The following is a 68,153-nucleotide window of genomic DNA, read 5'->3' on the forward strand; positions in this document are numbered from 1 at the left end:
TCTTCAATCATGATGAATTTGGAGTAATTCTCTAAAACTAAAAGTATGAAAACAAAGGCAAAAGGCTAAAACAGAAGTTGCATAATGCAGACAATATTTGATAACTAAGGGCTCATTTACTTCTAGAAGTTTCAGTTTCTTAACCATTTATAAAACCTTGGGATGCATATAAGCTTTGCAAGAATCTAATGAGAACAAAGTAAGATAAAACTTTGCCTGGCACACTGCCTAGAATAGAATAGGCATACAATACACGTTAGTAGCTCCCTTTCCTTTTTTTCTAAACCAATCTGTCTTTTAGGGCATGACTCAAGCCTGCTGGCTTCTTGCAGTCTTCCCAACTATTATAGCCTAAACTAGTCAAGAAGGCCTACTGGTGTCTGGTGTGGTACCTGACACATAGTAATGACTCAATAAATATTCATATTCTGCCTGACTGATCTATATTTTTTAAGACAGATTTATGAAATTAGAATTATGGGTCAAAAATATGAACATTTTAAGGCTTCTCCTCACCCTGCCCACAATCTTAGCACTTAATTATACCAAGTCTCAAATGGTTTCCCCAAGTGTTTTATTCGGACATGTCTCATCTTCTAACAAGGCAGTAAGCTCCTCCAGAGTAGGGACAAGGCTTTCTACTTATTCTGTAAACTAAAGGCCTGGCCAGCTCTAGACGTATGTTTACTAGATGGATAAGTGCTCGACAGGAGAATTCTAGTTCTGCTTCTCAGAAGATGAAACAGATATCTACTGTGGTATCTTCTCAACCACCTACTTACACTGCAGAACATTATAAGGAAATACATGGAATGTGAAACCAGATATATCTCATCATTGGCCTGATGTTTATCAGTGTATGACCTCAGGCATGCTACTTAACCTTTTTAATATAGATAAGTTACCAAACTGCTACTGGAATTCATAACATCCAAAATTCCTACTCCTTTTAAAATACCATAATGTAGTATGATATTCTGATAGTTTCCTCACAGAAGAAACTAGGCTATTTCAGGTACCAAGAAGAGTTAGAGATATATAATTCAAAATTTAATAAACATTTATGAATTTATTGGGTTCAAGTTCCCAAAACTACCAAGATTTTTTTAATTATGCCAAATTATTCTCTAGAACTAAAAGAATCTCAATTTCAAACACTATAAAACGAAATGGCCAGTTAAACTGAATAATTGTGTGGATTTTTCTGTGATTAAAATAATTACTAATGGTAAAATGAATACAATTTCAACCCAAGCACATTCACATGTATAAAGTGCCACAGTCAATATTAGGGCAGTATAGATTTAAAAACAAGAAAATTTGCCTCCAAAGAATTCACACACTTATTCATGGGAGAGGAAAAGAAGGAAGACAGACTTCTCAATAAGTATAAATAAGCAGAAGAGAGTGACACTGAGATCCCAGCCATGATACCCAAGGAGTATATTCGACCATGCCTCACCTTCCCACCTCCCCTACTCCTTTGATCAATATCCCATGTGCTTCTAAAGACGGCTGAAGATGGCTTCTAGCCCATCCATGAGTCTCTGCTGAGAAAGGAGTTATGGATGAGAAGCAAGAGATTTTAAGAGATTTTTTTCCACTTCAAAGGAAGTGACCATTTCTTAAGGTAAACTTAAGTATACATAGAAAATTCTGAATTGGTGGCTCTGTGGCTAAAAATTCAGGTATGGTCTCAGATAAGCATTCTCAAAATGCTTTTAGGGATGTAAAAACCTTCAGAAATGTTTCTTACCCATTCAATTACCACTCAAAGATTGACTTTTCTTATTAAACATAGCGTATGGGTGGCATTGTCCTACGGTGTGCAAATCCAAACAATAAGAGAGATGCAGACTAATATAACAAATTGCTAGTAATAAATCTTTCTGCAAATCCATCTAGGCAAGTTATAATCTTTATGGGCACCAATCTCTTTATCTGCAAACTTGGAGGGAGGATAATTAACACCACTCTCATGATTATAAGGAGGATTAAATATATATAAACTTATTGTTACAAGGAGGATTAAATAGATATAATTTATATAAAACTCTTAGAACAGTTGCTAACCTAATTATTCAATAAGCATTATCTCAAATAATAGGGAATACATCCCAAATTTTCCAGCCTTCAATAAAAGAGAAAATGTTGAAGTAGACATTCTAAACACCTCTAGCTAAGAATTTTTCTTGCCCTGGGAATTAGGCATTTTACAAGATGATTAACATATTTCTTATAACAGCAAGCATGTGGGAAAGTTGCTTTATGATATAAAATGTCAGTATTGTTTTCTATCAAAGTGATTTTCGTTTCATTAATTTATTATAAAACCCCTAAAGTGTATTAAATTCCAAATCTCAAGTGAAAAATTCAGCAGGTTTTTTTTTGCAAATAAACAAAGACCCCAAAGTCAAATGCACTGAGTTAGCCTGTATTTACTGAGTCCTCATGTTCCCTGATACCATAACCATGACATGCAAAAGGAAGGGGATTCTACAAATATAAGCTATTTCCTGGCCAACCACTAGATTCAACTCTAAGAAGTGGGAGCAAGGATCAGCAAAGAGTAAAGAAAAGCTACCACTGATTTTTTTCCAATCAGTGGTAACATTAACAGAACTCTAGATCTCCTGATAATTTGTCTTTCAACAGTCTCTTGGAGCTTGGCATAAAACTCTTCATATAAAATGATATGAAACTGGGTGCAGTGGCTCATGCCTGTAATCCCAGTGCATTGGAAAGCCAAAGTGGGTGGATCACTTGAGGTAAGGAGTTCTAGACCAGCCTAGCCAACATGGTGAAACCCTGTCTCTACTAAAAATACAAAAATTAGCCGGGCATGGTGACACATGCCTGTAATCCCAGCTACTTGGGAGGCTGAGGCATGAGAATCATTTGAACCCAGGAGATGGAGATGGCAGGGAGCCAAGATCAGCAACTGCATTCCAGCCCAGGTGACAGAGGGAAACCCATTTCCTTCAATTTTCAAAACTGGCCCCTAAGCTTTCCTGGACATTGCTATTATAAGAAGGTACTAACAGTCATGGCTCCATCCCTTTGGGGTTCATAATCCTTTTCTTTACCTCATTCTGGCATGGATCAAGTTTTGTGCCAGTATCTTAGTGGGTGTGGGGAGAGGAGGGTGAAGGATACATTTACTGAAAGTTATGATGTGCAAGGAATTTATATTATTTTGATTTATTTAAAGACATACATTATTATATGAAGATGTGAGTGGCTCACAGCTATAATCCCAGCACTTTGGGAGGCCAAGGTGGGCAGATCACCTGAGGTCAGGACTTCTGGACCAGCCTAGCTGACATGGGGAAACCCCGTCTCTACTAAATATATAAAAATTAGCCAGACGTAATGGTGTGTGCCTGAAAAACAGTATTCCAGGAAATAAAGGCACTGACAGAGAAATGGAAATAGAAGACACATCTCTACCTGAAGATAATCTAATAATACATGTACAAGTGCACCTCAGTGATAACATATGTAAACCACAGATTACAACTTTACAGAAATACTGATATTAGAATTCCACTCCACCCCCTTTTATAAAAAAAAAAAAAAAATGAAAAGGCACAAACTTTTCCTGTGTTAGCAAGTTCAACTCTAGTCTTTTTCTCCCTAAGCCACGTAGAGTGGGACATCAACGGGGAGCTCATGTTAAACCTCTGAAAATCAAACACCAAATGCACCTGGACTCTTAACTGGCTCTAGTTAAGGACCACAAGGACTTAGTCCTTTTTGCCAGTTGCGACCTTGCAACAAGCTCCTTCCTCACCATCTGTTGGGATGGTGGTGATGAGGGGAAGTGCGATGCTGAGACGCTTTGTATCTGAAACTCCCTCTTCTTTGGTGCGGGGCTGTCTAAGGGAGGCTTCCCTTTATGGGAGAAGAACAAAAAGGGATATTGCCCCTTGATGGAGAAGAAGAGAAGTAAGAAAATGTTTGTGTTTCTGCCAACTTAGAGAAGTCACACAGACTTGGGTTCGACTCTGAACCCCTGTTTCCTCATCTGGAGACTCAAGAAAGATCTATCAGCGTTTGTTGTGAAGGTGAAATCTGATTATGTGCAAAGAGTCTTTACCTGGCACACCGGAGGCCCTCAAAAACTGTCTTCTCTCCACAAAGAGCGTGGAGGAAAGAAGAGTAAGTGCCCGCAGGGGTACAAATCCGACCTCCCAAATCTGACTCCGCAAGACCACCAATTTACCTCCCAGGAGGGTGACTCTGCCCAGCCCCGCGCCTGCCGACGCCGCCAAAGCCTTGACAGTGGTCCCGGGTGCCCGCGGAACGGGCCGCCTCACTCACCTCGAGCGTCGCTAGCTGCAAGCTGGGTCTGCCCGCGGTCCAGCGCTGCCGGCCTCTTATAGAAGCGGGCGTCGGAGCGAGCCAATGGGCGCCGGGGGCAGCCGGGCAGCGGCCAATGAGAAGGAAGGCCCGGCGGGCGGGCGTCCTCCTGGCAGACTGGGGAGAGCATACAAACCAAATACATATGCATTTTGTTTGTAAAGCAACGCTCTGACGAGCTAACACCAACGGTACCCTTTTCTCATGAAAGGCAGAGAGTCATTCTACCGCGTTTCCGGGCCTAAGGACGCACTGCTGGGCAGGACACCTGAGCCCGGCACGCTGCTGGCAGTCGCGCCCGCCTGCGCCCCGAGACTCGCACGCCTCAATCTCTGCGTGTATCTGACTGGTGTTTTAATTAAGTAAATGTTAGGCCATCAGAAGTCTGACTAACATTGAACAATCCAGAGGTGGACATTCCCTCCAAACCAAGATAACGTCTGTTATCGACATAATGATCTGCTACAGGACTGCAATGCGTCTCGCCTGTTGGAGACCAAAGCAGGAACCCCCCACCTCCCACACCTCTCTGTGCTTCTGGGCTGTTAATAGCCCAGTCCTGCCTCATTATTCTCGTGGTGCCTTCCCCTGTTCCTTGAGGCAGAGCAACAGTTGAACTTTTTAGAAGAGAAGTGTTCAGTGTCCTTCTAAGTTAAAAATATTTTTTAAGCTGCAAGCAGAGAAGCATTCTACATTAGCAAAAAATCATGTAACCTGCTATTGTGAACAACACGACACAGAAGCAAAAAAACTGAAATAGGTATTCATTGGTTGAGCAGTCAGTCGATTAGCTACTACCGCAAAGGGCTGTATATGTAACACAGTATAAGAGACTCTTTTCTCCATTCCTATTCAAAAGAAAATAAAACAACATCCTCGTCCTTGTCAACAGAGGGTGTTCTTAATTGCCTTAATATTAGACAATCTCAATAGCACAAATCAGTATCTAATTTTTCAATTAGTATTTTTCTAATTATTAACAAAGCAAAGCATCTTTTCAGACATTCGTTCACATGTGAACTTATTTCACTGCTCAATGCTCGATATAGGGATATGAACTGTCTGCAGTATGCAGCACTGTCATCCAAGCCTTTCGTTTGCCTTTAATGTCATTTCAGATGTCTCATATCTCAAAACTTTTAAAATTTGTTTTTATAAAGTCAAATCAAGCTTTTAGGCTGGAGTTCAAGGGGGTCCCAAAATCACACCCTTCTCTTTCTTCCAAGTTCTAAGCCAGACAGATGGAGATTAGTTGTGAGGCAACGAGTAAGTGTGGAAGCAGGGAGATGGGTTGAATGGCTACTGAAGGGTTCTGGCTGAGATACAGTGATGGATGCGGAGGTAGAGTGGAGATGAGGAATCACTTCTCGGCCTCTTGGCTAAGTTCAAGTGTAGAGTGGAGATGAGGAGAATGGAGGACCAACTGAGCACATGCTTGAGAGATGGAGTCACTAGGATTCAGCTGATGGCAGGATAAGGGGATGGTAAGGGAAAGGGGTCAAGAATGACTCCTAGGCTTTTTACTTGGCAATTGGGTAGGTTGCCGTTCCACTTACAAAGACGAGGACTGGGAAGACAAAGAGCAGGCTTTGCAGGGAGGAGAAAATCAAGTTTGTTTTTGGACTTGTTAAATTTCAGATGCCTCCTAGCTATCCAAATGAAGATGTCATGTAGGCGTTAAATAGAGCTCTAAAATTCAGAAAGAGGCTGCAGATATAAATGTAGAGGTCACTGCATAACGATCATATTATAAAGATACTACACAGGCTGGCCAGGGTGGGTCATGCCCATAATCCCAGTACTTTGGGAGGCTGAGGTGGGAGGATTATCTGAGCCCAGAAGTTCAAGATCAGTCTAGGCAACAAAGTGAGACTCTTTCTATACAAAATTTTAAAAAGTTAGGGAGGCATGGCAGTCCCAGGTACTCTGGAGAATGAGGCGGGAAGATCACTGGAGCCCAGGAGTTTGAGGCTGCAGTGAGCCATAATTATGCCACTACACCCCAACCTGAGTGACAGAGCTAGAGAGACTGGATGAAATTTCTTACAGAGAGAATATACAGAGAGACAAGAAAAGAGGCCAGTACTGGACCCTGGAGCACATCAAGTTTCAGAGGTCCTTCAGAGTGGACAGCAAGGAGGGACAAAACTAAGGTGAATGTAATGTTACAGAAACCAAGAGGAGAACGTGGCTTAAGAAGGAAGGATTCATCAGTTACCTTGAATGCCACTTCAAGTTGAGGACAAACATGTACCCAATAGATTCAGCATCAGAGACAGCACTGGGATCCTTGATGAGCAATTTCAGTGGTATAGGGTGGAGGGAATCCAGTTTACAGGGGCAGAGATGAGATTAGGTCACAGAGATCTTTCGGGAGTTTCATCGTAAAGGGGAGCAGAAAAATGGAGAGAAATGTGGGGTAAAGGGAGGGGTTTTTTGGTTTGTGTTTGCTTTTTTAAAGTAAGCAACCTAGAAAGAGGATGTTCTAGTAGGGCAGAGGAAATAAGGAAAGTAAGAGTGATTTTAGGAGCAGAGCTTATCTTGCTGAACTCATTGGTTCTATTAGGCCAGTCAGGTAAGTCTCTTGACTTCCCAGGTGTATAATCATATCATCTGAAAATGCGCCTGAAAAAAATAACGGCACTTTTTAAAAATAAATGACTTTTATAAAAATCAGGATAGTGGTTTGTTTTGGGGAAACGCAGGAGCCGTGATTGAGAAAGAGCATATACAGGAGCTTCTGGATGACTGGAAAAGCTATTTGTGACTTATGACATCATCTAATTATCTGGATGTTCCATTTAATTTGAAAAGAATGTAACATTTCCATTTTGGGGTATGTAACAATCAGGATAGAGCAAACACACTTGCAATGACAAATTCTCCTTTATTATGTTAACATAATAAAGGCTTATTTCACTTTCACCCTAAGTTCAACATACTCTCCAGGGCAACTCCTCTCCATGTGGTTCTCTGTGTGCAGGAAATTTCCATCTTGTGGCTCTGCCATCTTAATCCATGGCTGTCACCAAAAAAAGAAGAGAGTTTTGAGATGAAATACCAGCTTTTAAATGCTTTGACATTTAACTCATTGGCTATCACTAATCACTTCACTCTTTCTTACTACAAGAGGGTTGTTAAACATAATCTTCCCATAAGCTCAAGAAGAAGATAAAAACCAAACATAGAGAGCCCAAATAGTCTTTATCATAGAGTACAAAGGTCAATATATGTGTGCACTTACAGTATAGGAATTAAGAGCATGAACTGTGGAGCCAAATGCAGTCCTGCCATTTACTTGGTTGTGTGACTTCAAGCAAGTTATTTCATTTTTCCATGCCTTGGTTTCTCAATCTGTAAAATTTGTCTCATAGGATTATTATGAGGATTAAATGAGTTCATATTTATGAAGCATTTAAAATACTGCTTGGCACATAGTAAGTGCCAGATTTGATTTTTAAAAAACAAATATATAAAATCAACAGTAGGTAAAATGTTATTCATATCCTCTATGTTCCTATTACTATTTTTCTTTTACTTAGCTTTCCATTTCTGAGAGACGAGTTTAACTTTCCTACAATTTTTAAAATAATTACTCTTGGTATGTCTAACAAAATTTGCTTAACATATTTAGTTGGTCTTATTGTTTATTTTAAAGTTTATGGTTACATCTTATTGTGTCACTTATAAACTATCCCAAGTGTCTTTTTAATGTTTTTCCCCTTGATTCTGTTCTTTGTTTTGCAATTTCTGCTTTCTATTTTGTCATTACTTAATTTTTATCCTTGCCTTTATTGTGTTGTTTTAAGTTTGTCCCTTGTAAAAACAAAACTGAATTGTCTCCAAACAGAATATTTATCTTTTAATAATGTCATCTATCCCATTCATATTACTGGTGTTTTGAGTCTTAAAATGTATTTTGATTTCTTTCTTTTTCTTTCTCAATCTGACCTTTGCTGGCTTGATCCAATTTTCTCTGGTCCTTTTTTAAAAATCCAGTGGTTTAGAAATTCTACATCTTTTTCCTAGTGCAATAGTGATTATCCTCAAATGATTAACAAACATATTTAAATGTATATATTCCTATCAACAGCAAGATTACTCGGTATTTACAACCTCTCTCCTTAACAAGACAAGGCTTTGGAATGCTCTTACTTCTCTTTTCCCTTGCCTCCCCCACCCCTAAACCGTCCAATGTCTCATTTGTTCATTCAACAAATATTTACTGAGCCTCAAATATGTGTTAAAAGCATCTGGAATTTTATTTACAAGTTGTTAATACATTAACATTTAACAATTACCATCAAATATTACATTAACCCCATTAGTGATTATTTGATCTTTACTAACAATTTTCCTGGTTTGTCAGTTCAGTGTTTGTAGAGGGCATTACAGGGGTTTTTTAACTTTTATATTTTTGTAGGTACATAGTAGGTGTATTTATGGAGTACATGAGATATTTTAATAAGGCATGAAAAGTGTAATAATCACATAATGGAAAATGGCATATCCATCCCCTCAAGCATTTATCCTTCGTGTTACAAACAATCCAATTATACTCTTATAGGTTTTGTTTGTTTATTTGAGACGGAGTCTCATTCTGTTGCCCAGGCTGGAGTGCAGTGGCATGATTTCAGCTCACTGAAACCTCTGCCTTTTGGGTTCAAGCAATTCTCCTGCCTCAGCCTCCCAACTAGCTGGGATTATAGGTGCTGGCCACCATGCCCAGCTAATTGTTTTGTATTTTTAGTAGAGACAGGATTTCACAATGTTGGCCAAGCTGTTTTGAACTCCTGACCTCAGGTGATCCAGCTGCTTCAGCCTCCCAAAGTGCTGGGATTACAGGCGTGAGTCACCGTGCCCCACCTCTTACAGTTATTTTTAGATGTTCAATTAGATTATTATTGACCGTTGTCACTGGACGTTACTGTTTTTAGTGCGCTGCATCTATTCCCTTTTCTTCTGTTGAAAAAACTGTGGTTTTCTTCTTTCTCAGTCTCAGTCCATTTGCTTTGGTTGAACCTACTTCTACTCCTCCTGCCCTCTCCCCCATTTCTAGCACAGGTGCAGGACTCTGGACTGGCCGATGAGAGGATCAATAGCTTTTGGCCAGATTAATTGGTTCAACAATGAGCACATGACCCAATTTGGACCAGTAAGAATCAGGCCCAAGACTTCTGTTTGCAATTTAGAAGATAGTTTCTCTTTCTTATCTTTAACTTTGGGGGATAAAAGCCTGAAGTTCGCAGAAGTCATCTAGTGAAGAAGGCTTATTGAGGGTGACGCCAGCGTGGTATCTAGTGAAAGATGAAGAGAAACCAGGGCCTAAGGCATGGCTTAGGTACCTGGAACCATCCTACCTGAAGCTTGACTCCTTTTTTATTAAACCATAGATTTTTTACCCATAAGTTACTGTTTTTCTATACCGTGAATATACTTTTTATTTTCTTGAAGTAAGTCCTTGAATATCTTTTTTCCAGAAAGATCGCATGAGTATTATACTTCGAAATGCTCATATGTCCAAGTGTTTCCATTCTAGAGTCTTGCTGTCTTTGTCATTTCATATCTTGCCTTGGGAAGGTAAGTAAAACTGGTACAGCATTTTACATGATGGCAGTTCAATGTTCATGTATTATAGATGTAGAAAAGGAACCGTTTTTAGGTAAAAATGAGGGAGGGCTTTATTATCAGACAAATATGAATTCAAATTCCAACTCTTCTACTTACTACCCGTGTGAGCACCAGCAAATTTTTTAACTTCTCTAAACCTTTCTTCATCCAAAAAATATAGATATAATATTATCTCCCTTGTGAGAATTGTGTTAATGAGATAATACATGTATGTCAATTCCCTAGATCAGGTCCTACCACACAATAAGTACTCAGTAATTACAAGTTTCCTTCCTCTTTACTTTCTTTATGGTACCTCAATAAATTTCAACGAAGTATAATATCACAGAGAGGAACATTTAATACATGTTTTAACCCCCAATCCAAGTATCTTACCAGGGTTTGGAAAGGAACATGAGCATTCATGATCTGTGCAATTATTTTTTAAAAGTTATAATCCCAAGATGTTATACTTCTAAGATAGTAAAAGTCATACTGAATTGTTAGTGTTGAGTCATTTAAAAAGTAAACAAAATATGAGTGTGTGGTATATGAAAAGTAGAGAGAACTTTCCTTTTTGTGTGCAGTAATCAAAGCAAAGTGTTGACTTGCCACAATATGCACACCTCAGGAAAAATCATTCTCTCCAAAATCATTCTTAGGTTGATCCGTAGAGATTGTAATACCATGCTAATATACAAACTGAGTTTAAAATGCATGCTAGTTGTCTTGTGACTGGAAATTTAGGTAAAAAGAATAGTTTTGGACATTACAATGTAATTTATGTGTATGGTTAAGAAAAATGTCCTTTCAGGGAAAAAATTAGGCCTAAAGTAAAAGTTGTGCTTACTATTATTCAGCTATATATTGTGTGCATACAGCAAACTGAAGGTTTTTTTCTGATATCAATCTCTAAAATGTATATAGTGCTTTAAATTTTACAAAGTACTTTTATTTATATTGTTTACTTTGGTCATTAAAATAACTGAGACCCAGATGTTTCAGTAACTTATCTAAAGTTACATGGCTTGTAAATGGCATAACATGAACTAGAAACCACCTGTTCTCTCTCTCAGCCCTGTGCTGTTTTACTCATCATACTACCTCTTCTAAGAGGAAATGTGATTTGAACTCCAGTGAATGAATATGTACATGCTTAGCTTAGATCTTATAATTTACTCAAAGGAGATCCCTGTCACAAGCTACAACCATTTCCTAGAAACCACAGTTGCCATGGGAATGCTCCTTAAGCTTACTTCTGTCTATGACATTGTATTTGTTCCTTTGTTTCTCTCCTTGGCCATAAACTCTTTCAGGGCAAGAACTGTGCCTTTCACCACTAGGGCAGGATCCAGCATAGTGCCTATTACAGAGAAGACTCTTAATAAGTAACTATCCAATACACACTTATTGAGAAGGAATATATGAATACAAAAATGAAGCTGGGCATGGTGGTGGGCACCTGTAGTCCAACTACTTGGAAGGCTGAGGCACGAAAATCACTTAAACCCACGAAGCAGAGGTTGCAGTGAGCAGGGATCGTGCCACTGCACTCCAGCCGGGGCAACAGATTGAGACTGTGTCTCAAAAAAAAAAGAAAAAAGAAAATCTATGTGAAATGTGAGAGAAATTCAAGACATGATAACAAAAACAAAATGCTCTCTGTCATCCTTAATCAGGAAGGTCAAAGCTCCATTTTTGCATCCACGTGTATGAAACAGAGGCTGCTCCTTCAAGACCTCAGATGTTAGAAGCCATATGGCATTCTATCTATGTTCAAATTGAAATTAATTTGATGAGGCAAAGGGACGGAGGAGAGAGGTTAGGCCAGGACATAATCTCTTGAGTCCTCAAGATCCAGATCTACCAAATCTCCCTACAAAAAGCATAGTAATCTTCACAACATGACATCTTCAGCGAGCTCTCATAACAGGTAACACCCAAATGGCTTTAGGGGAAGAGTGGTGTACAAGTCTGTTTACACACAGCATTACACAAATTTCATTCCAAGTCCCCTTCAATTCTCAATGACACTTTTAAAAATTACAATTGGAGGCCGGGCGCGGTGGCTCAAGCCTGTAATCCCAGCACTTTGGGAGGCCGAGGCGGGTGGATCATGAGGTCAAGAGATCGAGATCATCCTGGTCAACACGGTGAAACCCTGTCTCTACTAAAAAATACAAAAAATTAGCTGGGCATGGTGGTGCGTGCCTGTAATCCCAGCCACTCAGGAGGCTGAGGCAGGAGAATTGCCTGAACCCAGGAGGCGGAGGTTGCAGTGAGCCGAGATTGCGCCATTGCACTCCAGCCTGGGTAACGAGCGAAACTCCGTCTCCAAAAAAAAAAAAAAAAAATTACAATTGGAAACCCTATTTATCACTTGAACATCTCTGCTTCAACACATTACCTCGTGAATTGTTGGCTTGCGGCCATTTCAAATGCCTTGAGCAAAATGGCCCAACAGGTATTGATCATGACAAAGCCTTTCATTTGCTATGCATAATAGCTTGCCAAAAGTCACAAAGTAAGTGACAGAGGGGGAACAGAATCTAAGGCCTCACTTACCCTAGGAAACATTTTACCTCAATGTACCACAACATTTCAAAAAGTAGATTAAGGAACCCAAAGGATATATTTCATTTTTCAGTTCCTTCAGGTTTTTAGGACTTCATTAACTTTGAGTTCTGAGTCATACAGAAACCTCCTAATCCTTTAGTGACAAATTATGAAAGCACCCAATACCATCTGGAAGAGCCAAGACATTCTAAGACTATGACACATGATTTACATTAAAGACAGAGTGAATGGTGCCCCCTGGAGTTGTACCATGCAACATTTCTGCTTAAGTTAATAAAGTAAACTGTGCAAAAATGCCATTAATATAAAAACATAGAATGGTCCGGATTATTAGGAAGTGCTGGCTACTCCAATTTTGGGGATGAGGAACACTATATTCTAGCATGAGAATCAACTGTGCTTGGGGAAATAGGCCCCGTTGCTTGGGTATACTTGCTTTCCCTCAGCATCTGCTGTCTTAATGTTTGCTTTGTGTTGTTCAAAGAGGCATTATTACCCTGCTCATATAGTGCCACTAGCCTTTTCTCCCACAAGTTAAACAGCATTTGTTGGGACTGCAGAAAGCAAAGCGAGTACCATTTGTCAAATTAACGATCTCTGAAGCTTTTACGAAAGGGTATGATGAGTCTACATCGGGGGAAATGAGCAAACATGATGATTAATCTCCCTTGTTGGTTTCTCCAACTGAGCTTAAGGTAGTGTGGCCAAGCTTTCATGGAAATCAGGAAGACTCTGAGAGAATCCAAATGTGACCATCTGGGAGAGTTAAAAGAAGAAAATACACCATGTGGAGAGACAAGGAATGCCGCACCTGGGGTTCCAAATGAAACAGAAGGAGAGAGCTTCCTCTCATCTTTGGGAAAATCCTATCTACATAGCATTAATGCCCCGTACCCCACCCCGGAAGAGGCTAATCAGGGGCACCTCCTCATGGGTACCAGATATTAGAAGACTTTACAGGCTCCATTGTGGTAGAAAGTAATCAATAAAGCCCAGGCCCTCCCTACAGAGAGCAGCAGCCATGACCTTAAACTGCCTTTTTTTTTTGGTTACTTGGATGGGGAGGGTCCATTTTGCTCAGTGGGCAACAAAGCCACTGATAATCGGATGTGCACATGACATGGATGTGACCTGCTGAGGAAGTGTCTTACATACCGAAGGGGCCAGGACTCACGACAAGCCTGGCCAGGAAAAAGAAACCTCAGAGAACCCCAGAGCAGCCTCTACTTTGTAGATGATATGAGTAAATGCAACACAGCCAGCTGCTTAGCAAGTTCAGCCACTTCCAAACATTGCTGAGCCTGGCGTCAGCTCCTGCACAGTGAGCTCCCTTTTCTCTCCTTCAAGCTGTGTGTTTGCTCACTCCAGTGAGTCACAGAGACATATTTCCAGGTGTACACCTGGCCAAAGGCACAGAAGAGGAAGTTGCACAGACCATCCCGTCTGCCAACGGGCCTACGTGTACAGCAGAAATCAGTATTGTTTGCTGCAGTAATAAAATCATTGAATAAATTTTGTAGAGCTTTGAATCAGCCTCATAAGTGTCACCAGAAAACTCTTCCAGGAAGGGTAGGGGAACGGTGAGGCAGAGAACTCCAGCGACACAGAAAAGGACCATGGTGCATTTCTTGCAAAGGCCTTGTGCTGGAAATGCTATGAAGGCAAAAATTTTATGCTGACCATGAAACCCAATCAATATAACACAAAATTCAGGCCAGGCACAAGGCTCATGCCTGTAATTCCAGTACTGTGGGAGGCCAAGGCAAGCAGATCACTTTAGCTCAGGAGTTTGAGGCTAGCCTGGGCAAACATGGGGAAACCCCATCTTTATAGCAAATACAAAAAAAGGCTGGATGCAGTGGCTCATGTCTGTAATCCCAGCACTTTGGGAGATAGAGGCAGGCAGATTACCTGAGGTCAGGAGTTTAAGACCAGCCTAGCCAACATGGTGAAACCCCATTTCTACTAATAAATACAAAAATTAGCTGGGCATAGTGGCAGGCACCTGTAACCCCAGCTACTCGGGAGGCTGAGGCAGGAGAATCACTTGAACCCGCGAGCAAGAGGTTGCAGTGAGTCAAGATCATGCCATTGCACTCCAGCCTGGGTGACAAAAGCAAAACTCCATCTCACAAACAAACAAACTCAATAACAGAACCTTGCACTTGTAGCAACCAATGCTTCCATTCCACACTGGAGTTCCCTCTGAAAGCATGCAAAAATCCCTGTTAAGGTCATGGACCAAAAAATAAGAGACAAACCACAAAGAATGACATCTGTTCCTTGTAATGGTTTAGCTGTCATGTGATGGTAGCCATAAGACGGCTGCTAATCTGCATCTTCAGCCAAATTACACTTCTGAAAAGCTTGTGCTAAGCAACCAGCTGACTGGACTAAGACTGCCTCGAGGATGGGGAAAGGCAGATTCAGATTTTGTGGCACCTGAAAATCATTCAAGTTGGGGGCCTTGTTCAATAAAAAATAATATAGAATTTCACATTCAAAATTGCTAGGCACCTCCCAGAGTTGTGGAAGGAGACCACGTGACCAAGTGAGGGGCCATTAAACTCATGGTTCCTACACTTTGTCATACAGTAGAACCATTTGGGGAGCTTTAAAAAGTCTTGGCGCCCAGTTTGCACGCCATATTAATTAAATCAGAATGTCTGGGGGTAGAAACCAAGCACTGGCATTTTTAAAGACCCTGTGGTGATTCCAATGTGCATCAAAATTTGGGAACCACTACCTTAGGGTTAAGCCTTATTGAGGTAAGTCTGCCTCCAGCTAGGGAGCATAGTGTTCATTCACTTATTTAACTAACATCTGTGGAGCAATTGCCATATACCAAGCACTGTATCCCCCAGCATTTAGTGCTGTGCCTGACATGGAGCTGGCCATCAGCAAACACTTGCTGAATGTAAAAATGAGCACGTTAGGCAGTGTCTCCTGTTTCACATTGGAGATGGGTTGTAGAGTGGATTTGGAATTCCAGTTTATCTTTCTCTTTAGATGTGTCAGCAATTTTTTTTTTTTTTTTTTGAGATGGAGTTTCACTCTTATCTCCCAGGCTGGAGTGCAGTGGCCTGATCTTGGCTCACTGCAACTTCCACCTTCCAGTTTCAAGTGATTCTCCTGCCTCAGCCTCCCAAGTAGCTGGGATTACAGGTGCCTGCCACCACACCTGGCTAATTTTTGTATTTTTAGCAGAGACAGAGTTTCACCATGTTGGCCACACTGGCTGTGTCAGCATTTTAAATAAGTACTTTGGGCTTACCCCAGGATAGATATGCTTCATGGCTCCACCATACATATTGGGTGCTCCCTGTGGATTCTGGATATAAAAGAAGTCAGTCTGCAAGCCTACTGAAATATACCATCCTGCTCTTTGTTTTCCTGAAAATAGATCTATATATGTGGAGGAATATTGAGTATATCTAACTATATAGATTCCAAAAGTCTCTAAGGATTCTTATCTACCTTACTTATCTATCTTATTTACCATAACTTCAGCAACTTCATCTCCTCCTACTCTTCTCCATATTGCAGGGTCTGGGTCTCAAAATTCAACTTATACTGTTACTCGGATGCAGAGAGAAAGGTAACAGCTTCATTTTGTCCGTGAAAAACCTGCTGTTTCTCTGGAGCCCCCATCTCTTAGTAGCAGGAAAATTAATAGATCAAAGACCCAATTCAGTTTCAATTTACTCTGGTCCAATAATGTAAACAGACCCTTTAAGAACTGTCCAGTCCTTAGCGGGGCATGGTGGCAGGTACCTGTAATCCCAGCTATTTGAGAGGCTAGGGTGGGAGAATTGCTTGAACCCAGGAGGTCGAAGCTACAGTGAGCTGAGATTGCGTCACTACACTTCAGCCTGGGTGACAGAGTAAGTCTCAATCTCAAAAAAAAAAAAAAAAAAAAATTGCCCAGTCTTTATTAAAAAAAAAAAAAAAAAAAAAGATCCGGTGCTTAAATAACTTCCTCTAAGACACTGTCCAACTTTATGAAAGAGAGGTATACCTATGATACCTCACGGTAGGTTCCAACTCTAGCCTCTTGATTTCCAAGGTGCTGGTAGCCTCACTGTTGTGTGAGGCTATGTCATGAAGCTAGTATAAGTTAAGGATTTTGTTTTTCTTGGCCTGGGTAACGCTCCACAGTACTCCCTGAGTGAGTAGGCCTCATCACAGTTCCCACTGGCAACAAACCTTTGAGCCTCTCACATATACATCATTCCTCCAGTTTCTGCTGTGGCACAATCGTTCCCTGCCACGCCAGTGTGTTGGCATGTCCACCAGCTCTCAATTCAGCATTGATATTGCATGGGAACCTCAGGAAGCACAGGAAAGCTAAAACTGAGAACCTCCCTCTACAGGTCGGATATGGCCAAGCCCTGGATTGAAATGAACGAGGCCTGAGTGGTGATTTCCTTGTTAAGTCCCAAAAGAGGAGTGGGTGGAAGTCTTTACCTGCTGTCTTTAATTGTCATGGAGGGTGGGCAATGGTGGAAGGGTGCTGTTGAGCCTGCATATACAAGGCAGGGAGACATTCACTCACTAAATACATACATCTCTTACAGTTGTGTAATCCTCAAGAGAGCCCCATATCTCTGACCAGCATATAAGGAGGTTGGATTTCACTGGAGTGAAAGTACATAGCTTCAGGAGAACCAACATGGACCTTGAACTTTCAGAAACCAATGGAATGAACAGCTATTAACTAGCCCCCTTGTCTTCCTCCTATCTAGAACTGTCACCTCCTTAGTCCCACTAACTAAACCCAGCGCTTAACACACGACAGGTTCAAATCACAACATACTTTGGAATGAATGAATGAGAAGTGTTAATCTACAATTCAGTCTCTCTCTTACTGGTTCAATAAACTTCAACAAAGCACTTGGTGATTACATATTGGAAGTTCATCTTCGACTGAAGATATGACACTCTCAATAGAACCTATGCTCTATTAACACCCCATTTCTCCCACGGAGGGCCGCACCATCCTCCCATTGAAATTCTCCAAGGTCCAACAGCAACCTTACTGGAGTGTAGGTTGAGAGAACTGGTCAAGAGTGATGATAGGGGCTCTGAAAGGAAATAAATGAGCTCAAATTTTAGAGCCAGAAAAAAAAAAAAAAAAAAAGATTTTAGCCAAAGATAAGTATTCCCAAACTCCACGGTACAGCAAATACGCTCATAGTAGTTCCTCTGTATTAGAAATAGGCACAGGTAAAAAGCACTCAACCAATCCAATTCTTCTGCTAACAATCACTCCTCTTCTGCTCCTTTTGCACTTGTTTCCTGGACTGACGTCCACTCCCCGGGACAACTCTCCACATGTACACTGGCTCCACTGCCCTGTGTTTTGGTTTTTGAAATTATTTAGGCACAGCTGTAACCCTTTACCCATATCTACCTCCTCCCCACCATCCAATTGCTATCTTCTGGTTCTTTTTAACTACAATTTCAAAATAAATATTTTGGCCTCTATTGGCAACAAACCCTTGAATCTCTTTCTCGTCATTTCTCTAGATGAGAGGCTTAGAGGGGAAATAAGAGAGGAAGAGTTTTTTTTTTTTTTCTTTTTCAATTAATTTCAATGTCTTTCAAGTCTGAGTAAACTCTGGACCCAGAACAACCAGGATGATACAATTAAGGAAACTATTAATCTCTCCATCAAAGGAGAGCTGGCTCATGGTTACGGAGCAGTTGGCACGTTCCTCCGAAGGGTTTCTGCAGCCTGATCCTCCTGGTTTCCCTTGGAGTCACAAATGCTTAGGGTGCACCTTTTAGGAAGTAGGCAACTTCCTAGGAACATGAAATAATCCTTGAGTACTTTGTGACTTGTTCTGGGAAATTGAGCATTTTTCCTAGTTGCTCTAAAGAAATAGCCAAATCACATTAAAGCACGTTCAAATAGACTGAAAGAGAAAAATCTAACATTTTCAGATCACTCAAGGCTCATCCAAAATTGTGAAATTTGGATCTTTAAAGACGAGTCAGATATCACTTGATGTGAGCAACAAGCAAAGGGGTGCATTTGGAAGAAGTCGTCTCCAAATTGCTTTGAATATTGAACACCACAATCACAGAAATGAAAATAATCTCTAGAGGTTACTTAGGACAAACAGAACAGTTATCTGGTTTGTTCAAACCAAAAATAAATATAAAAAGAAATTAGAGAATTTAATTTAGAGATTTTGTTCCAGGGTCCACATCAACAACTTTTTTTTCTTCCAATGACAACAGAGTACAGACTTCTCTGTGATGAGGGGCAGGGGACAGTGTTAAAGGATTTAGGAGGTTCCTCCCAAAATTGCTGCCGATTGGTAGCAGGTAAGGTACAGGTAAGAAAAGTCCAACACCAGTTGCATTTTGAAGAAAGCACACTCATAGATTTACAAATGCCATCAGCCTTCCCAAATACAGCCCCCAAAAAGAATGAATTGCCAGAGATGCCAAATTCCTCAAATGGTTTGGGTTCAACAGGCATCACTCAAAACAAAACTACACCACCCTATGTTGAGCTACATAATAAAGCCATAGTATATGCATTTGCTTGAATTGTGGGCTGTTAATAACATATACAATCCCTACCCACCAACTGCTTTCAAGATATACTGCTTCCTGGAAGCAAGCCCATACTTCAAGAAGTCAAACTTCTCCAAGGGAACAGAAAGCCTCTTTGTTCTTTCTTCCCACTATCCTGTTGTTGGAGCCTGCATGTACACTGGGCTTGAGCAGGAAGGTGTCATTTCTGTGAGGGGACTGTTCACAGAACTTTACTTTCTCTTGTAATCATATAAAGCCTGAATGGTAAGGGGGAAAACCCATAAATGTCATTATAAACAGATCCCGTGATGTCAAAGGAAAAACAGCTGGAGAGAGGGAGTTTAATAAGCAGCCTTCTTTTATTACAACAGGGTTGACGTCACTGATTATTTATTATTTCCAACACTAAAACATAAAGCCATGTGCTACACTGTGGACCAAGATGAAAAGGATATGTGGACTTTTCTGAGTATTTTAATATCCTCTTATTGACAGTAGATAGAAGATCTGAACAAGGACTTGGAACAGGAAATGATTTTAGTGATTTTATTACGGTAATAGAGAAAAGTATTTCCAATGGCAGCATTTGGCAGATGGTCTGGTAAGCCCTCAACCTCTAAACAGCCTGCAGGACAACAAGCTCAATATTGATACAAGGTCAGTATGTAATTATGAGGTGTTCTAGCAAGCAAAAAAGTTTTTATAAATACGGGCTGTAGCCTTGGCAGTGGAACACAGGAAGCTGGTGTTTAAAAGGTAATTTAGGCCGTCAAGGTGGCTCATGCCTGTAATCCCAGCACTTTGGGAGGCCAAGGTGGGTGAGTTACTTTAGGTCAGGAGTTCAAGACCAGCTTGGCCAACATGGTAAAACCCCATCTCTACAAAAAATACAAAAATTAGCTAGGCATGGTAGCAGGTGCCTGTAATCCCAGCTACTAAGGAGGCTGAGGCAGGAGAATCGCTTGAACCTGGGAGGTAGAGGTTGCAGTGAACCGAGATCACACCACTGCATTCCAGCCTGGGGTGACAGAGCAAGACTCCATCTCAGAAAAAAAAAAAAAAAAAAAAAAAAGTTAATTTAAAACCATTTCACAAGGAAAGGTATTTAGAGGCAGCACAAAGTATACAGTAAGAGTTCTTGATATTCTAGTACAAATCAGATTTGCAATGAAATCAAGCATGGCACATCTTCACTTAGTTTAGCTCTAGTGAAAAATAAACGTGGTTGTAGAATTTTCAGAGTTTTGAGAGTTTTCAGATTTCATTCAAGAAAACCTAAGAAGTTATCAGCCAATTCATTTTAACCAACATCAAACATCATTTTGGTAAGGCCACCCCCACTTAAAAATGGATTTCCCTGGAACAAAACATTCATGTTTGGAAGCTACTTAATGTGAGATTTGTACAGGCCTTTACAATTTCCAGTATTTAAAAAAATCACATTAACACTTAAAATAATCCTGCAGGGTAGGTAATAATATTATCTCTATTCTATAGGTCCGAGTATGCTCAGAAAGGCTGACTGACTTGGTCAAGGTCATACTGGCCCTTGATCACTTGGATCAATGCTTTTCTTTTGGTTTTCACCACTAATGTGTGTTCTATTTCTGTTTGATATGATCTATTTCTGTTCAATATTCTATATATTTTAACATAATCAAAATCATATTTCATATCCAATGTGTTGTTTCCATTTTCAAAAAATATGCTTCCCATTTTGCCATACCTGCTTGGTCAAACATGGATGTGAAATGTAAGTTCCTTATAGGATATTTCCTATATTCATATATATATATATATACATATTCCTTCCTGTAGAAGGCTATGATTTTGAGTGTCCAGTGCCAATTCATTACATGGAGCTATTTTTCCTGAGCCCTAGGTGGAGCAGCCATGTTCAGAGGTGAGAACAGATTTGGAGTTCAACTTCAAATGTGCTATTTCCTTGTGAACTGTCACTTATAAGCTGTAAATCTCTTCCAATTTAGTTCAATGTCTCCCTGTACAACCTGTCTCTTTGGTTGACATTGTTAGGCCTTTAAATGTTTGTCTTCCTTGGAGCTTTGTCCTAAGTCCTAAACCTGTATCTCTAGCCCACTCACTCACAGAGTTCCAGGTCTATAGAAATGGGACACCTACATGTGGATGTCCAACGAGTATTCAAAATTGAACATATCTTGTACCCACCTTTACCTGCAACTCTTCCTGGGTTACTTCCCTATCACAATAAATGATGCCATCATCTATTCAGTTGCCTAAGCCAGAATTCTGGATTTAACTTCCCACTCTCCCTTGCTTCAAATCAATACCCAAATCCAGTTGCGTGTACTGCTAAACCTCTGTGTATCAAGCCCCTCCTTCAGAAGGCTTTCAGTGATCATGACACTTTAAGGGCTTCTCACTGCCTTCAAAGTCACATTCAGCATGGTGATGTGCCACTGAGGATCAGAGAATTTCCCTTTGCCATGAGATTTTACAAAAAATCCTCCTCAGCCCTATGAGGCATGTGGTTTAGATCTCAACAGCACATAAGAAATCAATCAGTTGGCTCTTCAGAACCTTATATCATGGACAGCTTGTGTCTTATCCAGAATTGGGGAACTTTCACTACCCTGCATCCTACCCCTCTCTAACCCCACAGTTTCACATTTTCTCCATCTGTCACTTATTACACTATTCCTGGTGCCATTTTTTTTTAAAGATGGGAACGCAAATGATCATGTCCCAAGTAGAATTTAGTATAAGTTTACTATAGGAATTTGGGCATATCTATCTTACAGACAACCTAAAGCAGGAATTACTGCAGGAACCCATGAGACTCTGACATGAAGCTGGAGAGCAGCTGATAAGGCAACTTTTCTTTCATGCTGTTTCAGTGAGTCATTACTTCAATAATGATGTGTTAACAAACTACCCCAAGATTCAATGATTCAAAACAATAAGCATTTAGCTACTAATGACAGATCTGGAGGTTGCCTGCAACTCAGCTAGGTTACGCAACTCAGGCTGCAGATTTAAAAAAAAAAAAAAAAGTTTTTTGCAGGATGGGGTCTTTCTCTGTCACCTATCCGGAAGTGCAGTGACACAATTATAGCTGACTGCAGCCTTGAACTCCAGGGTTCAAGCAATCCTTCTGCCTCAGCTTCCCAAGTAGCTGGGACTGCAAGTGCAAGCTACCACACGCAGCCCAGGCTGCAGATTGGGTTTAGGTTTGCTCCATGTTTCTCATCCTCCATGTCAATGGCTACCCAGGGCATGTTCTTCTCATGGTAACTGACAGGAGCACAAGCAAACTGCTACAAGTACTCCGCTTACATCAGTACCATTAACATTCTATTGGCCAAAGCAAGTGACTTGGTCAAGCTCAAAGCCAACGAACAGGGAAGTACATTCCATCCACTGAGAAGCCATGGCAAGGGCACAGATACACAGAGGTGAAGAATCGAGAATAAGATCCAATCTGCTACAGGATGTATGGCCTCTATGCAGACCACCTTCTTCCTCTGTTCCTCTTACATATGACTCTGGAATGCCAGGCCCATTAGGGCAAGATTTTTGTCTGCTTTGTCCACTATATTTCTACTACACAGATTTTGTCTGTTTTGTTTACTGCTGTCTTCCTAGTGCTTAGAATACCTGGTACATAGTGGATGATAAATATGACTGACTGCCCCACCAAATAGTGCCCTCAGCCTTGTAAACTACCTGGTCTAGAGTCCAGTGTCCTTGAGCCAACCTGAGTTGCCCATTTGGGTTAGCTGTCACTCCCTTATTAAACCATATGCTGTAACCATGGGAAGAATGTGGGCAGTCCAGGGGCAATTCTGGAGAAAGGAGCATGGATAAGCAGAGTGCCCAGCTGTCTCTTCCACATGATGTACCAACACCTTCATGATCCAGTCCATGCCTCTCCATGGAAAGCAAGTACAGTATAGTGGCTAAAAGAATATTCATTAGGCTAGACAGGTCCAGATCCAAGCCCTGGGTCAGCTACTTACGACCTAATTAACTTTCAGCAAGTTATTTTACCACTCTGAATCTTCATTTCTCCATCTATTAAAACGGTGACAATTACCTTATGGGATTATTGCAAAATTAAATAATATACCTAAAGACCTTTATAGCGTCTGACACATAGTAAAACCCTCAATAAATAGTGACCATCTCTAACAGGAAATTAAGTCTGCTGTCTACCATACCCTTGTGTCCTTGGGTAAATTTTGCATCACACTCATTTTAATTTCAACTTTAGTTGACTGTGTTGGGTTGCACACTTAGCCCAAAGTAGCCAAACCACAGATGACCCACAACTGCTTAATATGAAAAGACTAGTAACTAGGCAAGAATTTCTTTCTCACAAATTTAAAGAAACGCCAAGAGAATAGTGATTAAGCTGGGAGAACACACCCCCAAAAAAGAGAGGCTGGTATGTTCTTGATGTCCACATACAAGCTGAAGTCCTAAGAAAGAAGAAACTGAAATAAGGAAGCCAGGTGAGACAGGGACTCAGACCCTGATGCCACCTCTTTTGGTACAGATCCTCTCCCCTCCAGCTCTGGTTTCAGTGTGGCATGGCCTTCTCCCACAATTGTGATCCTTGCCAGAGCCCTGAGGCATGAATTAGGATAAAATGAGAATACTCTGCTCCACAATGTTACTACATTATAGAATCTTGCAAATGTCCAGGGAAAACACAGTTGTTAAGAAAGGGCAATCACATGGGTACAATAATCATGGTAGAAGGAGCAACCTGATACTACAAAATCTTTGGCTGTGAAATGTGAACTCATGGAGGTTTTCTGGCTTTTATATTACAGATGTTCCCTGGGTTGTATAAAATTGAATTAAAGCAAATGTGACTTCATGGAAATTATCTAAGATACATTATAAAAGCTTAGCAATGTAAAAGATTTTGCATTCTACACAGAAATACAAAGCAGTCAGGTTGATGAACAAATATTATTAGAGGTAAGTGAAAGGCTAGCAGCATCCACCACAAGGTGCCCTCAGGCTTCCAGGCTCACCTTTTTTTTTTTGGTTGCTGACTGAGGTCTGGACTGCCCCACGAGACTCAACACTACATTGGCCCAGGCTCTTGTAGGTTTGACTAGTCCAATGACATAAAAGGAACAAGCATCTTTCATAGTCAAATTAAAGTTTAAATTGTGTATGATTTATTTGCTTTTATAAACCTATTACAGGAAGGCCAGGTGTGGTATCCTGCAATCCCAGCACTTCAGGAGGCTGAGACAGGATAATTGTTTGAGGCCAGAAATTCAAGACCAGTCTGGGAAACATAGTGAGAACCCATTTCTACAAAATAAATAAATAGGCCAGGTGCGGTGGCTCACACCTGTAATCCCTGGCCTTTTGGAGGCCAAGGCAGGAGGATCACCTGAGGTCGGGAGTTTGAGACCAGCCTGGCCAGCATGGTGAAACCCCGTCTCTGCTAAAAATACAAAAATTAGCCAGGTGTGGTGGTGTGCGCCTGCAACCCCAGCTACTCAGGAAGCTGAGACAGGAGAATCTCTTGAATCTGGGAGGCAGAGATTGCAGTGAGCCGAGATCACATCACAGGAATCCAGCCTGGGCAACAGAATCAGACTCTGTCTCAAAATAAAATAAAATAAAAATGAATAGATAAATGTTAGCTGGGCATGGTGGCATGCACCCAGTCCAAGCTATTTGGGAGGCTGAAGTGGAAGGATCACTTTAGCCCAGGAGTTTAAGGCTGCAGTAACCTATGAGTGTGCCACTCCATCTGGCCTGAACAACAGAGCAAGACCCTGACTCTAAACAAACAAACAAAACGGTATAATAGAACCCTGTGTAACTGTCACCCAGCTTCAGCAACTCCAACTGATGGCCAGTCTTGTTTCACCTACTCCATTAACCTACTTCTTTCCCTTTGCCCCAGACTATTTTGAAGCAAATCAAAGACATCATACTATTTTACTATAAATATATAACTTTTAATAATGGTTCTTAGATTGGATTCCAAACCAGCAACAAAAATATTCTACTCACAATGCTGAGGCAGGACTTCTTGGGCACAGGGGTTTGAAACCAGTCTTAGCAGCAATATAGTGAGACCCGTATGTCAAAAAGGAAAGAAAAATATGGTAAAACATGGTATGGTTAAGAGGGGCATTTACCTATTTCCCCTTTCTTAAAACTTCTGACAGGAGCATGGAGGAAATTAAAGTTGCAAAGTGGTAAAAGAACACATGCTCAAGTAGAATAAATAATCCAGTCCTAAGTTAATATGAACCTATTTTTTTTTTAAAAAAAGGCTATTGATTAGGTTGTAAAGAATATTAGTTAAACAAGAATATTAGTTGAAGAAATAGAATACTGGAGTCATAGATTATCAGCTTCAAAGCTAGCTCAGACGCAGCATCACTATTGCCCAGTCTCAAGAACAGATGATGGTGTTCAGTATTTCATGTACTTAAGATTTTCTGAACCCCTAACAGGTTTTTTTAATGCTTATAGTCAGTTTCTACATGTGTTCCACCAAAAAAAAAACAGTACATCAGGCTCAGAGGTGGCTCTTAAACTTTCTCCCACTTACATACCAAAATTATTTAGTAACTAATTCAAGAAAGGCAATAGGAAATGTTAAAGATAGAGTGGGAAAAGTCTTTTGATCTAGAAAGATGAACCTACCAAGAAAACAACAGTTTAGCTATATCCTATTTTCTGTAGGGGATAAAATATCTTTAAAAAAAAAAAAAAAAGTGGAAAGAGACCATGTCTTCTTTCTTAGTGGTTTAGGTCTTGAATTATCAAACTCAATAACAAATGCTAACTCAAGATCATTTTGCATTTTTCCTCTCCCCTGCAAAAAAGTATAGGGAAAAAAATAAGTGTCCATTTGTGTGTATAATTTCAATTGTGTATGAAATTTCATATTTATGGTCCTGGAGGAAGCACCATTTCAAAATATCACTGCAACTGATTCAAGAACTTAATTTTGTGAGTGAATTCTTCAGATCATGTAGCATTAAAAATGATTTAATACTGGTCCCTTAAAAAAAGTATCATAATTTATAGATATGGGATGTTTTCAAACATACCAAAATATTATGAAAATATGTACCAAAACTCATGTTAATAATAAAGAAGTAACAAAGTAAACACTACGGGTCCAAGGCAGAAATGTGAGCGGAAAATAAATTGGACACTCCCAGCCTTCCCACTACTATCCTCTTTCTCTTTCTCCCTCTGTAACTTACCATTTGGTGCAATACTCCTTCAGGTACATAAGGTCCTTGTGCTTCCCCTTTTAAAACATGCTCTCAGAAAAAAAAAAAATATGAAGTTCATGTGCACTGAGGTAAACACAACTAATAACCTCGAGTATTCTTACTCAGTATTTGCATCTTAAACTTAAAAAAAAAGAGTGGAATTTTCGTATCAGCTAGCACATAGGAGTGATTTCATCAGTGTTTTTGAAATCTCAGGTTGAATACAGTCAATTCAGCCTACCAATAAGGTCAGCACTGAGGACATGCAAATATACATACAGTATAATATATATAAAACTACCAGTGAGATTTCACCGGTAAGATTTTACTTTTATGTTCCAATTCTTTTCAGCAGTGACATTTCGAACAATAAAACTACCTCCCAACTGGAAATCATATTATCTCTTACCAATAAGATTATTCTATGTTTTATGAGCAAAAATCTCTCAAGGAAAGAAAATAAAGTATGAGGCAAGACAAACACTTTAAAGCCAAAAAACTCTGATATAAATTGGGAAGGGGCTGTACCAAAATTGAGGTTTAGAAAGCTGGCTTTGTTAAAACACACATAAAGACTTGGTAGGAAAAAGCCGCTTCTTTCTCCCTTTTCCTTCCTGAATGTGGATAAAGGCCCAGCCCCCTTAATCACAAGACAATAAGCATGAACACAAAGGTCTACATGGCAGACTGCATGAAGGGTGAAAGGAGTCACCTTATTTCATGTGGACTTTTTGCATAAGGTTCCTGAAAGACGTCAGATTCAGCTGCTACTGGGGGGGGGTTTCTGTTACTGCGGCTGAATATCCTTATAGTGGATACAAAGACATAATTCTCACTTAAAAAATTAACAGCCATGAAGAAAATCCTCAAATCTCTCATATATCCTAAAACGAACCTCAACGATAAGCTTAACATTTTTCCTTTCCTCAACTGAGGAAGATAAATATTACATAATATAAAAATAGGGGTGACAGTGGTGAAACTCCAGATTCCAAAGTTAAAAAAAGTGAGACAAGATTAGGAGAGAAGAAGGGCACAAATGTAATACCAGACAATTATGGTCTAATAGGGGCTTTGACTAATATTCCCAATAAGTCAATTTCAACTCTCAGTGAGAAAAATAAAGTTTATTTCTTGTACAGAAATAACTCCAATTCAGTTTTTAAGTCTGAACCTTCAAACCTGGGAAGCTTTTTTCCAAGTCATCAGCAAGGGCCTTATCAACTTCATGTAGGATTTTAATAAAATCTTCCACCTGTGAATCAAACAAAAAAAAATCAAACACAACAGAGAAAAACGTGGTTTAAAGTACTGATTACTCTACCTGTGGTTTCTAAATGGTCCAATGGAAAAGAAATGCTGGCAGATCTTCAGATGACAGTAAAAGTACTTCCTAAGCAGTCTTCTAAAATGTTCTCCAGGAAATGACTATGCTTCCATTCTGTTTTACTTTTGACCTAGTACTTCTCCCCCTGCCTATTCTTTACGGTCTGTTCCCACATTCTGTCCTTTGTTTTCCTAGAAAATTTCCTATTTTGAAATCTGCTTCTAATGGTAGGAAATGTGATATAATTTGAAGAACCATATAAACCTACTGACTATTCCTAAGAATCTCACTTTGGCTTAATATATATGCTATCTATATCCTTTCATAACAGAAAGGAGTATTATAAATTTAGAGCTGATTTTTTCCTCTTAAAATTGTTACTCTCAATAGTATTATGAATTTTCCAGTAGTCATCTTTTTAACTTTTATTTTAGGCTCAGAAGAGTCTAAATGTCTAAATTGTGCATTTGTTACAAAGGTTTTGTTACAAAGGTATATTACATGATGCTGAGGTTTGAGGCACAGATGAACCTGTCACCCAGGCAGTAAGCTTAATACCCAATAGGTAGTTTTTCAGCCCTTGCCCACCCTGCCTCCCTCCCTCCCCTCCTCCTGCAGTCCCTAGTGCCTTCTGTTTCCATTTTTATGCCCATGGTATCCAATGGTTTAGCTCTGTTTTTGGTTTTCTGTTTCTACCAGTCATCTATCTGACAAAGGCATTAAGTCATATAAATTGTATATACTATTTTGTTTTGACAATGACCTTGAAATCAAGTGCTTACTTGAAAACATTTAATAATACTATGAAACTTAGCCACCTATACATGTACCCATACTTACCACAGGGCTATAGAAAGGAAGAAGGTTTTGAAATGCAGAGGAACACTTCTGTTTGCTCAGCTGGCCCTCCTTTACTCCCTGAGCCACAGTCTCCTAAAACAGCACAAGATTCAATGTCAAAAAACGACAATTTCTCAAGCTTTAGTGAATAAAAACAAATCAGTATATACAATTCCCTACTGACCCCATAGGCATTTCAAATGTCCCAACTGAACCCACTGACATCAAGGAGACTTATGCAACCCAAACATCTTCTCCAATGTAGTCTTTACTCTAGTGAAGGGCACCACTACCCACCCTGCTACACAGACCAAAAACCTGGAACATAGTCAAGACTTTTCCTTCTCCCCTGCTGCTGACCCCTCCCCGCGAGTGTTCAACTCTGTTCTACCAGATCCCTCTTACTGCATCCCTCCTCTCCGTTCAAACTTCAGTCGGTTAGGCTGTCATCATTTTTCAGATTATTCTTGAAGATTATCAACCACGCGAGCCTGTTGGTTGGTCTCCTGCTCTCCAGCCTCAACTCTCTCTACTCCTTCCTCACTATTGCTTTTGGAGTAATCTTTCTAAACTGCTCACATCACTTGGTGCTTAAAAGAAAAAAATCTTTAGTACCTCCTCTGTTTCTTCAAGATTAAATCCAAATCCCCTAAATATGGCATATAAGAATTTGCATAACATAGCCCTAGTGTATTCTTAGTCCACCTTCCTTTGATGTTGCTACCACTTAAAAGTTAAGAAATATCAATGTCCCTTGCTCCAAAAAACAAAAGCAACAGCAAAAAAATAGAAAAAAAAATACAAGCAATGAATATGGAAAAGATGCATTTTTACCCAATACATTTATACAAATAATCAAACTGGATAAATTATAAAAAAGTAGGAAACACAATCAATATATGACATCCAAATATTTCAATCTCATTAATTTAAAATGCAAATCAAAATAAGCCACAATTTATCACCTGTTGAACTTCACTTGACATAAAAATTATAATACCCAATAATAAGGGTCAAATAAAAGCAACATTTTCACATGTAAATAGCATTTTGACAAAATATGGGCATTATGCCCTAGCCATCTTCACATCTGTAATGTTGAATCCAGTATTCTGTAAAACCTGCTAAGGTAACAACTCCAAATCTGGAAAATACAAATATGGAAAAGAGAAGCAAGACAACTAATAATAATAATTTTTAAAAAAAATTGGGCCAGGGAAGGTGGCTCACGCCAGTAATCCCAGCACTCTGCGAGGCTGAAGCAGGTGGATCACGAGGTCAAGAAATACAGACCATCCTGGCCAACATGGTGAAACCCCCATCTCTACTAAAAATACAAAATTTAGCTGCGTGTGGTGGCACACACCTGTAGTCCCAGATACTCAGGAGGCTGAGGCAGGAGAATCATTTGAACCCAGGAGGCGGAGGTGGCTGTGAGCCGAGATCACGCCATTGTGCTCTAGTCTAGTGAGAGTTAGACTCCGCCTCAAAAAAAAAAAATCACGAGATTAAGAGAAACTTTTTGTTTTGTTTTGTTTTTTGAGACAGAGTCTCACTCTGTCACTCAGGTTGGAGTGTAATGGCACAATCTTGGCTCACTGCAGCCTTGATCTCCTGGGCTCAAGCAATCTTTCCATCTCTGCCTCCCAAGTAGCTGGGATTGTAGGCATGTGCCACCATGCCTGGCTAATTTTTGTATTTTTTGTAGAGATGAGGTTTTGCTCTGTTGCCCAAACTGGTCTCAAACTCCTGGGCTCAAGTGATCCGCCTGTCTCAGCCACCCAAGAACTGCGATTATGGGCACCGGGCCAAGAGAAAGTTCTTGTTAAGGAATACTCTTTTAAAAATTCGGTGGGTATGAGTAAATATATTCTTCATAGTTATATTTATAACATTTTATATTCATAATACATAATACAATATATTCATAACATATTCATAATCTATTTCTTTCCAAATATATGGATAGAAAGAATATGGTCAAAGGAAGAATGTTAATCACTGAACATATTCAGGGAGAATATTCCTTAGGAGAAGTTTGCAGTAAATTTTGAAAACTGATTATTTGGTAAATTAGGTTTAAATTGGCTCTCAGTAAAAAGTCTTTCAACTAGAATCAAGAAAAATACTTATAATACAGTGTTAGGGAAATGAGCAGTCTGCATATGCTGGGTCAAAGTATATGAAAATGCATTTATAAATATATATGCATGTAAACATATGTTTGTCATACATAAATATACCAAACTACATCAACTAGTGGTTTTTAAGATTATAAACTCATGGTGATATTAAGATTTTACTTTCTTTATCTTCCCAAATTCGATATTACTTTTATATTAACAAAATAATAGCAGTAATAATAAAGTTTGGAGCATTAAGTTGTACACATGACATCATCATCAGTACTTATGACATCATCATAGTACTTCTTTCCTACCTTTGTTAATGCCTGAAAAATATTAGAAAGAAATTCACATAAAATATCCTTTAAGATTTTCAAGTGGAAATCATCTTGGGTTAAATCAGTCTTTTTAGTTTCGTCTGTGTTAGACTCTGCCAATTTCTCTGGTTTCTTCTGACACTGTTCCACATTTTGTAAGACCCGAATGAGGCTGTCAATTAGAGGAAGATCTACTGTATAAACAAATCAAGAAGCATTGAATTGGCCAGTAAGTTTGGTTTTTCATTCATATGTATTGAATTAGTGCTAGACATCATTATTTTAGGTATTATAGATACAGTGGTAATATGACCAAGATGTCAGCCTATAAGTGGCTTATATTTTTATACTTTCAAATAAGTAAATAAAATAGACCATTTCAGATTTTGGTAAGTTCTATGAAAGAAATAAAAGAGGAATACAATATAATGGCCTAGCAGAGAAAGCTCTCTGAAAAGGTGACACTGAGTTGAAAACTAAAGCAATGAAACATCAGCAATTAAAAGAGCCCCGGAAGTCAGGCCTGGTAGCTCATGACAGTAATCCCAGCACTTTGGGAGGCCAAAATGGGCAGGTAGCTTGAGCCCAAGAGTTTGAGATCAGCCTGAGCAATTTGGAGAAACCCTATTTTACCAAATACAAAAAATTAGCTCACAAGACTTTTCTACCACCTCCACTGTTCCATCTTAGTCCAAGTTATAACATTTCTTGCTATGAGTCAATTATCCAAACTCTAAAAGCCTCCTAACTCGTCTCCCTTTTGTATCCATGACCCCCTACATCTCTCATCAAAACAGCAGCCTATTAAAGTCAGCTCATGTGTAAGCAACATCTGCTTAAAACCCACCATGGTTCCCTACCTCATTCAGAGGAAAAGGCAAAATCGGAACCTCCATACTCTACCTCTCTAGCGCCATGTGCTACTTTGCTAAATCCACCTCAGCTATATGGGATCTCACTATTCCTCCTCAAAGACACCAGGCATACTTCTGGTTTAGGGCTTTTATACCTTCTATTCCGTCTGTCTGGAAAGTTCTTCTCCCCAAGTATGCATATGACTCCCTCCATTCTCTCCCTAAGATCTGTACTCAATGCCACCTTCTCAATGATGTCACATATCAATAAATGAAGATCTTAAAAATACTCAACATTTTTTAAATTAAAAACTCAATAAAATAGAAACAGATTAATACTTCCTTAAATGGTAAGACATATATCTTTTTGTTGAGGGGACGAAGTCTTGCTCTGTTGCCCAGGCTGGAGTACAGTGGTGAGATCTTGGCTCACTGCAGCCTCTGCCTCCCAGATTCAAGTGATTCTCCTGCCTCAGCCTCCCGAATAGCTAAGGTTACAGGCGTGTGCCACCACGCCTGGCTGATTTTTGTATTTTTGAGCAGAGACAGGGTTTCACTACATTGGCCAGGCTGATCTTGAACTCCTCACCTCAGGTAATTTACCCACCTCGGCCTCCCAAAGTACTGGGATTATAGGTGTGAGCCACTGCATCTGGCTGTAAAACATTTATCTTATACCCAATAATGCTTAACAGTAGAACTCTAGGATTATTCCTAATAAAATCAGGAACAAGGGAAGGATGTTTTCCATCATCACTATTATTTAACACCAGAGATACTAGGCAACCCAGAAAGAAAAAGAAACCACAGTTAAAGAATTGATAAGATATATCTAATTTAAGCCAAAGCACTATCAGATAAAGCCCAAAGATTATTATTGGAATGACTATTAAAAATAGTGAGAATTTGGTAAGGTTACAGGAGGCAAAGTTAATATACAGAAATCAATAGCCTTCATATATTCCAACAATAATCAGTGGAAGAAAACATGTCATAGACAATAGTAAACCCAAAGGATAAAATATCTAGGAAAGAAATTAATAAGAAATATACAAGATCTATATGAAGAAACCATTACTGAGGGACAAAATAAGACCTGAACAAATGAAAAGACATAACATATTCTTATAAAATTAACACAATATCAACAAAAATATCAGTTTTTGTTTTTGGAACTTAAAGTTAGTGGTAAGAATAGTTAAAAACATTCTGAAAACTTAGAATGAAGAGGGATTCACTCTATTAGGTATTAAAACATAAAACCTTAATATTTAAAAACAGTAAGGCTACTACTATGTAAATAGAGCAATGGAAATAAATAGAATATATAGGGGAATTTAAAAAATAATTATGATGAAATTTCAAATCAGTGTAGGTAAGCTGTATTATTCACTAAATGATGGTGAGATAATGGGGTAGACCTCTGGAAAAAAAACGGATACCACTAGTACCAAAGTTATTGAAGGGGGGAAAAAATTAAAGCCACACTTCACATGTGACACCAGAATAAATTCTAAACGAATCATGAATTTAATTGTAGTCCTAAAAATCACTCTGTGAAAGAATATGTATTTACATAGGAAAATATTCATTTTTATTTTCTAAATGAAATGTTGGCTAAAAAGCAGAATTTAAAAAATACATAGGCATGCATTGGATGGTAGATTTACAAGCATCATGTTTCCTTGATGTTTTTTATAAACTGTATACATTTTTAGGCAGGGTGCAGTGGCTCATGCCTATAATACCAGCACTTTGGAAGGCAAAGCAGGAGGATCATTTGAGCCCAGGAGTTTAGAGCGAGCCTGGGCAAGATGGCAAGACCCCGTCTCTATAAAAGAATTTTAAAATTAGCCAGGTGAAGTGTCATGTGCCTTTAGTTCCAGCTACTCAAGAGGCTGAGGTAAGGGAATTGCCTTAGCCCAGGAATTCAAGCTTGCAGTGAGCTATGATCCTGCCACTGCACTACAGTGTCGGCAACAAAGTAAGACTCTGTTTTAAAAATAAGTAAATAGCCAGGCGAGGTGGCTCATGCCTGTAATCCCAGCACTTTGGAAGGCCGAGGTGGGTGGATCACTTGAGGTCAGGAGTTAGAGCCCAGCCTGGCCAACATGGTGAAACCTGACTCTACTGAAAACATACAAAAATTAGCCAGGCATGATGGTGTGTGCACCTGTAATCCCAACTACTCAGGAGGCTGAAGCACGAGAATCACTTGAACCCAGGAAGCAGAGGTTACAGTGAGCCGAGATCACATCACTGCACCCCAGCCTAGGCAACAGAGCAAGACCTATCTCCAAAAAATAAAAATAAATAAATAATAAAATAAGTAAATAAATATAATAAAATAAATTTTTTAAGTTTAGCATGTAACATTTCTATAATTAGGGGAATGAAAGGATTTTTAAAAGGGAGAAACAAAAAGAAAAAAAGGGAGAAATAAATGAAATGAAAAACAAAATGAGCCTAAAAAATTGTACTTGCCTTTTTCTATCTTTAGATATTCTTGCTCAGTCTGTGAGGCATAGATGGCAGACAACACTGAAAAAACAGAGGCTAGCACTGTTTTCTGTTCTTGAAGAATGATGGGTGGATCATCAGACTGGCAGAACTCATGGCAGACCAGGTCGAAAAGTAAATTCCAAATATCTTTTCCAGTATCAGGACAATGTACTTAATAAAGATAATAAAGAAAGTAGTAATTTAAAATCAGCAAAGAATTAAATGAGTAACTGTAGCGCATCCGGATAAACCGTCTTACCAATTGCTTGAATTCCATCATCCACTGTAGTAAGCAATTGTAAAATATGCATGTAAACATCAAGCCATTCTGGATTTTCAGAACTAAAAAGAAAAGTAAAAGCCACAACTTTACTGTCCAGGGGATTCCAATCATTCATCCATTCAATGAATACTTATTACTCTGTGCCAGCCACTGCTGTAAGTGCTGAGGATAAAACAAGGAAAGGAATGAAGTCTCTATGCTCATTAGAGCTTTTATATTCTAATAGAGGAAACAGCAAAAAAAAAAAAAAATCACAAATATTATATAATATAATCAACACACACAGGCAAGAAGTAAAAAAATCATTTGCCTCTATCTCATAAAAGTAACAATGCAGAAACCTGCTAGTTGATACTTTATCATTTTGGTTTGCTTGAATATCAGAACGAAAATGACTGAGATTTTTAGAGTGTGAGAGTAAGGTCCACTGCACCATGCATCAACAATGATGTTCTGAAAACATCTCAGGATTATCCTAGCTCTCTAGCTGAGAACACTAAAACCACATAAGTCTAATTCTTATGATCAACAGTTTGCATTCTTAAAAATCTAAACAGTTTAGAAACTCAAAATTGTAGTTCTTCAACCAAACAAGTGAAAAGACAGTCAACAATTAAAACAATGGTTTGGCAAATGTTTATTTAAGTACTTACTACTTTCAGCGACTATGTTAGGAACTAAGAAAACAGATGTATAAGATGTTATCCCTATCTTCATAAAGTTTATACTCAAAAGGAAAGAAGATTCCTAGTGGGGTAATTATAATAAAGTGGTATGCATGCAGCACTATAGGACTAGGAACTTCGCAGAGCAAGGAGACTTCGTTTGCAAGGTCAGGGAAGGTATCTTATGAAAAATGATGTTTACACAGAAACATAAAGGCACAAAGAAGTGTTTGAGGTGGAGGAAACATACTGTGCCAGGGTCTGGCGACAAGAGAGCCTGGTTCAACTGAAGAAGTAAAGCAAGCTTCACGTGACTGAAATGCAGAGTACAAGGAATAAGGATAGAGAGGCATTCTACTGGGCCTATAAGCTGTACTTTATTATTTTGAGAATTTTTCATTTATTTCATTCTTTTTTCGCCTATTTATTTAAACTTTGGATTCAGAAGATACACGTTGGGGGTTGTTACATGCATAATGCCGAGGTTTGGGAATACAAATGGTCCCCTTCACCCAGGTGATGTACATAGTATTCCTGCTGTGCTTTTTTGGTTTTTTCTGGACCTTATCCTAAGGAAGGCAACTGAAAAGACTGAAGCATGAGAGTGAGATGAGTGTGTACTTTACACAAACAGCTTTTAAGTCTAGGCTTGGGAAGAAGCAAGCATAGAGGCAGGGAATTCAAGTAAAAAAATGTGGCAGTTCTCCAGGTGAGAGACAATAATGGCTTGATTGGCATGGATGGAATCCCAGGAAAAATCAGGAATAAGGGTTGGAAGCTGACTACAATGGGAAAATACTGGGGCATTCAGTAATGGCTTCTCCATTTCTTCTATGTTATCCAAATAGGATAACGATTGCACCATTTACTGATACTGAGGATACTGATGAAGCAGATTTAGGGAAAGATGATGAATTTAATCCTCACTTGGATAAAGGACACAAAATTAATAGGTTTTGATGTGGCTTACTCAGCACTAATAATGCACTAAGCAAATCACTAAGCAGATCAATTTCAAAATTAATTTTCTAGTGATTAGCAATAGTTTTAATGACCTGTAAGACCTAGTAATCACTCTTGGCAAGACATTAGAGTCCCAAATTCACTTATTGAAGACTGGCATATAAACACAAGAAGAAAAATAAATAAATAAATGACGTGCAACGTTAGAAGCTGTTAAATGTTCAATGTAAAATAACCACACGAAAATGTTTTCTCTTTGATTTAAATTACATAAAATTTCTGATGATGTTAAGACAGAAACCACATTTAATGTTGAATAACAGCCTATAGCTAAATGATAATATAACAGGAACTTTGTAACCATACCATTCTTGCAAAAAGCAAACATGCTGCATTACAAATATTAGTAGTGAATCAATGTAACAAAGAGTGACTGTATACTTCCTTCTGCTGCAAGGAATCTAACAAGACTTATATCTGAGAATACTTCTAGCAATTGCATTTTCCCAGAACACTTGCACGAAAGAGCTCACCTACCGTACTTGTTTGGCAGCCTCAAGTATACAGGGCACAAGCCTAAAAACTGGCTGCTCTTCAGACTCTTCCTGGGGTTGGTCTAGAGGCTGAGAAGCCCCATTTCTGACCCATTCCAACATCAGTTTCTCATCCAAATCAAAGAGCTTGTCCACAACCTCCCCCACCTTCACCAGCAAGTCAACTGCAGAGAATAAAACAGATATTGAAATGAGAAACAAACTGTTAAAAGCAATAGGGTTAAGCAAAATTCTAAAGCTATTCTAAGAAAGCCAAATCTAGCTCAAACAGTACCTATTCCAAGGGTGATTTACTTATCTCCTATATTTAAATTTGCTTATATTTCCTTATTTTTAAATGAGGAATTTATCAGTGTCCCAGGAGTTTAAGAAATTTTATATCTTCTTCAATCAAAAAACTGTCTCCAAAAAACAAACACACAAAAAGCTGGGCATGGTGGCTTACACCTATAATCCTAACACTTTGGGAGGCTGAGGCTGGGTAACTGCTTGAACCCATGAGTTCGAGACTAGCCTGGGCAACAAAGCAATACCCTGTCTCTACACAAAATTCTAAAATGAACTAAGTGTGGTGGTGCATGACTATAGCCCCAGCTACTGAGGAGGCTGACAGAAAGATACCTTGAGCTCAGGAGTTAGAGGCTGCAGTGGGCTATGATCACACTACTGCACTCCAACTTGGGTGACAGGGCAAGATTCTGTTTCAAACAAACAAACAACTTTATTACCTTGCACTCGAGCCTTTTTTTAAAAAAAAAAAAAAAAGTGCAAGGTAAGTGACTTCTAGAAATAGTTACACGGTTTCCTAAAAATTAAGTAAAATTTAAAACAATTTTTTTTCTAGAGTACATGATGACTCACCATTTGTTGAACTTGACATAATGAAGCAAATGCTATCATAAATAGCTGGATGTTCCCGGATCCTTTCAACCCAGACACTGGCCACTTCTGCCTGGGAAAGGCAAGTAAGCAACAACCTATATGGTAAACGTGGGTTGAATTTCTACTTTTCAAAAACAGTAAAGGAAATTAGAAAATAAAAAATTAACTTTCTTAGCTACTCTTATGAGTAACATTATAGAATTCATAAAAGGAAAAGCATACCTGCTTGTTTCCAGAAGAGTAGGTGGGTCTGAATCATACAAACAGTGCAACAACACCTGCCTACAAAAACACAGAAGTTAACTGATATGCCTCACTTCTCGTATTTAGAGTATCAGAGTTTTCATTTCATTTTTTGAACATCTTTATTGTGAAATACAGCATGTATACTGAAAAGCCCAAAATATACAAATCTATAGTTAAAGAATAATTCTAAAGCAAACACTCCTGTTTCCAAGAAACAGAACAGAGCTGCATCTCTGTAGTCACCATGTGTCCATTCCAAATCACAATTCTCTTTCCCAGCTAGAAATGATGACCATGGCCGGGCACGGTGGCTCAAGCCTGTAATCCCAGCACTGTGGGAGGCCGAGGCGGGTGGATCACGAGGTCAAGAGATCGAGACCATCCTGGTCAACATGGTGAAACCCCGTCTCTACTAAAACTACAAAAAATTAGCTGGGCATGGTGGCGCGTGCCTGTAATCCCAGCGACTCAGGAGGCTGGGGCAGGAGAATTGCCTGAACCCAGGAGGCGGAGGTTGCGGTGAGCCGAGATCGCGCCATTGCACTCCAGCCTGGGTAACAAGAGCGAAACTCCGTCTCAAAAAGAAAAAAAAAAGAAATGATGACCATTCTGACTTTTCCAGCAATCATTTCCTTACTTTGCTCTATAGTTTTATTATTTTATATATTTTGGTGTTGCTTTATACCACAGGTAAAAGGATTAAGATGCCATGCTGAATAGACATAATCTGGGAGGTTATTTGGATTCATGAAGATGCTCAAGGAAGGGAGACAGCATATTAAAGAAATATTATACTTATTCTTTTGAGTCTTCATTTATTTGCTGAAAACTATGTATGTAAGATCCACCCATGTTGTTCCTGTAGCTGTTGTTCTTTGATACACTGCTGCAGAGCATTCCATTGTGTGAAGATAACACAGTTTATTTTTCCAGGCTATTGTTGATGGACATTTGTGTTGATTCCAATTTTGGGCTATTTCAAGCAATTCTCTATAATATTTGTATGAGTTATTCTGATGCACACGTGCACAGTTTCTCTTACCATATATGCCCACTATGAGCTGGTCACAGCACATGCATATGTTCCAGTGTGACCAGATAATGCCCAACTATTCTAAAGTGGTTCAACAAATTTATATCCCATCAGCATTTAATTGAATTTATAACATTTGTTAACATTTCTCACTTGCAGATTTTAATAGAGAACACTAGAGACTGAACATAATCCTAAGTCATTTGTTCCATGAATGACTGTAAATTACTGAGGAATAAATACCCCGAACTAGGATCTTAAAGTGCCTCCACAACTAGGAGTTATCTCTTTTTGAGAAACCCAGGTAGTTGAATCCTGTAATAAAACCCTTATGGCGCCAGCTCTGACAAAAACTGCCTAGAACAGTTTTCTTAACCTATTTTGGGCACAAATTTCTTTGAGATTTTGATTAATAGCCATGAACCCTTTGCCTAGAAAACTAATGTACCCACAAAATTTAGCACATTATTTCAGGGTATTCCCAGAACACAGTAACCACTTGGGTTTCCTCCATTAAAAAACCTTCTGCTCAGGACTTTACACATGAAGAAGAGAACTAGCCTCAAAGCAGAAATATGACTCTTTTAATCACAGGAGCACCCCTTTATCTTCTAGTTTGTTGGCAAGTCTTACCCTCTAAGTCAGAGTTCTCAGGATGACATTATTCAACAAATCTAGTTTCTGTAGACTCCAGCTGAGTCATTGGGTTCCTTGCACCTAAACTGTTTTAGATTCCAGTTGGCTGCCCCATCTCCAAGTTTTGTCCCACTGGTTCTTCCCCTATCTGGCTTACTGGCAACAGCTGACAATTCAGGTTCCCTTGCTACTGAAGAAAACAGGCTTAAATCCTGAATCATTTCAGTACCTCCTGAAGAAGCCCCTAGCTATCATCAACACACAAGAAGTTCCTAGAGAGTGTGCATCAGGACAGAGGAAGGACTGTTTTCGGATTTGCTGCTTTTCCTATGTATAGAATTTCCTTAAGGATATAAATGAATATATTAAAAATGTCATTATATAGTAAGACTTACCCAAGATTTTCATCACTGCTGATGGACACGCATATCTCTTGGAAACAGGCCATATTACCTAAAATTCCCACACAGATTTCCTGCCAAATCAAATTTTACAAGTCACAATGGCTCTGAGGTGAAAGACACATAAACAGAATTATCAACCTGAAAAAAAAAAAAAACTTTCACTGAGCCAAGTTTTGGGGCAAGGTGGAGGGGAAGCAGGATAAAGAAATACATATACTACCTATACCCTAATCTGGACAAACTTACCGTATCTAAGAAGGGATGAAAGACATAGAAAAAGAAAGGGCAAAGGCAGGAGCTATGGAAGAAGAATTCTTAACAATAAAATGAGTTTAAAATGATTGATAGGATTGAGATATGCAAACAAAAAGATGTTCAAATAAGGGGAAAGTATCAACAAAGGCAGGAAGGGAATCATGTACATGGCTAATACAGTAGACAATAAAGAAAGTACTCTGGTTGTGGCACGAAGTGGGTGAACAGCATGAGGTAAATACTGCAGGTATAAAGGACTGAGATTAAGGGCTGGGAATGCCATGCTGAAGAGCTAGACTTATTCTGGGAAGTTATTTGGAATCATGAAGATGTTCAAGGAGAAGAGATAACATACTGAAACAGTATCTTAGATTATTCTGGCAGCAAAATGCATAATATATTAATATAGTCCCTCTTTAGCCACGGTTTCAGTTACCCATGGTCAACCTTGGTACAAAAGTACTAAATGGAAAATTCCAGAAACACATAATTTATATGTTTTAAATTGCATGCCTTTTCTGAGTAGCAGGAAGAAATCTTGCACCGTCTCACCCGGAATGTAAATCATTCCTTTGTTCAACATATCCACACTGTATATGCTGCCTGTCCGTTAGTTACTTAGTAGCCATCCTGGCTATCAGACCAACTGTCATGGGATCACAGGGCTTGTGTTCAAGTCACCCTTATATTACTTAATAATGCACAAGAGTAGTGATGTTGGCAATTTGGATACGCCAAGGAGCAGTCGTTAAGTGCTTTCTTTACATGAAAAGGTAAAAGTTCTTGACTTCATAAGAAAACAAAACAAAAAAATATATGCTGAGGTTGCTTAGGATCTATAGTAAGAACAAATCTATCCATGAAATTGTAAAGAAGGAAAAAGAAATGTGTGCATATTCTAAATAGGGTTTAATACTATCCCTGGTTTTAGGCACTGGGGGTCTTGGAATGTATCCCCCAAGGATAAGGGGAGACTAGTGCCTAGGGAAAAGAAGTTTAAAAGAACTTAAGAATCTATCTCAGTAACAGTTAATTAATAAGTAATAACAGTTTATTACCACTCATTATGGCCAGGTACTACTCTAGGCATTTTCCGTGTATCATTTCGTATAATAATTTAGGAGATACGTACTAATAGTGTCCCCATTTTTTTTCAGATGAAGAAACTAAGGCACAGAGAAGTTAAGCAACTTGCCTAAGATCTTAAGATCTCCAACTAGAACATGGCAGAGCTCCAGGGCTTGAGCATTTAACACTATTCCTAACTGAACCTCAGTAATCAAGATGCAAGAGGAGGAGGGCTCTCAGGCATGGAAAAGAATGAAGCTGACGAAGACTCTCAAGGTGAAAGCAAAATAATCCAATGTGACGATAAGGAAGAAAGCAGTTGAACTTGACTCCTAGGTTTCAAGTTGCCTCATTTCCCCAGTCAGTGATATTGGTCCCACTGACAGGAAAATTGAAAAAGAAAGTGCATGAAAAGCTATAATGAGTTCAGATAGTACAGTGTTTCCAAGCTTGCTGAAACCTAAGAATCACTCAGGGAGCTCATTAAAAATACAGATTTCCAAGTCTCATCTCAGATCTACTGAATCATAATTTCTAGGGTAGAGCCTGGAAAACTATTGTTCACCTGGCATATACCAGGTGATTTTTATGATCAGTTAAGTGTGATCATAAATCACTGAGAACATATAGAATCCGGGGTTTGAGAGTAGAGCTGACCCTTGAACAACACAGGTTTGAATGTGTGGGTCCACTTATAGGTGGATTTTTTCCAACCAAACTTGGATTGAAAATACAGCGTCCTCAAGATGCAAAACCTGCATAATAATGCAGAGCTGGCTTTTCATACACACAAGTTCCACAGAGCTGGCTGCAGAATTATGTGTGGATTTTAGTATGGGGGAATGTCTTACAACCATCCCGCATATTTACCAAGGGACAACTGTACAGCATGCAAGCAAAGAATGCCTGAAGGAAGTTGGAGATGTGACATCAGTTACCAGAAGGGAAGTCAAGGTTTTGCTCCCACAGGCAGAGTTGCAACTTAAAGGTGTAAAGAACACATAAGTTCACTAGGAAAATGAATATAATGGGAACAAAGAATCAGGTTCTACACCTTAGAAAGCGTCCATATTCAGGACAGGATAATAAAGGAAAAAAGAAAAAAAGCCAATGAAAGGTGAGAGACAAGAGACTGAAGAGGTCAGAGACCAGACAGTGAGGTGGCACAGGAGCTACAGAAATGGAGTTTCAATATAATGTGAGTGGTCAAATGTTGGGAAATGATTAAGAGTGAGTAGGGGCAGAAAAAAAAACACATACATTTCCCTTATAAACTAAAGAGGGACTAACTGAACTTCCAATCAAAGATAAAGTTTTTCAGTCTTGGCTGTTCACTGCAATCACCTTGAGAACTTTAAAAGCTGCCTGGAGTCTCACACTTGGAGATTCTGCTTTAATTCATCTGGGGTACGGCCTGACTCAAGATTTTTAAAAGTTCCCTAGGGCAAAGCTTCTCAGAGTGTGGCAATGCTCCAGAGCACCAGCATCACCAGGGAACATATTAGGAATCCTGGACCTACTGGACTAGAAACTCTGGAGGTGGAATTGACAATTAGCGATGAGGGGACATAATGAAGTTTGATAGCCCACGTGCCAGGTGATTCTAACATGCAGCCAAGGCTGAGAATCACTGCGGCAGCAGACTATGGTCAACAGATACACATAAAATAGTATGACTAATTCCTAAAAGGTGCCATTCCTGACATAAGCTTATTCCTTCATATACTGATAGTGAGTAAATATATTTAAGACAGAAAAACTCAGCACAGAAATAGCATAATTGTCAAATCTTACATTAATACAAGGACTCAAGGAAAAAGTGGTTAATCAGGCCCTAATTCAGACAGAACATTCTACTTAAATAAGAATTTTAATTCAATCTTCAATTGGCAAAAATATACTATGGAATTCTCCATTTTATAATCTCAAAGAAAGAGAGGAAATACAGTACAGTGGTTATATTGGAGTTAGGCCTAGGCTGAAATCCAAGCTCCATGTTTTCCTAGTTGTGTGACTGTGAACACATATCTTCACCCGAGATCTAGTTCTTTAAAAGTTTACCTCACAGTAGTAAGACCAGGTATTCAGTAAACAGCAGGTTTTCATAATAATAATTATTGAACAGATATTTACTAATCATCCATTATATGCATAGCACATGGCAACTCAATTGGCAATAAAGCACAGTACACTGTACAGTACATAAACACCTCTCCTTTAGTCTTTATCTACTGTTCTTGGCAGTTTACTAACAGCAATGACCATTGAAAGCTTACTTACTGGGGAAGGTGTGGGAGGAACAGTACCACCTTGAATAACAGATGCAAATACTGAGAGGGGACAGAAGGCACACAAAAGGAGGCACGGAGACAGCATGAGACAGGGAGTAGAACGATCTGGCTAAATCAGAAGGGCTATCTGGCTATCCAGATTTTATGCTGGAAAGATGAGTTAGGCTGAGAGTAGAAGTCTTGAGCAGCAGGCTGAGTTTAAAATGGTTTTCAAGCAATGGTGGATTTTGTGAGCAAAAAAGAGCAATCAACTGAGAAATGGGAGGCCCGGGCCCTGTTCTCCATTCTGATACATACTAGCAGCATTAACAGTGGTTATGCCTAACTCATCTCCAAAGCTATTAAAGTGTTAATCTTCCTGATCTAGCCTGAATCTAAACTTCCATGATTCTAATAATTTTAAATTATTGTTATTAATAATTTAATATTTTAAATTATTACAGACATGTGGCTCACATGCCTATAATCCCAGCACTTTGGGAGGCCCAGGTGGGAGGATCACTTGAGGCCAGGAGTTCAAGACCAGCCTGGGCAACATACGGAGACCCTTGTCTCTACAAAATAAAAATAGTAATTAGCTGGGTGTGGTGGCTTATACCTATAGTCCCAGCAACTTGGGAGGCTGAGATCGGAGAGTTCCTTGAGCCCAGGAGGTCAAGACTGCAGTGAGCTGTGATCATGCCACTGCACTCCAAGCCTTGAAAACACTGTGAGACCCTGTCTCAAAAATTAAAAGAAAAAATTTTAATAGCAAATTACCTAGGACCTGGCAATGTCCGACAAACATCTGAAGGTTGATTTGTTGATTTATGGTAAGAAAATCAAAGTGAGAAAAATAAATGACTATCCAGCACTATCTGTTCTTAATGCTTCAAAGAAGGCTTTAGAAATGTACATACTTACTCTTAATCGAGGACACTTGGACTTGGCCAGTACTCCCATGAATATATCAGGAGCGTTAAATTCTTGGAGAAATAAAGCCACATCCTGAAAAGAAAAATGATTATTAACTTGGATGTTGAATATTCCTCCCTAAACCCCATAGCTTAGGCAACCATAAAATTCTATATTAAAATTAGAATTTTAGATGCAAGAAAAGCCAAACCACAGGGTTAGGAATTGTGTCAAGAGACAAAAGTGATGTTACAGTCTTTATGGTAACTGGTCCCAGACAATGGAACAATTCCATAAACAAATCTAAACTACCTACGATACTCCAGAGGATTATCCTACTCTTTTCTGCCCTGAATCTATTTACCTTAATAATTTTCCTACCCACTAGGAATTCTCATTAAACACATTCAAACACATTTGCTGATTACATATCAGCTATTATGCTAGAAGTGAGGGATAAAGAAAAGAGTAAAACTCCTGGGTGCAGTGGCTCACATCTGTAATACTAACACTCTGGGAGGCTGGTTGGGAGACTGGTTAGAAGGCCGAGGTGGGCGGATCACTTTAGTCCAGGAGTTTAGACCAGCTTGGGCAAACATGGTAAAACTCCATCTCCACAAAAATACAAAAATTAGCGGGTGTGGCGGCACATGCCTGCAGTCCCAGGTACTTGGGAGGCTGAGGTAGGAGGATCGCTTTGGGCCTGGGGAGGTCAAGGCTGCAGTGAGCCATGACCATGCCACTGTACTCCAGCTTGGGCGACACTGCGAGAAAAAAAGGAAGAGAAAAAAAAAAAAGAGTATAACTTGGCTGGGCGAGATGGCTCACAACTGTAATCCCAACACTTTGGGAGGCCAAGGCAGGTGGATCGCTTGAGCCCAGGAGTTTGAGACCAGCCTGGGAAAACATGGTGAAACACCATCTCTACAAAAAATACAAAAATTACCTGGGCATGGTGTTGTACGTCTACAGTCCCAGCTACTCAGAAGGCTGAGGCAGAAGGATTGCTTGAGCACGTGAGGCAGAGTTTGCAGTGAGCTGAGATCTCGCCACTGTACTCCAGCCTGGACAACAGAGTGAGATTTTGTCTCAAATAAAAACAAAATTCCTTCTTGTCCTCCAAGAGCTTAAAACACGGTAGGGGAAAGAAGCTAAGAACTGCTATTGGGTCCTGTCCAAAACCAACACTTGTGTTTTCAAAATTATCAATAGAATATAAATTCTGGTCACAATGTAACTGCAATAGCCTCATAACTTCTTCCTAGAGAGTCTGCCAGTGTCTAAAGGGGCAGAACATACACAGCCATAGAGAAGTACAACATTTGAGTGAACACGTGATTCCAAATGGGCCAAATCTCACCTAGAAATGTAAGACAAAAGGTAAATCAGTTTTCTTGGGGACTTGCACTGTAAAATATATAAATAAAATTAAGTTTCTGGTTATCCACTGCCTCAGATTTTCACTAAATTTGAGGTATATATTTGAGAAGCCTTAACTTAAAATATAAGCTGGATGGCTTATGTGAAAACTCACACAGAAGGACCCCAGAGCATCTCAAAGAGAGAGGCAATTATCCTCCACAGCAAATGTAACCAGTAACCTGCCAGACAACTGATTGGGAGGGACACACTCTACTTACTAAAAAACCATAGTCAGAGAAAATACTATTTTCAAGGATAACACACTAAACTGAAAGTCATTAACAGCAGATTTTCTTCACTGTAAGTGATCAAGCTGTCTGTCCTGTGAGCAATTCTGTCACATGCAGAAATGTTTAAATTTAATGATAATTCCTTAAGTAGCACAAGGATGGCCTAACAATATCAACACCAACAGTAATAACGGCAATTAACATTCATTGACAAGTATTAAATGCCAGGCACAGTGAAGTGGACTGCATGCTATCTCATTTAATTCTCAAAACAACTCTATCAACTAGTTATTATTAGCCCCATTACACTCATAAGCAAACTGAAGTTTTAAAAGGTTAAGCGAGATTATACAGTCTCAATAGAGCAAAGCTAGGATTTGAACCCACATGAGTCTGATTTGAGCCTATGGTCTCTTTTTTTTTTTTTTAAAGAAATGGGGGTCTTGTTATGCTGTCCAGACTGGAGCAGTGGCTATTCACAGATTCACAGGCATTATCATAGCTCACTGCAGCCTCCAACTACTGGGCTCAAGTGATCCTCCTGCCTCAGCCTCCCAAACAGCTGGGAATACAGGCAAGTACCCAGCAAGACTATGTTCTGAACCATCACAACATGCTACCTCTCAGATATTCATCTATTCATTCATTACTCACCAAATATTTTCTGAAAAACCTAATAGGCACTGTTTTAGGCTCTAGGGACACATCAGTGAACAAGCTAAATAAGGGATCAGTCCCATGGAATTTTCATTCTAGAGAAATGAACAAACAATAAATATATAAACAACTAAACTATACAATTTCTAAATGCTACAAAGAAAATAAGATGGTATGTGCTAGAAACCAAGATAAACGGGGCTACTTTAGACACGACATTAGAGAAGGTATTTCAGAAGAGGTGACATTATGCTTTGATGAGAAGGAATTTAAATCCATCAGAGGACACATGTAACTGAGTGAAGTGATTCTGTGGGAACACAAAATAAGAAAGGGTAATTCTGCCTGGAGTGTCTGGAGTGGCATCACAGAGGAGGTGACACTGAAGCCAGGCCATAAACAATGAGAAGGATTTTGCCAGCTGGAAGCCATTCCACACAAGTGGCATGAACAGCACTCATGGACACGTGAAAGTATAGTTAGTATCTGGCAGTCTCTAATCCTCACGCACTGAATTCACGGTTACAGAGCGATAGGAGACAAGGCTGAGATATAAACTCACTAGACTTTGTGCCAGGGACCTCAATGGTCAGTGGAGAGCTCAGTTCTGAGTGGTGCCTCAAGGGCACCTCTTATAAGGGAGCAGAAGAAGGCCAAAAAGAACATGACTTTGCCCTCCACCAACAATCTCCTTCAAACAGCAGCGCTGTTTTCTCAATTTTAAAACTGTGATTTTCATTCTAAGAGTTCATTTAAAACACAGGTTTTATTTATTTAAAAAAAAAATTTGTTTAACCATAATTTATCAATAATTGTAGAACAAATAGAAGGTAGATCTGAACAATACTCAACCAACCTGATCTAACTGACATTGATAATAAGATACTCCACCCAGCAACAACAGAACACACATGCTTTCTAAGTGAACATGAAACATTTACCAAGATAGACCATACTCTGGGCTATAAAACAAGTCTCAACACATTTAAAAGGATTCAGTGTTCAGTGACCACAGCAACAGAAAGATAACTGAAAAATTCCCAAATATTTGAAACTTAAATTATCTACGAACCAAAGAAAAAGTAAAGGATATTAGAAAGTATTCTGAACTTTCACGGACATGGTAGTTTACACCTGTAATCCCTGTACTTTGGGAGGCCAAGGAGGGTGGATCACTTGAGAGCTGGAGTTCAAGACCAGCCTGGCGAACACGGTGAAACCCCATCTCTACAAAAAATGCAGAGTGAGACTCTGTCTCAAAAAAAAAAAAAAAAAAAAAAGTAAACACAACATATCAGAATTTGTAGAATAATGGTAAAGCACAAATATTTAGGGAACATTTTTATAGTACTAGATGTCTATCTTTAAAAAGAATGATTTCAAAGTATAAAGTACGTGGACAACTGATTTTTGACAAAGACACAAAAGCAATTCGTGGAGAAAGGACAGTCTTTGCAACAAATGAGTTAGAACAATTAAATATCCACAGGCAAAAAAATAAAACTTCAATCCATCCTTGCACCATATACTATACAAAAATTAACTCAAAATGGATCACAGACTTACATGCAAAACCTAAAATTATAAAGCTTTTAGGAGAAAATATAAGAAAACAACACAGTTAAAAAGCAGGCAGATGATTCAAACAGGTACTTCACCAAAAAAGATTACACAGAGTAAAAATAAACACATGAAAAGATACTCATCATTAGGAATTCAGGAAGTCCAAATTATAATCACAATGAGATATCACTACATACTTATTAGAATGGCTAAAGTTAAGAAGACTGACCATACTAAGTGTTGGTGAGGATGAAGAGAAGTTCGACCTGGAACCGTATCTCATACACTGCTTGTGGTTATGTAAAATGGTAAAAACTGCCTAGGAAAACAATTTGAAAGTTTCTTAAAAAGGTAAACATACATCTACCATATGATCCAGCCATACCACTTAATATAGTTTGGCTCTGTGTCCCCACCCAAATCTCACCTTGAATTGCAATCCCCATAATCCACATGTATCAAGGGCAAGACCAGGTGGAGGTAAGTGAATCATGGGGCGGTTTCCCCCATGCTGTTCTCACGAAAATGGGTGAGTCTCATGAGATCTGATGGTTTTATAAGCATCTGGCACTTCCCCTGCTCACATTTGTCCTTCCTGCCACCGTGTCTGCCTGCCTCCTCTTTGCCTTCTGCTATAAGTTTCCTGAGGCCTCCCATCCATGCTGAAATGAGAGTCAATTAAACCTCTTTCCTTTGTAAATTACCCCATCTCAGGTATTTCCTTACAGCAGCATGAGAATGGACTAATACACCACTCTAGGTATTTGCCCCCAAAAAAAGTATATGTCCATACACACTTGTACACAAAAGTTCACAACAGCTTCATCTGTAATAAACCTTAAACAACTCCAGTATTCATCAACGGGTAAAAAGATAAACTGTGGTATATGCATATAATGGAATACCATTCAGCAATAAAAAAGAATAAACCATTGATATACACAACATGGATGAATCTCAAAATAATTATGCTGCATAAAAGAGCCAGACCAAAAAAAGAATATGAGCACATTTATACAAAACTCTAGAATACACACTCATCTGTAGTGACGGAAAGCAGTCCAGTGGTTGCCTGGAGAGGATGGAGGAAGGGAGGCAAAAGAGGAAGAGACTACCAAGGACCATAAGGAAACTTTTAGGGGTGATGGGTATGCTCTCAATTCTGATTACAGTGACAGTTTTATCTGCGTACACATCCGTCAAAATTTATTGGCCTGGCGTGGTGACTCCTGCTTATAATCCTAACACTTTGGGAGGCTGAGGCGGGTGGATACTTGAGGTCAGCAGTTCAAGACCAGCCTGGCCAACATGGTGAAACCCTGTCTCTAACAAAAATATAAAAATTCGCCGAGATTGGTGATGCACACCTGTACTCCCAGCTACTCCGGAGGCTAAGGCAGGAGAATCGCTTGAGCCCTGAAGGTGGAGGTTGCAGTGAGCCAAGGCTACACCATTGCACTCCAGCCTGGGCAAGAGGGACTCCACCTCAAAAAAAAAAAATTATCAACGGTATATTTTAAATATGTGAAGTTTTCTGAATGTCAATTATACTTCAAAATAATATGTACTTTTTTGTGTGTTAATTATACCTCAATAAAGTTGTTTTAAAAAAAAATGACTAAAACAATGAATAGCCATTGACAATTTTTAAGAAAATGAGTACAATTAAGTCTATATTTCTGGAAAAAAGATAACACGGGTGGCAATGTAGAGGATGGAAGGAAGGTGAAAGAGACTAAAACAAGGATTTTAATCAGGGAGCTATTCCAAAAGTCCAGGTAATAAAACAAGAGAGATTATATAGGTCATTTCATCTCTTTTGGCCTCTATTTTCTTAGCTGTAAAATAAGGATACTACTTATATCACAGGGTTATTGTGAAGATCAAATAGAATACTATACATGCAAATGCTTTTGAGCTATTGAATGAAATATGGATATTAAAATACAATTATTAATATTGCAATTATAGACATATAATTATTTATTGTCCCTTTCTTCTAATATCACAGTATATTAGCGGTCTTCTAACTCCTAACCTGCTCTCAAATATATGGCCAGAGTTCTCTTTAGGTAGATAAATATCAGAACTTTCCTGGCCTATATGTGTGTAGGAATATATTCATTAGAGCTATGTATTTAGTCCAAATCTAATGAGAGCTCAGATCCTCCAGCCTCAAAGACAGAAGTTTAGCAATGATAGCTCCTGGGACCTCATTCCCTATATCATATACAAGTGTGATTACAGACAGGCAATAAGGCTTTTCCCCAGAGACTGAAGGACTGAACCATTTTAAAACATCCACTCACCACCTCCTCACTCAACAGTCTTTTCAGAGTTTTGTTTCCAGCCTCATACCTCATCCATTGACATATCCCATACTCTGCAAATTTCATTCTCCATTTCTTCATCAAGCTCCATCTGCTGCTCCTCATCATCTGAGCTAGATTTGGTGTTTTCAGGGCTAACAATCTTCAGAAACACAAAGAAAGAAAGCATGAATAAAAGTTGTCTACAGTACTAACCAGGTACCCAAGTACAGCAGGTGATTGAATAACATTTCCTTATAATGTTGATGAGAAAAAAATTTGATTCCTGGCCAGGGCCACCGTCTGTGTGGAGTTTACATGTTCTCCCCATGTGTGCATGAGTCTGCTCCAGATACTTTAGTGTCCTCACACATCCCCAAAATTTGCACATTAGCATAACTGGTGTGTCTGAATGGTCCCAATCGGAGTGAGTGTGTGTGTGTGTGTATGAGTGTGCCGGTGAGGGGATGGCATCCTGTCCAGGGCTGGTTCCTGCCTTGCACCTTGAGCTGCTGGTACAGGCTCCAGCCACCCTCAACCCTGAACCACAGCAAGTGGGTTGGAAAATGGATGAATACAAATTATTATAAAACAAAAATCTGTAAAAAAGACAATAATCGTAGAGATGCAAGACAATAAATTATATGGTAGGAAAATGCTCAGTAAGCCTGCCTTATTTGTTATTGTTTTTGGACTGTGCAGTAGTAAGAGGTGGTCATTTTTGCTTTGCAAACATTTATTCCTTCATTTAACACACCATCATTACTACCACCATCACTCACTAATTCACCAAAACTGGGTAAATAATTATCTTGTTTTTATTAACCTTTCTTCAATGTATTCATAGTTCACATTTATCTCAATGTTTAATATTAGAAGTGTTTTGGGTCCTCATTTAGAAGTTTGGCGATGTTCTTGTGTCCAGAAATGTGCCACAGGAACTTAACTCATTTATATCAATTAGCCTATGATAAAATTGGTTTCATTATCAGTCATTCTGCTTAAAGTCACAATTTCCAAGAACTTACTAATGTTAAGTGAAAACTTACTTTAATATTAACCCATAATCATTTAGAAGTCACAAAGAGGCTATCAGCAAAGTATCTTGTCTTGCAAAAATCTTCTTTTAAAAACTTAGTGTCTTGGGTAGATCTATTCTTTCAACATTCACAAATACTGTTGCTAGGCACTGGGATGGATATATAAAGATGAGTAAGATATAATACCTTACTTTTAAGCTACTTTTTTTTTTTTTTTTTTTTTTTTTTTTTTAGGATTTAGTGGGGAAAGGCATGTAAAGGGATAGTCATATTAGAAAAGGCTAAGTGATTCAACTGAATTGTGGACAAAGAGTTGTGGTAGCAAAAATGATGGACCAATGACCTATTCCTGGGAGAAGATGTGAAACACTTCTCTTAGGAGGTGATACTTAAGATAAATCTTGGAGGAAGAATAGTAGTTTGTCTTGTGAAGGAGAGAAGTGAGTATTCAGAGGAAAATCCAAGTTGAGTTAAGAAAGGGCCTAGCATGTTTGGGGGAAGAACAGTTCAGTGTTGATGGAACAAAGTGTATCATGGAAAGATGAGGCCGGAAAATGTACAAGAGCCCTAAATACCAAGCTTCAAGAAATATGTATTTTTCTCCTAGGCAACAGGAACTAAGAGCAGTATCACGAATAGACCTGTCTTTAAAGATTATTCTGGCAGCTGTGTAGAAAATGAACTGGAGAGGCCAGAAATGGGAAGCAAAGAAACCAATTAGGGAAATATGGGGAGAAGAAAACGCATATTTACTGACAGCCTCCTGTAAGTCAAACACCATGTTAAGCACTCTATGGCCATTATAAGCTCACTTAACCTACACAATAACCCTATATATAATAATATAAATATTATAAGCCATTTTATAGAAATTAAGAGAGAAATAGAGGTTCTGAGCCATTAGGTAACCTGCAACTAGTAGGTAATTAAATTGTGTTTTTTGATTTTTTGGTGTGTTTTTTTGAGACAGGGTCTCACTCTGTCCCCCAGGCTGGAGTGCAGTAGCTGGATCATAGCTCACTGCAGCCTCCAACTCCAGGCTCAAGCGATCCTCCAGCCTCAGCCTCCTGAGTAGCTGGAACTACAGGCATGCACCATCATGACCGGCTATTTTTTTTTTTTTTTAAGTTTGCAGAAATCAGGTCTCTCTATGTTGCCCAGGCTGGTCTCCAACTCCTGGCTGAAGGGATCCTTCCGCCTCGGCCACCCAAAGTGTTGGGATTACAGGCGTGAGCCACCGCACCTGGCCAGAAGCCGCGTTTTTTATATAAAAGTTGTATAACCCTAAAGTCCCCATTTACTCTAATACAACGATAGTCCATGACATACATAAATTAAGGACTTGGGGTTCAGAAATGACAGTGGGGCTGGGGAGCAAAACCCGAGCAATGTAGTTACACGATCATGTATTTCTGGAGAACTTGCAAACGCAAAATATAACCCCAAGAATTCCAGCATCCCTGCCATTATACTTTCCTTTGTGTCGAGAGACCTGGAGACGCCCCAGATAGTTTTGGGGTCCGCAGCAGCGGGAGAAACGCAGGGAGCGAGGTCCCGCAGCGCGCGCCTGGGGAGGGGTCTTCGTGGGGATGGCGGCTCCCGGGGCAGTAGGAGCCGCCAGAGATGGAGCCCGGGTGCCTGAGGGATGTGAGGAGATCCCACGCGTGGCGCGAGTTTCCACACCTGGATGAGTCCGCTGAGGACGCCAAAGAGCCAGTGTTTGCTGTAGACCGTGCTCCCTATGCAGTCTCCCCCAGCGACCTCCTCCTCCTCCTTGTTGCGACCGGGCGGCGGCGGCGAAGGGTTGCGATCCATGACTTGGCCGCGTCCCGCGCAATAGGGCAGCGTCGGAAGCTGCAGAGGAGACGATAGGCGTCCTCGTGCCAGAGCGCCCGGTGCAGCCGGCGCGACTCCCCCTACAGCGCCGCCTGCTGTTGGGAGCCTGGCCAGCCTGAGAGCCAGCCAAGATAGCATTACTTCCCCCCACCCCATCCTATTCAGTTCCCAGGCAAGAACTTACTCATTATTTGCCACCTTCACTGAATCACGTATTCCATTTCTCCAGGAACCCTTAGCCTGATTGAAGAAGGAAGGGTAGGGGACAGGGAGGAAGCCTCAGGAACAGATGTGAATCTCAAAGCTAGCCGACCTATTCCATTCGCCTTCTGTTCCTAGAATCCTCTGATCTCTGGCCACTGTTGCCGTTCCTAAAATATCCGTGGGCGAAGCCGGATGACTTGTGAGGGATTTCAGGGATCCAAACTGATTCGAAAAGCTAAAGAGGCACCATTTGTTCCCATTGGAATGGCTGCTATTGCAGCCGTTTATACAAACTGAAGAGCAGGGGAAATACTAACAATATCCCATCAGCTGATCGCATGCATGTGGCAGTCCAGCTTTGTTATAGGAGCAATGACTGTTGGTATGGGCTATTCCATGTATCTGGATTTCTATGCAAAACCTAAACCTTAGAAGAAGAGATGTTGTTTTTGTCTTGTTGGAGTCACTTGCTTTAGTTATCCATCTCATTATTGAAGTTACATGTTTATATTGAAAATAAATTATTTGAGTAGGTTCAGATGATAACACGGTGTTCTGAATATTCGTTTCCTTTCGTGTAGGCTTCATTTGCCTGGTGACCAAATTATTAGTGACTAATTCACTAACTAGATCATTCAGGGGAGTCAAATTAACGCACAAGAAACACATCGCCTAAATGCACTTGATGGTGTTAAGATGTTCAACTTCTTAAACTATTAAGATGAAATTAATACTAAGGAAGGTAGCATGCCAGTCCTGAAGTACTCCCAGTTTGCTGCAGGATCTTGCATGCTTTGAATACTGAGTCCAATTTACCTCACTTAATTTAACCTTTTTCTGTCTGTCTTGTGGACTGGCTGGCTCTTTTAGAACTCTTTCAAAAAAGTACTTGAAATGTAACTTGTAAAGCCTCCCACAACTGACAGTATTGTGTGCATGTGTTTAAACCAAATCTAAAAAGCTTACTACAGAGCTGTATAGTATAAGCATTGATTAAAGAACCACAATTGTAAAAATGAGAAAACCTTAATTACGGATTTCAGTTTAGCACGTTCATAATTGCAGAATTATATTTTTGTTGCTGTTTTCTTAGAATAATTTTTCAGTGTCATCTTGAAATAGAAATATGTATTTTAGGCACCCACGCACAAGTAAATAAAAAACTCTTTAAATGAGTGCATTATTTTCTTTGCGAGAATCGTAAACATATTATGATGGAATTGATTTACAACACCCACTTTGATTTAATGAAATGAAATTTATAGATGATATAACCCACTTCCATATGAAATTTCAAAAATATCAATATAATGTCCAAACAGGAATGGAGACATGAAATTATTTAAAATAAAATAATGTGTATTTGAATATTTTAAACACTCAGTCACAACTATATTAGAAAACATAATGAAGTGTCCAATGTTTGCCTAGAATCACTGTGACACTTATGTCAAAGTCAAATAAAACATAGAGATTAATTTCTAAATTTAAAGCATTTTATTCAGTAAGTAAGAATTGCCATTCAGGGCATACACACAGATGAGACAGGCGGTCATCTTCTATATATCTGAGGAGCAAAGAAAAGATTGGGGTTTTACAAAAAAAGATAAATGTTACATGTTGTTTTGAAATAAATTTTATTGGTTTTAGTAAGTGTTGGAAATAGATGCTTGGTGCCACAAAGAAAAATTAGAACTGAGACAAGGGATTTTTCAGCAACACAATTTTTACTTCCTGGACTGCAGGAAGTGTACTCCTGTAGCCATCATGTCCCAAGAGTGTAATGAATAAAGGAACACACACAAATTTAGCCCTTAAGCATTTGGGGTCGTCCTTACCGCTGTGTCTGATCTCCATTGGCTGGAGCCAGACCTCACAACCTAAACTAAAACATGATTGGCTAACAACTTAAAACTTTTCTAAACAGGTGAAAGCAGTGGAGAGCTAGGACATGCCTGTGAGCACGTATAGCACAGATATCTTGGTTAAAGTACAAGGACATAGAGTGTACTACGTGCCTGTAAGCATGGCATATTTAACAGCTACATAGGATAGGGCTTAACAAAGTTATTAGCACACCTATTCTTTAACAAGAAGGGAAACTTTAAAAAGGATCTTTTCTACTTTCCACAGTAAGGTTTGGGTGAACTTGCAAGCTAGGATTCGTGAGAGCTGGCAGCAGGTAAAATTAGTCTGAGAGTCACAGCAGGTTGTTTCTGCAGCTGTTAGATAAAACTGGTCTCCATTTACAAGAGGCAGTTTCAGCAGCCAGGCTTGCAGAAAGTTACTTTTTTGGAGCAGTGCCATGTGCTCCAAGTGCTTTTTTCCCCCTGGCCTTTCGACCCTGTTTTAGTTGGGCATGACCAAAATGGCCCAAGTTGTATAATCAACTTTCGTACCTAGAATCACTGTAAACCCAACCATTATAAAGGCAAAATGATATAGGGTAGTACCATCACAGATGTGCCTTTTCAAAATCTTGAACATTTAATTATTAAATTTCTACCAAAACAAAGTTCCAACTGACTCAGTAATTGTATTTCTGGAAATTTAAAAGTCTATTAAAATTGGGCAAAAAATAATCTGTGTTAATATATAAAATGCAATTGACTCCTATGATCAGATAACTATAAACATGTTTTTCACCTTATATGCAGGGGTAGATCCAGGTTTTGTAGAGACTAAGTTATGACATTTGGGGAACCCTCTTTAAGGTAAAACAGAATAAGTTTATAAATATTACGTTAGTTAAAATAAAAATATTATTTGGAATGGGAAAAAAGAAATCACAACAAATTACCACTTTAAATAATTGACAAGTACCACAAACATCACAAAAGCCAGTACAATAATGAAATATGTTTACTAATAAACATCCTGACATACTTCTACAGTCCTTTTTCAACATATTTTTGCTGAATTTTCTTTTATCATCTCTCCATATGACAATGATAATAAGATAATTTCTATAGATAAAGAGATAGTTCTGGTCTTCCTATAAGCGAGAGCTTAAAGAAAAAAAATGAAAATAAAGAAAAAAGAAATAAAAATAGGTAGTTCTGTCTTTAGCATAATTGGGTTTCTTTATTATTATTGGTAATTTACAAAAGTTTTTTTCAGCTTCACAAAAGTTTGATAATATTGTAAATTTTTGACTGTTGTCAAATTTGGAAAACCTTCTTGTAGGGAGAACTCCATTTTGACTAGGATTCAATGACCATCAAATCTTCTGCTATGATTTTACAGTTCTCCATGGACTCATGTCTCTGTACATTTCAGATTTGTTTCTTCTCAGCTTCCCACATACTTCTGTGTTGGGGCCTATAGGACATGTTCATATTGCCGTATGACCTCTGCTCTTGCACCTGTGAGTCATCTCAGTAGGGAGTAGGAGCACAATTATGGGCCTTCCCTACTCCATGACAGCAAGCAATGACTTAATTATACTTCAAAGTGACTGCAAACCACAAAAATATATCCCCCTAAATGGAAGCCATCTGTATTCCTAACTCCACGTCTCCTCCTTCAGATCCAAAAAATGCCTGTAATCACCCCAGTGCCACTCAACACAAGAGGAAGTATGATGGTGGGGATGTTGGCATGCACAGAGTCCAAGGTATTAACTGCTTACAGTTAAAATATTTTACTTTGTTGGGAGGCTGAGGTGGGCAGATCACCTGAGGTCAGGAGTTCGAGACTAGCCTGACCAACATAGAGAAACCCCATCGCTACTAAAAGTACAACATTATCTGGGCATGGTGGTGCATGCCTGTAATCCCAGCTACTCAGGAGACTGAGGCAGGAAAATCTTTTGAACTTGGGAGGTGGAGTTTGCAGTGAGCTGAGATCATGCCATTGCACTCCAGCCTGGACAAGAGTGAAACTCCATCTAAAATTTTTTTTTATTACTTTGCAGATATTCAAACTATTTGGCCATATGAGCACTTTGCTAGGGCCTCTCCCAGAGGCCCTTCACTTGGCCAAATGATGAAGCTTAAGCTCCAGGGCCCCTCACTTACATGGAGCCATTCAAGGGCTCCATTCAAAGGCTCCATGTAAGTGAGGGACCCTGAAGTTTAAGCTTTATCAGTTTCACGGTAAATCTGCCTCTGCCTAGATGCACATCAGGCAGCACAGTTCAAAGGCAAGCAGGATGCAGGATGATTCTTAGTTTTCAGCACTTCCCATGCATTGTAAGATGCATGTATCTCTGACCCATCCACTAAACACCCACCAATTATTGTGCCAACCAAAAATATCCAAGAACTGGGATGGAGACGGGAGTGGGGGCAGTACTGTCCCTGTTGATCACTAAGTTCACTGATCTCTCTCTCTCCCCCAGGGAATGACAAGTCTTGAGAGGAATTATTATGCCATTCCCAAAGAAGTCGGCACGTTCAGCAGCATCCCCCAAACCCCAGTGCCTAACTCAGCCTTTTATACTACAAGAAGCAGCACATTGGGAAACAGGTTGAAAGATCTTCCTTGAGGTCTTTATTCTGTCTTTGAGGATGATTTAAAGGTTTTTCCCAGCAAGACAAAGATTGTCAGTCACACAGATCCTGTCCTGAGCAGCCCATGAGACAGTACTGGTCCCTGAAGCAGACAGAGATTCACTCCATGCAATTGTTCCTGTCTTGACTCTCGCTCTCCCTACTAGCTCCAGGAACCTGCATTACCTGTTTTTTAGCAGCCCGTGAACCCTCAAGCCCCTTGTGTGTGTGATATTTCCATGAGCATGGAAATATTTGTCCGAAATCCTGGATTGTCTTTATGCATGGCAGAGTAGACTTCCAAGTGTCTCTGCTCCCTGGAATGCCAAGAACACATGAAGTAATTACAGGATGCTGACATCACGTTGAAGCTTAAAGGAAAAAAGCTCTCTATGAAATTCAGGACTTCATTTTGCTAAGGACATTGCATTTCTTACATTGTTGGTCTTCCCAAAGATGTGAAACTTGGAAATTGTCTCCCCTAAAATCTTCACCTCCTACCTTTAAACACAAATATGAAAACCATTTAGTAGATGTGTAGCCATCTCCTTTATCTTGGGCTGAACATTTTTTGGATAAAGAAAAGGGTTATGAATGATCTTGTAGTTGAGAATGGGCCTTTATCAGATGAGATTGAAGGTGTGGCTCTCACTGATGGTAGCTACAGAGAAATCAGGAAGTTTTGCGCATGTTCATGGGGGAAATGTCTGCATCTTGATGATGAATATATGGATTTTCATGAAAGAGTTAATGATTTATTAAGAAAGGAAAATTGAGGAATATTAATAAGGGTTACATAACACTTTGATGGCAGCCATTTTGTCACTAGATATATATGAATTCACCCAGCAAACCTTTGTTTAAAGCCCTTGTATCATTGGAGACACAGGGGTGAAGAAGATAGACAAGGGCCTTGCTCTGGAAGACCCACATTCACACTGCAGGGGAGAGAGGCAATAAAGAAAGAAATGGGCCAGGTGCGGTGGCTCATGCCTGTAATCCCAGCACTTTAGGAGGCCAAGTCAGGCAGATCACCTGAGGTCAGGAGTTTAAGATCAGCCTGACCAACATGGAGAAACTCCATCTCTACTAAAAGTACAAATTAGCCAGGCATGGTGGCATGTGTCTGTAATCCCAGCTACTCAGAAGGCTGAGGCTGGAGAATCACCTGAACCCGGGAGGCGGAGGTTGCAGTGAGTCGAGACCATATCATTGCACTCCAGCCTGGACAAAAAGAGCAAAATTCTGTCTCAGAAAAAAAAAAAAAGAAATGAATAAGATAATCTCTACTTTGTAGAAAGTAACATAAGATAATGTACTGGAGAGTGTCTAGAGGGACCAGGAAGCTCTTTAGGTAGGATGGTCAGGGATGCCCTCTCTGAGAAGATGGCATCTGAATTAATGTATACTTGGATGTTTGATGGGAAAAAAAATTGTAAAAGTTTACCTTTTAACAAAATGACCAAACAATGGACAAAGTAGACAACCTGCCCCCTTTACCTGGCATTCCCATCCCTGAGCCCCGTCCCACCCCTGACTCTTACCTCCAGAAAATAGGAAGATGGTATCAAATCATCCGGCGTGAAGGAGACTTTCTGGCTAGGGAAGCCGAGACAAAGACCAATGGTCCTGCATTTGCACTGGGTGAGCACAACCCAAACAACAGATGAAAACCTCACAGGGTGTGCTGACTCACACCTGTAGTCCCAACAATTTGGGAAGCCAAAGTGGATGCATGGCTTGAGCCCAGGGGTTCAAGACCAGCCTGCGTAACACAGCAAGACCTCATTTCTACAAAAAATGAACAAAGTTAACCAGATGTGGTGGCATGCACCTGTGGTCCCAGGTACTCAGAGGGTTGTTTAAGCCCAGAAAGTCAAGGCTGCTATGAGCTGTGATTGTGCCCTGGACGACAGAGTGGGACCCTGTCTCAAAAAAGAAAAACAACAATAAAAATCTCTCCAGCCTAAATGAGATAACATAAGGCCTTGGAAAATGTGACTATTAGGATTGTGGCAGGCGTGTCCACTCTCCTCTGATCCGAGTTGGAACATGCATCAGGTACCCCATAGCCTGGCCCCTCTTCTTCCAGCTTCCTCCATTATTAATAACTGGCTCAAGGTCTGCATGTTTCCCAACTCAGACACTTGAGAGCAGTATCTCAGAGGGCTATAGTGAGCATTAACTAAGATCACATATGTAGAGTGCTCATGAGGCAATGCATTGCTTTTTGTAGTGAATAATAAGCATTCTGGATCTAGTTTTATCCTCCCTCCAAGTGACCAGTTCACATGAAGCCTGAAGTGGACAAGCTGCTTGCTCACAGTCACCTCTCTAGTGGCAATAAAAACAAAGGGATCAAGGTGATCATCTTAGCACCCAAGTCCTGAACACAAGTCAATTCATGCCTTCCCTAGTTACTCAAAGGTTATTGAAAGTACTACACAGGCCAGGTACAGTGTCTCATGCCTGTAATCCCAGCATTTTGGGAGGCTGAGGTGGGAGGATCACTTGAGCCCAGGAGTTCAAGACCAGCCTGGGCCACATAGTAAGACCCTGTCTCTACAAATTTTTTTTTTAAAAATTAGCTGGATGTGGCGGGGAGCACCTGTGGTCCCAGCTACTCAGGAGGCTGAGGTGGGAGGGTAGCTTGAGCCCAAGAAGTTGAAGCTGCAGTGAGTGGTGATCATACCACCGCACTCCAGCCTGAGCAACAGAGCAAGACTCCGTCACAAATAATAATAACAGTGTTATACAGGTAGTAAATTAAAGCCATAGGTTGGATGGCCTTTAGTTTATCTCAAAATGGTAACTAGAAAGCCCAGATCCAAGTAATGGTTTGAAGCTACCAATTCATGTAAAATGAAAATTCCTTTCCCCTTTCCCAGTTCAGCCCATTATAGAAGGGCACTTCAGTTTGGAGGGGGGTGAAGACTTTGTTTCCTTTCCCGCCTCCTTCTTTCATAGAGGGACAGCTGCTCTTTCTGACCTCTCCCAGATCAAGGGGGAAGGAATGGAAGCAAGAGGAGAGGGAAAGGAAAATTCTTACTTGACTGGTATTTTCATAAGAGGGTTTCATGTTCTTTGGGCCCAGCAGGTGTTTAAAGCTGATTCTGTGTGTGTGTTGTGGGTTCTTCACATATACCACCTCCGTCGCTGGAGGCGCCTCTCCATAGCTCCCTTGAGTAGTGATGCAACCTCATCCATCTTTCTTGCCTCTTCTCAGCTCCTATTGCTCCCACATACAGATTTGATATGAGATTCACAGATTAGTAGCCAGGGTAGTACATGGAATACATTCATGGGAGGAGTGATTAAATAAACTCATATGTGCAAACGTGTTTTATAAACTCTAGACTACAATGAAATTGCTAGTTTCAGCAAATGGCTAAGAATGTTGGTTCTAGCATCAAACTAGCAATGCAACTTGTGTATGTTACTTAAACTGTCTCTGCCTCAAGTTTCCTGAGCTCTAAAACAAGGATAATTAAAGTATGAGGATCCAGTGGATAACACAAGAAAGTGCTTAGACCAGTGCCTGACCCATGGTCAGTGAATCATGAATAGTAACTGTCATTCTACCACTTTTACCATGATCACACATTCTTTCACTGCCATTGACTAGTTTAGAGGAGTTGAAAATCAACCAGCAAGAGGACTGTCATTTAACCACTGACTCTGACAAGGATGGAACTGGATTCTCAAGAAGGCATAAACAAAGTGCTATAGAGACATTCATTATTACCCCCAGGTAAGGATTTAGGAGCTGACAGATCTGATTCACTGAGAAGATAACATTCTACCCTGGCATGAACCAAGGAGTGGGCAAAGAGAGAAGAAAAATAGCTTTGAAAGTATTTCTTAGTACCATGGACAGGGACTGGTTAACACTGGGTTTGGGAAATGGAAGTGGGGAAGGATTCCTGGGATTATGCCTGTGGGGGGCGGAAAGAGAACACTGAGAAATCCAGATTCCTGGGGGGAATAAAAGAGGAAAGGACACAGCTGACTGGACAGAAAGGAGACCTGGACACAGAGGGGCCTAGAAACAGTCCACTGTAACCAGAGACCCTTGGGCCAGCAAGACCCAGGAGAGAGGGTCTGATTTGGGAAATAAACTGTGTGAAGGGTCTGAGAACACCCCTCTCCAAGATTCCAGGATTTTCTGGGATTATGAAAGGGATAACCTCAGGCTACACAGTGGACCTGGAGATGGTCACTGCTGGGGCCAATTCATTGTAATTCCAGGTACTTTTTACTTTTTTTGCATTTTTATTTGATTCTTTCTTTCCTCCTTCCTAATGATCTTCTTCCTTTCTTCATTTTTTTCTTTCTTCTTTTCTTTCTTTTTAGAGAAAGGTCTTGCTCTGCTACCTGGGCTGGAGTGCAGTGGTGTGATTATAGCTCACTGCAGCCTTGAGCTCCTGGGCTCAAGCTATCCTCTGGCTTCAGCTTCCCAAACAGCTGGGCTGTTAGGTGCACATAACCACACCTGGCTGTTTTTTGTTTGTTTGTTTGTTTTTGTTTCATAGAGACAGGGGTCTTGCTATGTTGCCCAGGCTGGTCTCAAACTTCTGGCTTCAAGTAATCCTCCCACCTCAACCTTCCAAAGTGTTAGGATTACAGGCATGAGCCACCATGTCCAGCCCTTATTTGCCTTTTAACCACCTGTGATGTACCTAAAGAAGAGATTAGATGGTCCTAAAGGAATGTTTCATTGTACAATGAACTTCTACCTGGAAAGACCCAGGGGACCCTCAGACCAAGGCCTGAGAACACAGGGGATTCTGAGGGAGGCTGCAGACATACGGCACTCCTAATCTGGTCAGTGGGAGAAATTCATGCCTGTAGGTAGAATGAGGACAACTTGGTCCTGGGTACATCTGAATGTCCAGGGTAGATTTAGAAATTGATATCTGTCAGAATTCAGTCAGCAAGTGATAAAGGTGCATTATCTAAGAAAGCTTTATACAACTGGGTAATTAAATTCAGAGAAAGGACAACTGACCCCACTAGCTCAGAACTTCAGTGTCTTCCCCAATGAAATGAAGGGGTATTGCCTGCCTCAGAGTGATTTGCAGAACAGAGAAAATATATATATGATACCTAGAACATTGTAGGTGGTCAATATATTATCATTTCACTTCTCTGGTCCTTAGGAAAGGTGGTACAAGAAAAAAGACGAGGGCCAGGTGCAGTGGTTCACACCTGTAATCCCAGCACTTTGGGAAGCATAGTCGAGCAGATCACGAGGTCAAAAGATTGAGACCATCCTGGTCAACATGGTGAAACCCTGTCTCTACTAAAAATACGAAAATTAGCTGGGTGTGGTGGCATGTGCCTGTAGTCCCAGCTACTCGGGAGGCTGAGGCAGAATTGCTTGAACCCGGGAGACAGAGGTTGCAGTGAGCCAAGATCGCGCCACTGCACTCCAGCCTGGAGCCTGGCGACAGAGCAAGACTGTCTCAAAAAAAAGGGAAAAAGATGAGGAGCCAAACTAAGACGAGGAGCTAAACTAAGACGAGGAGCAGGGAGTTATGGACTGAAGGGATCTGAGCAAGCTGGAATTAAGTGATGAGGATTTTTTTTAATTAGCTAATTATGGAAAAGGGGGAACTCAAATGTAAAGTTATAATCTTGGCCTATATAATTTCTCCATGAGATAACTCACCTTCTAATGCATTTATTATTCCTAGTGTGAAATTGATTGCTTTATTGAGATTTATGACATTTTTACTCTACTTATTCCTCTGAGTTACTGACTTAAGTGGTTCCTTTAAGTCCAGACTTGCTTAACAAGTATTTCCAAAATTCCCGGCACATTTTATCACTTTGGGCAGCAAAACAAGAGGTAGTGGTTCTCAATCTTTACTGTGCATAAAAATCTACTGGGGTGCCTGGTAAAGGCAAGATTTCTAGGCTCTATTCCAGGATGCTGTGGCCGCTGGGGGCAGGGGGTACGGTATGGACCCAGGAATCTCATGTCATTTCACACAGCATCCCAGACTCCAGGTGATTCTCATGCAAGTGGTCCCAGAAGAACCCTTTGAAAAATCTTAACCTAAGGAATGAAAGATATTCGTAGCTAAGTGTGTGAACATGTAAATAGGATTAAAAACAAATCCTTAAAATCACTTTTCAGGGACAGAAAAATAATACTACCTGAAATTTAAAATACTGCATTCTGAAAACAAAATTTTGCCACTTTACTATGGCTTGTGAGGTATATTTTCTTTCTCTTTCTCTTTCTCTCTTTCTCTCTTTCTTTTGACAGAGTCTTGCTCTGTGGCCAGACTGGAGTTTAGTGGAGCAATCTCGGCTCACTGCAACCTCCACCTCCTGGGTTCAAGTGATTCTTCTGCCTCAGCCTCCCAAGCAGCTGAGATTACAGGCACTTGCCACCTAATTTTTTTTTTTTTTTTTTTGTATTTTTAGTAGAGACGGGGTTTCACCATGTGGGCCGGGATACTAGTCTCGATCTCTTGACCTCATGATCCGCCCACCTCGGCCTCCCAAAGTGCTGGGATTACAAAAGTGAGCCACCATGGCTGGCCTTTTATTTTTTTTTTTTTAAGATGGAGTCTTGCTCTGTCTCCCAGGCTGGAATGCAGTGGTGCAGTCTCAGCTCACTACAACCTCTGCCTCCCTAGTTCAAACGATTCTCCTGCCTCAGCCTCCCGAGTAGTTGGTATTACAGGTGTGTGCCACCACAACTGGCTAACTTTTGTATTTTTAGTAGAGACAGGGTTTCACCATGTTGGACAGGCTGGTCTTGAACTCCTGACCTCAGGTGATCCACCTGCCTCAGCCTCCCAAAGTGCTGGGATTACAGGTATGAGCCATCGGGCCTGGCCTACCAATAAATTTTTCATCTGAATCTTTCTTTGCCATTTTCAATGCAATGGAAAGATTTTCTGCTCCAAGCCATAAACCTCTTATTTATGACTGTTTTTTATCCAACATAGGTAAAGAAGATTTCTTATCTTTCTCTCAGACTATGTTCCCCTGAGAATCTTGCAAGGTTCTGTGTTTGGGGCATTGCTTCAAGTAGATAGCTTGGTTCTGAATAACTAAATTCTGCTACCTCTTATTCTCATTGAGTTATCTGGGTTTTGGAAAAATAATGTCCTTGAAGACAGACTTTACCTGCATAAGAATCATCTGGAAAATTGGGTTTATAAAAAGTCCTGTCATGGCATTTGCTCATGGCATGGTGACAAGCTGGCCTTGGGTTCTAGTAAAGAAAACCATTGCCTTTTCTCCTTAAGAACTGGTAGATGGTTGTCTAGCTATTTTCCCAACCAGTGTAGAGTCTAGAAATATGCCTCAGCAGCTGAAATCCTACGATATGTAGAGATGAAGAATCTGCAAGTGCTAGATTGGGAAAAACACTAGACATGTAGTCTGGACACCTGTATTCTCAAGAACATTCCGTGACTAACCTGACTCACATGCCCACCCCAAGGAACCCAAATAGGTAGTGTGGGGATTAGATTGCTAAATATGAATTTTATTCCATTTGTGGCCTGAAATGCGTCTTCAGAATAAGATGGTGGGATTTGACTTTAGCATAGACATGGACTGAAAGTAACTACCACTGTAAGTCAGGCAGCCTAAGAAGCTGCCACACCATGACTGTAATTACAATGAGCATGCACTCTTTTCACATATGTGGCAACTATCTGGAATTAGAGAGGATGCTGTGATACTCCTTCTGTATGATGGGCACCAATATTGTCAATATAGCAATGCCAGCTATAAAAATAAATGAGATTTCGTTGATGTTTTCCAGGAAATTAGAGTGTGGAAGAAGAGATCCTCTTACACACACCTATACTGCTACAATTGGTCTAAGTTTTGCCAGCATGTAAACACAGAGATGAGACAAAGAGGGGGAGGATCTCATACAAAGCACGTATGTGGTGGTGAGTATATCAGAAAACGCGTCTTGAAATACTTGGAATTCGAACTGATGCCTACAATTTTCCAAGCATGTACCCTCTGTCACTTTTACCAGACACATCAATTTTTGTAATTTGGCAAGGAAAGATATAGAGGATGTGAACAGATGGAAATGGGAAAGGACGGAATTCATAGCAGCATTGTTAATAAAAGCATAGAGGTAATTTAGGGAATGGTGATCAGTATGTAAATGAGTTTCTTTCCTTGCACTACAACAAGTATTTTGTCATTGATATTGTTTGGCTGTGTTCCCACCCAAATCTCATCTTTAATTCCCATGTGTTGTGGGAGGGACCCAGTGGGAGGTAATTGAATCATGGGGGCAAGTCTTTCCTATGCTGTTTTCATGATAGTAAGTCTCATGAGATCCAATGGTTTTAAAAAGAGGAGTTCCCCTGTACAAGTTCTCTCTCTTTACCTGCTGCCGTCCATGTAAGATGTGACTTGCTCCTCCTTGCCTTCCACCATGATTGTGAGACTTCCCCAGCCATGTGGAACTGTAAGTCCAATTAAGACCCTTTCTTTTGTAAATTGACCAGTCTTGGGTATGTCTTTATCAGCAGCTTGAAAATGGATTGGTCATAGTTGCAATATCCTTCTTAAGAAGGCTCTAAAGGCAAGGCACAGTGACTCATGCCTGCAGTCCCAGCACTTTGGGAGACCAAGGCAAGAGGATCTCTTGAGTCCAGGAGTTTGAGGCCAGGAGTTCAAGACTAGCTGGGCAACATAGCAAAACCCTATCTCCACAAAAAATTAAAAATTAATCAGGCACAGTGGCGCATGCCTGTAGTCACACCTACTTGGGAGGCTAGGGTGGGAGGATTGCTTCACTGAAGAAGCTCAAGGCTGCAGCGAGCCAGGATTGCACCTTTACACTCCAGCCTAGACAACAGAGCAAGACCTTGTCTCTAAAAAACTTTTATTTTCTTAAAAAAGAAGGCTCATAAGGCTGGAGTGCCTGAAACAATGAGCACTGTCTGTAGTGGCCTTGAAGTGATAGGGGTTGGCATTGCTTTTGCGAGATTAGTTGGAATGAACTGTTCAATATGGCCAAGTCTTGTGCAGGTCAGCCAGGTCAGCCCAGCAGAAGCCAAAAAGGCAATGTCTAACCTTCCCAACATTCCTCCCCAGAATGTGTCCAATTCTTCAGGGTCAGAAAACATTGGTAAAACCAACAGGGAAATATAACAAAGAGAAGTGTGGAAGTAAGAGGAAAGATAGAAGCAGTGGAAAGCACCTCCTTCTCTGGTGCAGCACTTTTGCCTGCAAAAGACGCAAATTGGAAGTAGGGAAGATAGTTCATCTTTAAACTAAGTTCGATATTTTGTTCCTCACACAAAAATCCAATTCTAAACTTTTTATAGCCTTGATATGGATGATGGATTAAGAGTTGGTAATTGGTTATCCAAAAACCTCACATTTAAATTCTACATTTCGCCTTGTACCTCTTTTGAAATGTGATATCTATAGTGTCTTTTGTTTGTTTGTTTGTTTGTTTGTTTGTTTGTTTTTTGCATTTTTTAGTAGAAATGTGGTTTCCTCATGTTGGTTAGGCTGGTCTTGAACTCCTGGCCTCAAGTGATCCATCCACTTCAGCCTCCTAAAGTGCTAGGATTACAGGTGTGAGCCACCGTGCCCAGCCTAGTGTCTTGATATTGCAATTAAAACTCCTGTTTCAACATCCCTGTTACACGTATGAGAGAATAATTTATATCAACTTCAGAAGCCCTGAAGAGATCAGTGAGAGGAGAGATGTAAGATTGAGCCTCTAGGTATATCTTTAAAAATGTATTTATTTTAAAGACAAATGGGAAGAAAATATGATGAAATTTTAATATATGCTTCATTTTAGAGACGTGTGTATGATGCTTATTGTGGGAAATGCTCCCGTGAGAGGTCCCCCCTAATGTGTGGGCCTCACCAGACGGTGAGCTTGAGCCCAAACACAG

At 39.9% G+C, this 68,153-nt stretch overlaps 1 protein-coding gene across 3 annotated transcripts; it reads right to left on the reverse strand.

Moving 5' to 3' along the window:
• Positions 1-7,229: 7,229 nt before the first annotated feature.
• SAAL1 (serum amyloid A like 1) lies at positions 7,230-53,588 on the reverse strand. Of its 3 annotated transcripts, XM_032240905.1 has the most exons (13): positions 53,393-53,587; positions 50,719-50,832; positions 44,498-44,581; positions 39,972-40,051; positions 37,884-37,943; positions 37,641-37,756; positions 36,763-36,943; positions 34,574-34,656; positions 34,297-34,485; positions 30,956-31,152; positions 28,516-28,608; positions 27,531-27,603; positions 7,230-7,384 (listed from the first exon to the last, which is right to left on the reverse strand). In XM_032240905.1, the coding sequence occupies exons 1-13, from the start codon at positions 53,522-53,524 to the stop codon at positions 7,374-7,376; spliced, it is 1,413 nt and encodes a 470-aa protein (XP_032096796.1). In that variant the 5' UTR covers positions 53,525-53,587; the 3' UTR covers positions 7,230-7,373. The 3 variants fall into 3 exon arrangements, with proteins under 3 accessions (XP_032096796.1, XP_032096794.1, XP_032096795.1); XM_032240903.1 differs by lacking the exon at positions 7,230-7,384 and having other exon boundaries at positions 26,121-27,603; XM_032240904.1 differs by lacking the exon at positions 7,230-7,384 and having other exon boundaries at positions 27,455-27,603; positions 30,956-31,149; positions 53,393-53,588.
• Positions 53,589-68,153: the final 14,565 nt, after the last annotated feature.

The sequence above is a fragment of the Sapajus apella genome, unplaced genomic scaffold, assembly GCF_009761245.1.
Source record: "Sapajus apella isolate SASKATOON/1434 unplaced genomic scaffold, GSC_monkey_1.0 scaffold47, whole genome shotgun sequence".
Lineage (NCBI taxonomy): Eukaryota > Metazoa > Chordata > Mammalia > Primates > Cebidae > Sapajus > Sapajus apella.

Excerpts from the sequence above, each read along its gene's own strand:
- SAAL1 (XM_032240903.1), bottom strand. The coding sequence starts at position 53,524 with ATGGATCGCAACCCTTCGCCGCCGCCGCCCGGTCGCAACAAGGAGGAG. Across the intron at positions 37,757-37,883 it reads ACTCTTCTGGAAACAAGCAG|GTTGTTGCTTACTTGCCTTT; the intron begins GTATGCTTTTCC and ends TTTACCATATAG. Across the intron at positions 28,609-30,955 it reads TTTTTCAGGCATTAACAAAG|GAGACTGTGGCTCAGGGAGT; the intron begins GTAGGAAAGAAG and ends GTGCTGTTTTAG.